A 72,089-nucleotide genomic window follows, 5' to 3' on the forward strand; every position below is an offset into this window, starting at 1 on the left:
CTGGTTGGTTTGGAGTGTAAAGGTGATGGGTGGCTTGTGAGCTAGGAGGGAACATCCCCTTGTCCGAAGACTGTTTGAAGACGAATAAATAAAGTCCTAGGGTGCCCCAAAAGTCTTGTGATTATGGCTAAATAAAGGTGATGGGACTAGGTTTGACTGGCATACGCAGGTAATTGACCTGCGTGCGCGTGTCCAAACCTGGTCAACGGTCAAAGCTGACCGATGATTGACATGTGGCAAGTGGACCAACGCACGCTGATGTGGGACCAACGTATGCAGGTAGGGTTTTGGCTGGGTCTTTTGGGTTAGGTTTAAAGGGTTTAAAGGGGTTAACTGCTCAAAACTCAATCACACTAACATTCCCGGGTGTTCTTGATCAGTTTCATCATCGGGGAATTATATACCGTAAGTAAACTAATTTGAAAAGCCCAAACTAGGGTGTCAACATTGTTACATACTTGATCGAATGAAGAATATCATTATAATAATGAATCTGCGTTCTAATGAAGAGGCTTTCAAAACCCGATAGACCCTAAACTTTTGGGGAATGATTAAAACACCTAGCACAATAGAATAAATGGTATTGATTGTCGTAATAGTGATGTATGTGGGCAGCGTGCCCTTGGAATTTCCCTGATTCCAAAATGCATGGGCCCAGATCGAGGGAGCGCAAGCGGGGAAAGCAAGCGCTCGCAAAATACAGAGTCGCCACTCGGGTTTTGAAGGTCCGACACCCGAGGAACCGTATTTTGAAGCATTTGTCGCGCTGTTTGATTTGGAAAAGTTAAGGAACCAGTCCGTCATAACCATATCTGGGTTCGGGAGCCAGGTTACGAGAGGGGAAGGGTTTTATGGCACCTCGCTCGCCCAATCTGGAGATCGGTCTCTACTTAGGCATTTGCGAAAGATGTTTGTTTGCGATTCTGTTTGATTAATCAATTTTTTTAGCCATTTAGGGCGAGGGAACAATTAATCGGGAATTAATACCGTAACACGTTTGCGAGATGTGATAGATATATCATGGATGGATGGAATGTTTAAATAAATAAAAAGTGGGATAAAAACCAACGCTCATGATCGAAACACCAAAACGGGGCTGTGTATGAGATTAGCACAAACGGTGGCCAACTTGCATGCGTGGATCAACTTGCATGCAAATGAACCATCGCGCGATAGTCCCATACACTTGCGCGAATGTTGATGCTTCTTCACCAACAGATTGACTTTCACCCCCTTTTGGGCTCTGGAAGGACCAGTGCTCACCCAGGTGCAAACCACGCAGTTTATATATATACTTGAAAGCAAATAATATTACAACAGATAGTAATATTTTGAAAATACAACCCCTAAACAGTGGGGGTGACTAAACAGAGGCCAAGGCCAAGCTGCCCATGCAAGGGCAGCCCCTGGAAATCAGCCAACCATCGCGTGATTGAGTAAACGACGCGCGCGAGGGTTCTGACTGGACTTCCAGGAATTGCTTTGCATGCTTAGGGCTCTGAGACATGTTCAAGAGCATCCCAAGGGCATTCCGAACCAAGTGAAGTTGTAAGCTAAGCTAACCTATGATTTTTAACATGCAAAACAATGAGCTAATACTTGAAAATGACTGAGAACATGACAAGAAACTTAAAGACCAGCATCCCTTCCCCACGTGGTCCAATCTCGTGCAAACAGAACTGCCGCGCGAGTGAGTGGGACCATCGCGCGAGGGATTGATTGGCCACGACTCTTGAAACCTTGCTAGCTTTTGGGCCAGAACTGGTATTGATTACCAGCCTTGACCCTGCCAGCCCCCCTCAGGGGTCTAAACAGTAAACAGAAAGGTGTTATACCTTTGCTAGAGTGTCTTGTGAATGGCTTGGATGAGGTGGTGCGGCTTGGACGGTGATTATGTGGGAATGAGTGCAGTATGGAGTGCTTGTGCTTGGGTTTCCTTCTTCTTTCTTGAGAATTTTTTGGTAACCCCTTTAGATGAACCATGGGGGGGGGGGGGGGGGGGGGGGTATTTATAGAAGGAAAGGTTGGTTGGTGGCTAAGCAAGGCAATGCAACCAGCCAACAAGGCTGGTTGCAATTACTTGGTGGAGAAGTGGGGTGCCAAAGGTGATGGGAGAGTGGGGGAGAGGTGGTGCAAAGGGAGCCCCCCAGAACGCTGTTCAGTCGACGAAACGGGGTTACATAGACCTGTAGCCTCCTGATCACCACGCAATCCAGCTGGAAATTGGTGAAAATGACAGGTGTTGACCATCGCGCGAGGTACTAGATGCATCGCGCGAGTGTCAAACTAACCCCGCGAGGGTCACCAGTCAAAATTTTGACTTTGACCACCACCTGGCAAATCAACCATCGCGCGAGGGACCCAGTGCATCGCGTGACTGTCAAACCTAAGGTTCAGGTTTGGATTCAAGGGTTTCAGAGCTAAGGATGGGTTCCACACACGCCAAACTCAAGCCATTTCATGTTCTCAAGACTGTTTTCGACCTGATTCATCATCGGGGAAACAAGAAACCGAAAAACGAAGTAAAATGATCGGGAAGTCAGATTGGGGTGTCTACAGTAGTCCCTCTTTGACGGCACGCGGAGCACCATTGGCTGGTACGGGTAACGTCAAAGATTTCTAGACACCCATCCAATTCATCCAAAAGCCGATTAAATGAAAAGTGCAAGCAAGTATATACAAATACCATGCACCAAGAGATCGGAGAGTAGATCGATTGCTGATTTGAAATTGGACGGATGGATCGTTGCTGGTTCGAAATTGGACGGATGGATCGTCGCTGATTTGAAATTGGAGATCGTCGCTGATTTGAAATTGGACGGATGGATCGTCGCTGATTTGAATTTGGACGGATGGATCGTCGCTGATGAAATTGGACGGATGGATCGTCGTTGATTTGAAATTGGACGGATGGATCGTCGCTGGTTATAAATTGGACGGATAGATCGTCGCTGATTTGAAATTGGACGGATGGATCGTCGCTGATTTGAAATTAGAAGGATGGATCGTCGCTGATTTGAAATTGGACGGATGGATCGTCGCTGATTTGAATTTGGACGGATGGATCGTCGCTGATGAAATTGGACGGATGGATCATCGCTGATTTGAAATTGGACGGATGGATCGTCGCTGGTTATAAATTGGACAGATAGATCATCGCTGATTTGAAATTGGACGGATGGATCGTCGCTGATTTGAAATTGGACGGATGGATCGTCGCTAATGATATAAACGACATCTCGAAGGGATCCTAAAATCAATTGCAAGGCCTGAGTAAGACTCATGGACTTCATTAAAGCGATACATATGATGGCCTGAACTAGAGGCTGAATCTGGTCAACGGCCCCACTTGACTATCGCGCGAGGAAACCAGACCATCGCGCGATGGTTTCTTGTTAGGGCTTGGGTCTGAAACCAGCCCAGACCCGGCCCATGGTTGCCTTCTTCCTTTTAATCGATGGGGACGTTCCGAAACCGCTCACAGCAGTTTCGAACTCCCCCTAACTCTATTCTCTCTCAAATTTCCCCTCTCTAAACCCTCGATTTTATACCAAAACCAAGTCAACCCACACGCGTACCAACATCCATGGCGGACCACGGCGTTAATCGGGGTAGTGGAGAAGTAGGTTATCGTCCAGAGGACGAGGGAGGACCAAAGGAGGTCGAAACAGAGGATCAGCCGCCAGCGGGGGCTGTCGCGGATACCAGTGCAAAGGTAATGGGCGGTGGCGATGGCGAACAGGGTTGCATGCAAGAGGCTAGTGGTGGCGTCGAGCATCGCGCGACGGAGTCAGATCGTCGCGCGACAGAGGGGGTCGGGACCGTGAGGCCTGGAGTCGAGAAACTAGACCCGAGCGAGACCGTGAGTGGCTCGGTGGTGGTTGGTGGTAGTTCCGAGGGTGCAGGCAGTGGAGGCGCCGAGGGTGGCGATGCCGGGCCGAGCGAGACTCCATTGAGGGATCCGGCGAAAGGCAAGGGCGTGGTGAGCGAGGAGGAGGGCGCCACAGAGGTTCCGGAGGAGGAGGTACTGTTTCGGCCAGCAGCAACTTCGTCGGGCCACAGACCGATCACAAGACAGGATCTCGCAGAGTTTCTGAGGAGGAGAGACTAGCCCGGCTCCTCGAGGAGGATCCCATGATTGGGGCTACTGTTTTGGAGGCTCGAGAGGAGCGAGAGCGGGTGATAGCCGCCTCAGAAGTCGCGGCAAGGGCCGAGAGGGCTAGAGCCGCTGAGGATGAGGCTCTGAGGGACGCAGAGACCGAGGAGAGGATTGGAGCCAGGGTACATGGGCCCAGGGTGACAGCGGTGTCTGAGGCGGAGAGTTTGACTCGTGCTCCGTTTTCAGCAGAGGGGTACAAGCCACCCATTCCACACTTGTTCGCACCATCGGGTCTTGCAGCTTACAGGCCACGGCAGGCAGAGTACGACCCCGAGCTCATTTTGAGAGACCCCGACACCCATATTTTGAGCAGCTGGGCTGAGGTAAATTTCTGAGAATCCCTCATTTCCTTTTGCGATTGCAAATTTAAATACAATGCATGTGCTCAAATACCGAAAAGTGTAGAGTAATCCTCTGAAGTAGATTCGAACGGCGACCCCATAGTTTCACGTTGAATGCCATGCATGGGACATAATAACTTGAACCAACCATCTATTGCCAGGTTACATTGATTACCTAGAACTTGAGGATGAAAGCTTTACATACTGATATATCTCTTGTTGCTTGTTTCCGTGTCTAATGCAGGAGAGAGCGAGACAGAGAGACATTCGAGGTTTTTGGGGCGCATGCAGCTCCCTAGCGTTGTACCAGGGTTTACCTGAGAGGGTGAGGCAGTTGGTGGATGAGGCAAGCTTCGGGGAGTTCATACAGACCCTTACCCCGGCCAGAAATGACCATGCTGTCCTGGTTGCACTTGCAGAGAGGTGGAGGGATACCACCAACACCTCCCACCTACCGCTCGGGGAGATGACGGTGACGCCTACTGACTTTGCGGCAATCACCGGCTTGAGGGTTGGAGGTGATCCTATCCCATTTGATTCGGGCATTCAGGAGGACGAGGCGGCCCTGGAATAGTTCTTGGGAGAGGTGCCCAAGGTTGAAGAGGGGATGGCGAGATATGGACAGTTTACCCGGTACCTCACGAAAGAGGTGGCGACTGAGCAGGAGGCGGAGCAGATGGCCCGGGCGTACCTGTTGTACCTTTTCGGCGCTACCCTGTACCCGAATAGGCGTAGCAAGGTTCACCTATCGTACTTGCCTGCATTGAAGGATCTGAGGACAGCCTCACGCTTTGACTGGGGAGGAGCTGCACTTGGCGTAGCTTATGGCTTTATGGGGGACTCATCGAGGACAGAGATGAGCACTGCTGGGTACTGGCGGATTTGGGAGGTATGATCATAATAGAGTAAAGCACATTTCCACTGTACACTTATCTATTTGAGTATATAACCTGTTCAATAATATTTCTGCATTGTACTAATGATTTGATTTCTCGACAACTGTGCAGCTCTGGGCCTATGAGGTTTTGAACATGTGCCGTCCAGTGACGAAGAGCCTAGACTTGGGGATCCTCCCGCGTGCTCATATCTGGAGCAAGAAGAACATGGGGGAGAAAAGAGGGAGAGGTGACCTGAATGGCTTCAGGATATACCTAGACGAGCTCCGACCCTCACAGGCATGACATGACTTTATCAAACGGAAATATGCATCCCTTTTTATTGCTTTAATGTTGTCGCTAACCGATACTTGCATTGCTTGCTTGTGCAGGTAAAGTGGGATCCTTGGAGGGCGGCAGAGCCAAAGCCTGAATACCTGGCCGGCCAGGAGCAGGGTTGTGACAGCGAGCAGAGTGCTGTTGTAGTCGGCCTTTGGTTGGCAGTGGTATTTGGGCGACCGAGTGACACGCTAATCACTTGGCTATGCAGGGTTCCAGGTGCCCGGACCGCTTCCACCACGGGCCTCACACACAGGGGAGTACACGCTGGCCGAGTTAGAGATCTTCACGTGGCCTGACACCGATTTGACACGCTACCTGTGTCCCGACATGGACTATGTAGTTTACCAGAGAGAGCGCTTGGCGGGGCCGCTGAGAGTGCGAGAGTTTAGGGAGGTCCGGAGTCAGGCTCGCGGAGCTGCTGAAGAGAGGAGAGCCATTACCGTGAGACAGAGTAGTGGCGAGAGTCGTGTGAGACGGGGTCCGAGTGGACCTGTGAGAGGTGGGCCACCAGAGTTGACGTGGCAGATAGCAGTGGTGGACTCTCAGGGCAATACAGCTGTGCTACACCTAGCCCCTGCCAGAGTGGAGCCAGCGCCCGTTACTGTGCCGGTAAGACATTGTAGCCTTCATTATTGTACTTCCATAAAATTTTGAAACACTGCCCAATTGCTTATGTTCAAATTATTCTTGCAGGTGCCCAATGAATGGGTGAACGAGGCTGTTCGGCGTATGCTTGCACTAGAGAACGTGATAAGGCGAGCGGCAAGTGGCTTGCCTTTAGACTTGCGCTACCCACCACCGGCGGCTCAGAGACCTCAGGTATAACCTTCAAAACAAACGATACATTCCTACATTCGATACTTGACACATGCATGCTTTGCTCGATACATAGTATCCCTTAATTGCCGTTGACTTCAAAATTGATCTTACCTGCTTACAAACATGCAATACATAGAATGTATACTAAATGTGCAAAAATTTATAATGTAGACACAGGGACGGGCGGCTCCTAGGAGGAAAAGCGCAAGAGAGCCTCCACAAAAGAAGCTAGCAACTAGGACTCCTGTTCCTCCACCTACTACTAGACCACAGACGCGGGGCATACAGCCACCTGTTGCAAGTGAGGAGGCAGCCCGAGAGGCCGTGGCGCGCGCTGAGGAGAGGTATCAGCTGAAGATGCGCCAAAGGCCTTCGCAAGATGAGCCGGTTCGCAAGAAGCCGCTAATCTTGCCCGAGGACTCCGAAGAGGAAGGGGGAGAGGAGGAAGAGGAAGAAGGAGAAGACGAGGAGGCGACAGCAGCGGTTCAGACGGCTCAGCGGACGATTCTAGTTTTAGATAGGATCCTAGAGAGAGGGACGACGACGATGACGACGGTGATGGTGATTGGTTCGAAGAAGATTGAGGGCTACTAAGAAGCCTCATTTCACTTTCCGCATTTTTGATTTTTGCCTTTGGGCCTGCGTGCCTGCGTAGATAGATCGAAGGCCGGAGTGCCTTAGTTGATACTTGATACATGTTTTTGAGGCCTGCGTGCCCTTTTGACTTGATGGGCGAGTGTGCCCGAGTTGACATGATGACTTTTGCGTGGCCGAAGTGCCGCACACACAGTGGTTTACTTTGACATAGATAGATTATGGCTTAGCTATAAAATTTGCATTTTCGGTTTATTTCACTCCTATAATGAATTAGAGTAAATAAGCGTTTGCCACTAATACCATGCTTGCATTGATAATGTACTGAGACTGCTCACAAATACACGCATATGCACAGAGAGAACTAGCTCAGGAGGAAAACAAGAACATACTTTAGGATACGGCTAGGATACGAGGATACAAGGGAATGAAACATCGGTCATTCACAAGTCAAAACTCAAAATACTCTATCTAGGATGAAAATGATGCTTCCGTAAAGTCGTGTATATGTGAAATAACTCACGAGAGCTGACGGAATTGAGAAATGCATCCCAAAACGCAAACTTAACTGAAAATGTTACAAAAGACACAAAACGGACACGAGATGGAAAAACATGACTCTATATGTCCCGGACTGAAACCGACACCTTCGTACAGTCATATTAGGTCACAATGACCTGTACGGCCTGAGAGAAAAGAGCTTGAACCTTTGAACTGAGTTTTGAATCCCCGAAATGGTTACTTGGACTTGAAACGGGCTATCGAGGGTTCAAAAACTTCGTTAAACGCAATTTCTCGAATCCGACGCTTGGATATGGTCACATATGCTCATAGTGACTTGCTGGAACCATAAAAGTTGCAAAAGAACCCTTGGAACAGGAAGCAACCACAATTGGACAGTAGCTGGTGTAATCTGTCAATTTGCAGGCCGAACCATCGCGCGAGGGAGTGAGTGTATCGCACGATGGAGTGATGCTGCTCACTCGCGCGAGGGAATGAGAGCATCGCGCGATAGTTGGACCGTACCAGGCCACCTTTATTTGACCATTTCAGATTTTTAGGATAACCGAGCCTTGTCATCAACCTTTAACTGCTCAGAGTGCTTCAAGGGGGGGGGGGGGGGGGGAGGAAGTGCAGAGATGCCTTCACTTTGGAGAAGAGGATGCCACGTTGTATGGATATTTGCACTGGGAAAGGACAACACTTTATGTATTCTATCTATAAAGAGGCCAATGCTCCGCTAATGGAAAGCATTCCCCCCACAGTTTGAGAGTCCCACGAGAAGCAAAATGGCAAATAACCTTCCGGTCTTGATTAGCCCATGGCTCACAGCCTTTGTTGCTGGAGATTGGCTGTCATTCCGGTTTCACGGGCTGGCCGCATTACGTTTCCTCCGCAATGTGAGGGTTCGTCCTGAATTTCTGAGGGCACCCCTACGATTCTGGGACCCAGAGGTTCACGTGTTCAGGTTTGGGGTTAACGAGCTGTGCCCAACTGTGGAGGAATTCCAAGCATACCTCCAAGGAGTCACCTCGAGCGTGATTGTCGTGCCGCCTTATAGGAAGAGTATATCAAAGCTCCTACAGTCAAGTCTTGACATTACCAGGGGAGCGGCCGAAAGTTTACTAACCGGAGGGCAGATCAACATCATGCACCTAATGGAGTGGTATGGGCCAGAGGGGGACGTAGAGGATATAGCCATGCAGGCTCGGCGCCGATTTGCTCTGGCAATTAGCGTGCTAGCTGCTTACTTGCTGGTATCTCCGAATGGGCAAGTCAACCCCATGCTGGTGAGCGTTGCAGCTCAAATGGGTGCCCGAAGAAATGTGGTGCCACTGGTTCTGGCAGAGACACTCATAGGTTTGGATTTGGTCTCTACCGGCCAAACAGACGTGTTCGGTGGTAGTCCACTCCTACTGCAGGTTAACCCTCACTCAGCTCACCTTTTTTCGGTTTTCTCACGTTCTGCTTTTACCTCATCTCTCGGGTAAGGTTATATCAAAGCTTCTCACTTGTCTTTCCTCTCAAGTTTTATATGACTTCTCACTTGTTTTTCCACTCATACAGCTCTGGCTATCTGACAAATTGGGATTGCTTACAGCACCGGAAGCAAATTGGCCTCATCTGCCCGGTCGAATGCATCAACGGGGCATGCTCTATCCGGAAATGTCTGTGCATCAATGGTGCACATTTATGAGAGAAATGCTGCTGAACGAAATCATATGGCGGCATGAAGCCTTAAACATTCCAGCCATGGCCCTGAGTTCTGCAGGCTTCGAGAGGGTAGTGATAGCTGGACTGACCGCTTTCACATTCTATATCCCCGGACGCATCCTTCGTCAGTTAGGAATGAGCCAAGGGCTCCACCGAGCTAGGACTGAAGACTTCAAAATCCTTGCTTTCACTGCCCGGAATTTGAGAGGATATGAGCACAGTTGGGGTCTGAGGCAATTCGGAGGAGCTGACCCAAATTTCAGCATAGAACTTATGCACCGATATCAAGTATGGCTAAAAAGGGAAATTGCAAACAGGCAAAACAACAACTGACTTCTGACGGACCCTGATGATCTAGAATAAACCGTGAGCCCGTTAAGGCCTCGAGCACTTTTTTCTGTTTTTATGCTTAACTCTTTTTAAGACTGCTCAGCCTGTGTAATAGAAGTTATAATTTGAATAAAAATGAAAGTTTGAAAGTTTTCCCCTTTTATTTTTTTATTCAAGTGTTGAACCGCTGCATCACACAAGTATCGAATTAACTTCTGGTAATAGGAAACCGTGGATCAAGTTGATGGATTGTGACCGAATCTCACAGAGAGATTGCCTACGTATCCCTTTTCAGTGAATCAGGTCAGCACGTAGTTCAGGTTAAGGTTCACTCGAGTGTTTTAGCTCTCCTTTTATGCTCTAAATTTTGCCTAGTGCCGCCACTTCGGGTTTTCAGCCTAGCGAGCTTTGATTGATGCCTATTTATTTTTGCCTAAACCGCCTTCTCAGGTTTTCGGTCTAGCAGGCTTGCTCTAATTTTTGCTTGGAACCGCCCACCCTTGTAGTTTTCGGCCCAACGAGCTTCTCTCAGGGGTAGTACCGTTTGAGTTGATCCAGGTTAACCAGAGAGTTGAATTCATTGCCGTCGAGATCGATGAGCTGAGCCGCTCCCCCAGAAAGGATGGTCTTGATGATGTAAGGTCTGGAACGCTTGGGTCGGAATTTGCTGCGGGGGTCAAAAACTGGCGCCCGAATCTCCTTTGTGACCATGTCCCCTTCGACCAAGTCTCTAGACTTCACTTTTTTGTTGAATGCCCGAGCGATTCTTCGCTGATACCCCTGAACGTGATACAGGGCCCGAAGCCTCCTCTCATCAAAAAGCATGAGTTCAACAAATCTCCCACTAAGCCATTCAGATTCCGAGAGTTCCGATTCTACCATGATCCTCAAAGATAGTACCTCAAGCTCTATAGGGAGAACTGCTTCCATCCCGCAGACTTTTTGATGATTTTCTCGACGTTCTTGTTGGCCGCTTCAACTGGTCCGTTTGTTTGAGGGCGATAGACTGTTGAGTGATGGATTTGGATCTTGAATTCTTCGAACAGCTCCAGGACCCTGCCTTTGAAATGACTCCCATTATCGGATACGAATGCTTGCGGAACCCCATACCGGTAGATGATGTTTTTCCTAATGAAATGAGCTACTTGAACCGCAGTCAGGGTTTTATAAGATTCGGCCTCCACCCATTTGGTGAAATAATCTATCGCCATGAGGATAAACCTATGACCATTCGAAGCAGACAGTCTGACCATGCCGATGACGTCGATACCCCATACAGAGAAAGGCCAAGGCGAAGCCATGCCAAATAGGTTAGAGGGTGGAACATGCATTAGATTAGCATGAATTTGGCATTTGTGACATCGCCGCACGTAATCCACACACTGAGATTCCATAGTAGACCAGAAATAGCCTTGGCGCAAGACCTTCCTAGCGAGCATGATGCCGCTCATGTGAGGGCCACAGACCCCCTCATGGATTTCCTCCATAATTCTGACAGCCTCGGTACCGTTGACGCAGAGCTTGTGCATTCCGCAATGAGATCTCCTATATAACTTTCCCCCACAAATGATGTACTGGGCAGCTATTCTCCGCAACGCAGTCTGATCCCTTTTAGAGGCCTCAGCTGGATACAAACCACTCTCGACGAAGTTCCACATGTCATGATACCAGGGTAGGCCATCATCGATGGCGTTGACATATTGATAAGCGGGGCAGTCCCGCTGTTCGATTAAGATTGGACGAAGTTTGACTCCCAAAGGTAACTCAACCATGGAAGCCAAGGTCGTGAGTGCATCGGCAAATCGGTTCTTCAAACGGGGGATGTGGGTGAAAGTCACTTTGTTGAAGTGAGGAATTAGTCCTTCCAAATTCTGATGGTAAGGCTTCAACCCTTCTTCACGCACTTTCCAGTCCCCATTGGCTTGAGATACAACAAGATTAGAGTCCCCGACAACTTCGAGCCTTTCAACACCGAGCGTGAGTGCAGCCTCCATACCCACGATACAAGCCTTATATTCAGCTTGGTTGTTTGTAACATCGAAATTAAGCTTGAATGCAAGCGGAATATGAGAACCGTTAGGGGCGACTAGCAAGACCCCGATCCCAAATCCTTTCTGATTGGCTGCCCCATCGAAGTAAAGAGTCCAAACGTCCTCGACAACCGTTAGCACTTCCTCATCTAGGAACACAAAATCTGCATCCTCCGGTCCATCCACAGGGTGATCAACCAAAAACTCAGCAATAGCTCGCCCTTTCACCGACTTTCTCGTGACGTATTCAAGATCGAATTCTGCCAAGAGGAGCAACCAACGTGCTAACTTACCAGTGAGAGCTGGTTTCTCAAACAGATACTTGAGAGGATCCACTCGAGAAATCAACTTCACTGGGTAAGCCAGCATGTAGTGTCTCAACTTCTTAGAGGCCCAAACCAGAGCCCATCACATTTTTTCCAAGGCTGTGTAGCGCACTTCAGATCCAACCATCTTCTTACTCAAGTAGTAAACGGCCTTCTCAACTCCCTGGTCCCCTCTTGAGCTAGCAAGCATCCCATGGATGTAGAGTTCACAGACAAGTATAGAATCAAGGGCTTCCCAGGCACTGGTGGCATCAAAACAGGCGGATTCTGTAAATAGTTCTGAATTGACATGAAGGCCGCTTGGCATCTGTCTGACCATATGAGTGGGGTATCCTTCTTGAGTAAATGAAACATCGGCTCGCAAGTTAAGGTCAACTTGGCAATGAATCTGCTGATAAACTGAACTTTCCCCAAAAAGCTCCGCACTCCCTTTTCAGTCTCTGGTGGCTTCATTTCAAGCACCGTTTTGATCTTTGATTGATCGACCTCAATCCCACGCGAAGTGATCATGAAACCGAGCATCTTGCCTGCTGTGACCCCGAAAGTGCACTTCTGTGGATTAAGACGCATGCGGAACTTACGGAGCCTCTCGAAAAACTTCCTCAATACAGGAACGTGCCCCTCTCGAGTTTTTGATTTAGCAATCATGTCGTCCACGTAGACCTCAACCTCTTTGTGCATCATGTTGTGCAAAATGGTCGTAGCAGCTCTCTGATAGGTAGGACCAGCATTCTTCAAACCAAATGGCATGACCAAATAGCAATAAGTCCCCCATTCAGTGATGAAAGTCGTCTTCTCATGGTCTTCCGGCGCCATGAGAATCTGGTTATATCCAGAGAATCCATCCATAAACGAGAGCATGGCATGGCCTGCCGTATTGTCCACCAGTACATCAATATGTGGCAGGGGAAAATCGTCCTTGGGGCTCGCCTTGTTCAAATCTCTAAAGTCCACGCACACTCGAATTTGTCCATTCTTTTTAGGAACCGGGACAATGTTGGCAACCTAGGTGGGGTATTGAGAAACCATAAGAAAATCGGCGTCGATCTGCTTAGTGACCTCTTCCTTGATCTTCTGTACCCAATCCGGCCTCATTCGCCTTAATTTCTGCTTTACGGGTTTGGCATTCGGTAGCAAAGGGATTCGATGCTCCACTATCTCTGGGTCAATGCCAGGCATGTCCTGATGGGACCACGCAAAAATGTCACTGAACTCTGAGAGCAGTTTTTTGAAATCATGATGTTCTTCTGGAGATAAAGTGGAGCCCACCTGAACCATTCGGGGATCGTTCTCATCTTTCAAGTTTATTAAGATTATTTCTTCTTTTAACGGCTGAGCATGCCTTTCATCTTCCCTTTCGATGAGGGCACGGATTTCCTTGGGAATGTCCCCATCGAAATCTATCCCTTCATCATCGGGGTTGACACAGTTTATGTAAAGATCATTCAAGTAGTCGAAAGAGGATTCCTTCATTTCATAAGACCCTGCAGGGTCGCAAAGTACAAGGGAATCGAACTCAAAGTAAAAGCCATGACGTGGAGGGCCGAGAGGCACAAACTCCGACTCAGAGCTAGACTTAGACTCAGACGACTCAACAGACTCGGTGTCAGACCCTGATACATCATCAATGCAAGTAAGGCGTGGTTTGAAAATGCAATTTTTGAGGCTACCCTTGGCTTCCGTGATGAGGGAGATAGGATCCTTGAGATCGTCGGACCCGAGCATGAACACCTCGGCCTCTTCAGCTTCCTTGGCCAAATCCACTTGGGAGAACTCATAGAACAGCTGCTCCAAGCTTCCCTGATCAAAAGACATCAGCCAATCAGCCTTCAGCTTGGGCTGGCTAAGCTTCCTCTTGAAACGTGCCCGCCCTTGCTGGTTCTTCATCACTAGAGGACCAAGTGTCATCAGCGAAGACCTCAAACCCAGGTAGCAACTCCCCAGTGACTGAATCGACAAAAGGTTCAGGTTGCCCGGTGTAGACAACATTCCCCACCTCGCGCACAAAGTAGCTGTCGGGCTCACCATAGAGAGATCGAGGTTTTCTCGTGCATTTCCTTCTTTTGGCAATCCTTGGTAGAGGAGGAGTACCCCAGACCAAAGCGGCCCTCGCAGGAAGGAAAGGCAGAGAACTCCGGGATCCCTTGTTGGTGAATCCCCAAACCAAGACCCGGTAGATAGGACATCCTCCTCATGATATCTAAAGCAACAGAGCTTATGATGAAGTCCCCATCCACGTTGATGGCCAAAACCGAACCAGAAGTGTCAAAAGAGAAACCCCCGAGATCAACATCTTCGCCACCGTGTGCAATCCCCAGAACAGGTGTGCCATCTTCCTTAAGCGGGCGAATGCCCGAGTCCCCGTAAATAGTCAAAGTACCAGTAGGGAGCCCTAACATAACCTTCTAATGAAGAGTAGATGGTACAGCCATGATGTCAGATCGGTGAAGCCATGGCCTTCCTAGCAGGAGATTGAAGGTGGCAGGGATGTCAACTACATGAAACTCGACGTCCATTTCAAAACCCTCAGCATCGAGCTTGAGCACAAACGTGCCCTCAACCACGCGACGAGTGCTGTCGTACGGCTTAACAGCCAGATTAGAAGGTGCGAAGTCCTTCTTGGCTAGCCCCAAGCGGTAAGCGACTCTCAAAGGGTAAACATTGATCGCCGATCCATTGTCGATAAGAATAGTTGGAATCCAAAGTCCTTTACATTTAACAGTGATGTGTAAGGGGCGATTGTGATCAACCCCTTCGATCGGTAGATCCTTGTCAGTGAAAATCACGATGTGCTTAGAAGTAGGCGGGAGGATTATAGATATCATTGTTTCAGGTGTGACATCCGGTTGAATCTCAAGACGAGAGAGGGTGTGGCAGAACTTCCGACGATGCTCACGGGAGGAACAGATTAGTCCCCAAAGTGATATAGCAGCAGAAATCTGCTCTAGCTGCCTTTGAATCATGTCATCATTCGGGGAGCTAGGAGGTGCCTCAAATGGTGCAGACCTTGAGAAAGCAGAAGGTTCATTCCTTTGGTTAGAAGAATTGGACGAGCTCCCAGCTTGCAGACTAATAGGCTGAAAAACTCGTCCACTCCTCGCAACGTTGAGAACGTTCTCTAGAGAGGGCACCACTTGAGGGTCTTGACTATCATCCCAAAGGTCAGCAGGGACTTCCCCCAATTTGTGCTTCCCTTTGTCAGAGGGCGGCGAGGCTACAGGTACTTCCATGCCCAAGCCTAGGTCTTCAGCCAAATCTTTCAACAACAGCGACTCCCAGAAGTCTAGATCCTTAACAGCTACAGCCTCCCTGACAAGCTCCGTATTAGCAATAAACGGGACATCCCAAAGTCCCCCATCGGCAAAAGAGCGGTTGACGGTCCAAACCTCGGACCCAACTTGGATATTGACTACATCGTCAACATCCCAGAGGTCAGCTGGTGGAACAAGGTCTGTAATCATAATGCTGCAATCCTCCTCGGTTAGATGAGGCGGTGTGGGGCACGAGTATTCTTCGTTGACAATGTAAAACGTAGGGTCATACTCGACGTTAGTTACCGAGTCAACTAGCCTGTTGAGAGTAGAAGGGAGGAAGCATTCCCCCAAGACACGAGTTTCTTCCTGGATGAGACCATCTTTTATAAACTGAATCTCATGATTGGGCAGAGCATATCCTTGAAGAGGGTTAGGGTCAAATTCCAACAGAAACTGCCACGTGGGCTCGGGATCCCAATAGTACTCCTCCTCAGGCAGAACAGGCTCAGGCTGTTGAAATAGCATATTCAAAGAGAACCCATCTAACGGATCAAGCATGTCTGCCTCATAATTAGCCATCCAGGCGTCATACCAAGCATGGTTAAAAGGGACATACTCAGGGTTCTGGGGGAAGCCGTCGAATTCTAGCTCTGTCCATTCATTGATTATGGGGGCTGCATAGTCATCATTATCAGCTATAGCCCATCCCACTGCTTGCATATCAATCTGCTATTCCGGTAGGGGAGGGATAGCGGACCTAAAACGGCTCATCAAATTCGGAGAGGGGTTTGGATCCGTCACATCGAAATACAGGTTGTCCAAGGAAGAGGCAGAGTTGAGCTATACGGAAGGGATGGACTGGTGAAACAGGTCGCGGATAGAAGCATTGTACACAAACGTTCCATTCTGCAGGCGTGCGAAGGGCACATTGGAATTGGACAACTGTCCTTCTTCAAGATGAATATAGAAGATTTCGACTTTGGGCTGAGAAGGTATGGGCACGACTGGCTTGGGTTGGTCCGTGGAGGCTATATGGTCGGTAGGGTTAAATATAGTGGACTTAGGGTTGATATTAGTGGAGCTGAGGGATATCTGGTTGATGTGGGGGGGATCATTGTGCTTTGGCATGGAGTTGGAAAGGATGTTTGGCTTTTGGGTTGGTGGAGGTGGAGCGTGGAGAGTCCCTTCATCTATGAGATCATGAATCGCATGTCGGAGACAGAAACAGGAGTCCGTAAGATGACCAGCCCCTTGGTGGTAGGCACAATAAAGATTGGCCTTGAAGTTGGGTGAAGGGTTCTTAGGCAGGGGAGTCGGGTCGAGGGGTTTCAGATGCCCTGATTGGATCAATTTCTCCATGACAGATGACAACGGAGCTTCAAACGCAGAGAAACTGCGGGGCTGGTTATTTTGAGGGGTTTGCACCTGATTAACCTCAACAATATGATTGGCTGCATTGGAAGAAGAGGCGTTAGTGCCGCTAGTCGCTGTGTTAGAGAATGTCCCACTGCCAAACAATGCATTGGTGTTTCCTGAGTAAATCCGAGGCTTTGATTTCGGAGGGTTAGAAGATTCCCCTCTTGACAGAATCCCACTTTGTAGCGCATCCTCGATAGCCAACCTAGACTCGAAGAAGGTGTCAAAGTTTGAAGAGGCTTGGACAAGAACCAAATGCCTAGCATAATCTGGCTGGAGATTGCGGGAAATGATTCGGAGCTGATCTCTCTAGCTCGGACGGTCGGTCATCTGAGTAGCCTTTGTCCTCCATCTTTTGACAAAATCTGCGAAGGATTCCTTAGCTTCCATTTTGGTGGACCCAAGCTCTCGGGTTGTCATTCTGAGTTGGGAGTTGTAACTATATTGCGAAATAAACGCAGCACCGATGTCTTCCCAAGTCCTCCTTTTGGCGATGTCGAGGGACAAAAACCAGTGAAAAGCAGGTCCAGAAAGAGTTTGAGGGAATAGCTGGGACATGGCCTCAGGCTCAACAGCCAAAAGTTTCATGGCAGCATGATAGCCATAAAGGTGAGTCTTTGGGTCGCCGCTTCCATCAAACTTGGCGAGATCAGGCATCTTGAACTTGTCGGGGAGCTTGGCATTGGGATACAAATAGAGACGATCTAGGTCAATCCCCCCGGCACTGATCTTCTCAGACTTGGACACAGATTCCTCCAGCTTGACGATCTTTGCCATGAGAGCAGTCATGTTAGGGTCTAGAATGGGTCTCGCAACAACAAGGTTCAAGTTTGCTGCTTCTGGGCGAGCTTCTCTCGGGTTGGGCTGAATTATAATCCGCCCTGCATGGTTGGGGTCTTCAACAAAGATCGGCTCCGCGTGGTCATCCTCATCGACCTCGCCCCCCGCTTCTGCAGCTGGCGAAAGACGAGTGTTGATAAGGTCATTGAGCCTGGTGAGATTTGCATCGGTCTGAGCAGCCCTTTGTTGCATGGTGGCGATGCTGTTCTGAATGTTCATGAGCATGGTTTCGAGACTTAGTGGTTGCGGATGATCTGCCATAACGGAGGTCCCAGATGAACTTGATGAGGACGAAGAGGTAGGTGACACCGGAGATTCAATTTCCTGGATAACCGACGGTGATTCTGACTGTAAAGCGGCCAATAGGGAACACGGAGAGTCTTCCGTTGTGACTGACTGAGCTTGCAACCTGACTAGCCTTTGAACCGGATCCCGATGCAGACGTTCCCAAGTGGGTTTGGCTTTCTGCCTTGCTACTTTCCTTGGCGGCGCAATGGTTCAGAATCCTGCTTTGCTTTGCCTTAAAGTAAGAAAAGGTTCCATAAGGGCCTTTCAGCAATTTTATTCTAAATAAAAGACTAAAACATAACACAACCGTCGTCGTCAGTGTCGCCCCTAGACTCTAAGACTATAGACGAGTCTGTCTCATGACGTTCGGACGCTGCCAAAATCCTCGGATTTCTTTTCGAGAGTGTATCCTTGCTTGAATCGACTAACACTAAGAGATGTCAAAAATAGTCTAAGGCCTTGCCTATTCCGTTCTCGAAGTTTCAACTTTGGAATTCGGAACAACTCGGGGTAGATGATGTGATACCTGAACCGGGGCAGCGTAGGCGACGCGGCACCATAGCCTGAGCGGTGTACGTGCTGCGCACAACAACCAGGGCGGTATAAGCATCACGACATCCTCTCCGTTGTTCCGAGTTTTCCGTTTGAAACTTCAATTGGGTATGTAGACAAAGACTTAGAAAGTCTTGATTTCCCAAGGTCTTGTTGATCTAAGGATTTTGAAAATTGATGACATGCACCATCGAGATGCATGACTCATCATCGGGTCATGACAGCATCCTAGTAAGCATAAGACAGACTCGAAAGAGAGACTACTTAGAAGCCGCCCTAAACATTCTCCTACGCATAACGGTATGTATGTACAAAAACAGAGACGAGTTTGCCTCACGAATTTCAGACGTTGCCAGAATCCTCAGAATTCTTTTTGGCGATGTGTCCTTGAGTAAAACGATAGATCCTAAAAGATGTCAAAATAGACTAAATCTTCGACTAGTCCCATTTGAAGGTTCAACTTTGAATTTGGAACGACCCGGTGGTGATGACATGGCACCTTAACCTTGAACACGGCGGTGTATAGTGACTTCGCACTTCAACCTGGGTGGCGCCAGTAACATGGCATCACTACTTTTATTATTCCATATTTTCGGTTGAATCCTCAATCGGGCATGAGCCAAGGATGTAGTAAATTTTGATTTCTCAAAATCTCATCGAACTAAGGACTTTGCGATTGATAACGAACATTCAACAGAATGAACGACTCCTCATCGGGTCCAACAACGTCTTAGGTAGCTCAAGCCAAACTCGAAAGACAAAACAACCTTAATATGGATGTACAATACATGCGATAGGGAAAGCAGTAACACGTAGGCAGTATATGGGGGTTAGATGCAAGTAATCTTACCCTGTAGGTACCTGTCCTAGTTTGGAGAGTTCTAATGCTTTATATATGCAAAGGCCGGTTTTGGCTTTGTAACAGGTTCCTCGGACTAGGGCCAAAGATATACCTCCCGTTGCCCGCGTAACCGCAGAACAACAGTTGAACGGTAGAATGACCCATCATCGTCGGAGGTTGTTAGTCATTCGGGGTCCCCGGGCTCCGGTAAACCGTGCCAGATTGCCAATACGATCCAACGAGGCTTATCCCACATCGATGCAAATGAGAATGCTAAAGAAATTGATTAATGAAATAGAATCGCAAATTCGCCAATGCCTTTTCAAATTTTGCTCTCTTTATTGATCAATACTTAGAGAAAACTACACGAGAGAACAATCGGAAAAGTCCCAGATCGAATGGCCGGACACGAGGTCCTGTTAAATCACCAATCCTTTCTTTAGCAGCGCAAAGCTCACTATTTTGATAGACTTTTGTGGGATTGTTCTCAAGCGTATTAAAATCTGAGTATAGACCAATATTGATTCGATCCCCAGCAGAGTCGCCACTGTGGGCAGCGTGCCCTTGGAATTTCCCTGATTCCAAAATGCATGGGCCCAGATCGACGGAGCGCGAGCGGGGAAAGCAAGCGCTCGCAAAATACAGAGTCGCCACTCGGGTTTTGAAGGTCCGACACCCAAGGACCCGTATTTCGAAGCACTTGTCGCGCTGTTTGATTTGGAAAAGTTAAGGAACCAGTCCGTCATAACCATATCTGGGTTTGGGAGCCAGGTTACGAAAGGGGAAGGGTTTTATGGCACCCCTCTCGCCCAATCCGGAGTTCGGTCTCCACTTAGGCATTTGCGAAAGATGTTTGTTTGCGATTCTGTTTGATTAATCAATTTTTTTAGCCATTTAGGGCAGGGGAACAATTAATCGGGGATTAATACCGTAACACGTTTGCGAGATGTGATAGATATATCATGGATGGATGGAATGTTTAAATAAATAAAAAGTGGGATAAAAACCAACGCTCATAATCGAAACACCAAAACGGGGCTGTGTATGAGATTAGCACAAACGGTGGCCAACTTGCATGCGTGGATCAACCTGCATGCAAATGAACCATCACGCGATAGTCCCATGCACTCGCGCGAATGTTGATGCTTCACCAACAGCTTGACTTTCACCCCCTTCTGGGCTCTGGAAGGACCAGTGCTCACCCAGGTGCAAACCACGCAGTTTATATATATACTTGAAAGCAAATAATATTACAACAGATAGCAATGTTTTGGAAATACAACCCCTAAACAGTGGGGGTGACTAAACAAAGGCCAAGGCCAAGCTGCCCATGCAAGGGCAGCCCCTGGAAATCAGCCAACCATCGCGCGATTGAGTGAACGACGCGCGCGAGGGTTCTGATTGGACTTCCAGGAATTGCTTTGCATGCTTAGGGCTCTGAGACATGTTCAAGAGCATCCCAAGGGCATTCCGAACCAAGTGAAGTTGTAAGCTAAGCTAAACTATGATTTTTAACATGCAAAACAGTGAGCTAATACTTTAAAAAGACTTGAAAATGACTGAGAACATGACAAGAAACTTAAAGACCAGCATCCCTTCCCCACGTGGTCCAATCTCGTGCAAACAGAACTGCCGCGAGAGTGAGTGGGACCATCGCGTGAGGAATTGATTGGCCACGGCTCTTGAAACCTTGCTAGCTTTTGGGCCAGAACTGGTATTGATTACCAGCCTTGACCCTGCCAGCCCCCCTCAGGGGTCTAAACAGTAAACAGAAAGATGTTATACCTTTGCTAGAGTGTCTTGTGAATGGCTTGGATGTGGTGGTGCGGCTTGGACGGTGATTATGTGGGAATGAGTGCAGTATGGAGTGCTTGTGCTTGGGTTTCCTTCTTCTTTCTTGAGAATTTTTTGGTAACCCCTTTAGATGAACCATGGGGGGGGAAGGAATGGTTGGTTGGTGGCTAAGCAAGGCAATGCAACCAGCCAACAAGGCTGGTTGCAATTACTTGGTGGAGAAGTGGGGTGCCAAAGGTGATGGGAGAGTGGGGGAGAGGTGGTGCAAAGGGAGTCCCCCCAGAACGCTGTTCAGTCGACGAAACAGGGTTACATAGGCCTGTAGCCCCCTGATCGCCACGCAATCCAGCTGGCAATTGGTGAAAATGACAGGTGTTGACCATCGCGCGAGGTACTAGATGCATCGCGCGAGTGTCAAACTAACCCCGCAAGGGTCAACAGTCAAAATTTTGACTTTGGCCACCACCTGGCAAATCAACCATCGCGCGAGGGACCCAGTGCATCGCGCGACTGTCAAACCTAAGGTCCAGGTTTGGATTCAAGGGTTTCAGGGCTAAGGATGGGTTCCACACACGCCAAACTCAAGCCATTTCATGTTCTCAAGACTGTTTTCGACCTGATTCATCATCGGGGAAACAAAAAACCGAAAAACAAAGTAAAACGATCGGGAAGTCAGATTGGGGTGTCTACAATGTAGTCATGTGGCTCCTATACATTAGATTATAGCACAAGACCTTGGTTCGTAATCAACTAAGTTTTTTTATTTTTTTTAGCCAAAGTTTAGGATTTTCATTGATCAATATAGGGCATATTCTTTCCGAAGGAGTAAATAACCGAACAGGTGGGTAGGCAATCCAAAGACCTACACCTCCAAACCCCATACACGCACATAAAAAGTGCATCAATGCAACATCACACACTAACTACTACATCTCACACACCCCAACTCACACACACCAACACAAAAAAATGACACCCCCGAACGGTGGGTGGGAATGACTCCCATAGGGGAGGGGGGAGAAATACACGGACAAAACAAACAAAACCAGAACAAACCCCAACAAAATCATACCTTAACAATCGACATGATTAGATGCCAAGAGACCATGCCGAATCTAGAGAGAATGAAGAAGACGATCTGGTGGTCAAGAGACTGCCGATGAAGAAAAACACAAGCACCATCGCTGTAGACACCTCCCAAACGGGGTATCGTCATACATATATCCTCTTTCCTCATTTCCACTTCATAAACCAGAATTGTGGATATTTCCATGGCTAGGAACATCTCCACATGATAGCGGTTATCATCAAAATAGAGTTGCCACTTAGTTTATTAAAAACTAAGAAAACAAGTAGAGATTTTGGGTACGGGAGCCAAAAGTACGATAAGGGGAAGGTGTTAGGCACCCCTCTTCACTCGGTCGTGAGATTGGCCCATAATTATTCAACATACAATTGTTGCTTGCTTTATTTAATTCTAAACAAGTAAACTTGTTTTAGCCTTTATACAGTTAAATATGGTGAGCCAGGACAAAAAGTAAAATATGCATCAGAATAAGCAGGAAACGACAGACTGTCCCAGCAAATAGATTCCACGGTCGGTGAATGGATGTCACAGCCGTGGATCCCGTTGGATTCCCAGCCGATGCTCTTCCTCACACCAAAATATGAACGGTTAATCAGAACACTATTATTAGAGCATAGAAATAGAAAGTGAATCGAGCCATAGGCCCCTGGGCCTCACCACCTTGATCCCTCAGTAGCTTGATTGCTTTGGATTGAGGGTGATTAACTGACTTGCTTCTCGAAACCCTAGGGTTAGGGTTTGTACTTTGGGGGGTTGATCGTCGGATTGTGGCTGCCTATGAAAGGTTAGGAATTTTGTAGAGAGAGTTTAGGAGATGATTTTTGCAGAATTTCATGGCTAGAAAAGGTGTATTGAACTGTGTATTTCGAGCCCTGAAGGCGAGGTATATATAGACTTCTGATGACATCACTTTAACCAATAGGAATGCACAATTCAAATTGAAAGTGTAGGGAAACTCTAACTCTGCATGGTAATCTCTTTACGTAGCCTTTAAGTCACGCTTCGTGGCTGCTAGGGTTTGTGTGCGGATCACACGAGACAAAACATTCCAGAATTCTGGTCTAAGGCGATCTAGCAGCCGAGTAAACGATCTCACGGAAAGATTTCCAACACAAGATTCCATGGGTGAAAGAAAGAAAAGGTGGCCGTGAGATTGATCTAGCAGCCGGCAAATGCTTTTGACTGGGATACTGTATTTCTGTCTGAAAGGCTATATGGCTCTGAATTGGGTCCTCTAAATGGCTAAAAGTACTCACCAAAATCCTCAAGTTTACAAGAAGTCAATTAACAATCACATTATCCATTCATCATCAGGATGGTCCCCAAGGTGGGACTTGAAATAATAGTTAGGCCAAATCGGGGTGTCTACAATTGCCGATCGTCACCATCACTGCAAACATCAATTGATGCTAGCACCGTGCTCCAACGCATAATAGATATGGATTTGGGGGTTTCACCCAAACAAAGAAAACAAATCGAACAACAGAGGGGGAAACACACCGCCCCCCGCCCCCCGCCCCCCCCCCGATTAGGGTAGAAATCCTAGGGGGAGGGAGGAGAGGAGGGAAACTGTTGGTTGCAACTATAAGCAACTAAGTTCAGCGTATAGATTTTAACGATAGTTGCCAACTAATTTTTTTGAATGCTCGATCTAAACCATTAATATTGCACATCTTATCGATTCTATATTTATCACCATCTTCAGTGATAATTGGATGTCGACAACCTCATGATCGGAACACACTCTAAGCTTACGTAGCTATTAAAGTCCAATAGTTCACCACTCGAGGACCGTTTTAGCAATTTTTTTTGTCTATCTTTTACGTAAGAGAGATTATATCATTTTTTTGCCAAGAATGAAGTAAATTGCTTGTCGTTACAAACTTCACCGGACATAAGTTATCATTCCTATTATGATTTTTGGCCTCAATCAAAAAGCTTCATTGTAACGACCCGATTTTTTTTTTATAAAAAATAATAATCATCAAAACAAAAAAATTATTATTTTTGCTCGTTAGTTTATTTAATGCGAAAAATTTATTTATGTTGTCACACCAATTTATTTCTGTAATCGATTGTGCGCGCGCATATCCGGCGAGTAATTTTTTTAGTATGTGCATGAGTTGCACTGGAGCATTTTTCCAACTCAAACCAATACTCCACAATCACCTCACCTCCTTGTCCCCTTATGCAGCCGAAACCCACCTTCTTCCCCTGCAAAAATTCAGACTCCCCCACTCCCCCCACCATACCTCCTGTCCCATCCAACACATAATTGCCCTTGGGTTATTACCCTCCATACAAAATCCAAAACCCATTTATGTACCCCTTCTTCCATTTTCATCACTGTTTTTCCCAGCAACATTCGGCAGAAAGAGAGAGAGAGGTCGGGCAGCCATTGCCGCCACCTCTCACCGCCAGTCGGTTGCACCACCACCTTGCTCATCACCACCTCCTTCCTCCATTACAACCGGATCACCACCACTCCTCACCATCATCAACCAAGATCACCACCTCCAGCCGTAGCACCATCCTCACCAGCCGAGCTCCGTCGCCGTTCCGAACCGCTGCCAAAATCACTCCATAAACTATTTCGCCGGACGAGAGGTAGTTCGGAACTCACCTCCCTAAGTATATATCGTGTTTATATGATGATTTTAGAGCTTGGTATGACAATAATCGAACCTGCCGTTGCCGGCCGAAACTCCCCTGTTTTTGTTCTTTTCTCTGCCGATTGTTCCAGCCACAGGAAATATTGAAATGGTTTTGGTATAAATACAGTTTTGTCCCTGATTTATGGTTAGTTTGTAAATCTACCCTAGCGTACTAAGAAATGATAGTTCAAGTTCCGGTCGAGTCCAGCCCGGAACTCCCCCGTCTGTCGAATTGCCATAACTGCTGGAATGAAGTTTTTATTTTGAATAGTGTAGTTTAGTCCCTCAAGATATATTAGCTTATGAATCGAACCCTTAAGTATTAGAAGTTAATTCGATAGACCCCAAGTTAATTAGTTTCGAAGAAATCCTATCTTGTATTGCAATCATGAATTATTTTAGCACCGACGATACCCTGCGATGAATAATAGTAAACTTAGACTTTAGTTTTGAAAATAAAAGGAATAACTTAATTTGTTTTAATCGCATGATTAGTGTTATCGCACGGTTAAATAGTTATAGCATGTTGGTATGTTTAGTTGGATTATTGAATTGCATGATCAATTTTATCATATGATAAATTATTTGCGCGTTTTGTTTTATCGCATGATTTGTTATTATCGTGAATTTAATTGCTGTTAGCCTGTTAGCATGTTTCGAAAAATGTTGAACTGTGTGAAATGTTGTTGTGCTAGTAGATTGGACAAATAGGTTCATAGGATGGTTACGATGTGCGGATTTATCATCTTAGACGTTGCAATAGGGTTAACGGAAAATTGAATAAAGTGAGAGACTGTGATTGGGATTCCGGACATGGAATCCGGGGATTTGATTTGTTGGAGGTTGATTGGTGGTGATCTGTTGAAAGTATGGATTTACGAACCATGGCTACGACATGGTGGTGATCGGCTCTCGGATGTTGAGACGGGACATAAGGGTGGCATTGTGCTTGTGTCACAACCCGGGCTAGACGGCGCTTGAGCGTTGTCGGTGAAGTTCAACCCAGGCTAGACTGCGCTTGAGCATTGCCGGTGAAGTTTTATCCGAACTTATGGTCGCAGATGGGATACCTGAGTACATAACTTAGGTATCTTTCATCCGGATCTGGAAAAGGGGAGTCGGATCAAACCAGTGTTGTGCCAGAGGTTATGGATAGGAACAGATCTGTGGATAAGATCCGAGATTTCACATAGGTTGAAGGATAGTAACGAAATGACTAATTGTTCTCTTTTTATGTTATTTTAACGCATTTCAATTGTATATCCTATTGCTTGTAAGTTATGAGTTCGGGTGAGTTTTGGCTACTGAGCGTCATCGCTCATGGTATTATGTTACCCTAGTAACTCAAACGCCAAGTACCAAAGACGGAACAGAAGTGTCGTACAATTCGATCGAGTTCAATCCTATTGAGGAAAAGGCTGAAAAACTTGGTTTTCGTGCGCATAGTCGCTCTGATTAATTTAAGTCGATTTTATTTTGGAAGTTTCTAAGTTTATTTGGAAATTTTAATATTTTGATTTATTCGAAACGGCTAACATATGCTTTTGAAATGGTGACGCAGTAAATCTATGAATTTCTTTTGAGGAAATAATCTTTTTATATTTATTTTATGTCTCTGAATTTTCGGGGCATTACATTCATAAACCGGATGGAGCCCATTTTTCAAAATTAACTAAATCAACAATAACAACTAAATCAACGACCTCGATTATTAAAATAAATTTTTTATTGAGGTACGTTACATTTTACTATTAAACATAATTGAATAACACATATACATTTTAATATTTTCGCCACTTAAGCACGGTTGAACATTTTAAAATAAAAAAAGAAAACAAAATAAGACAGGTTGGGTATTGTTATTCTTTTAGAGGTTATTCTTATGCCTTCTACATGTTATTGTTATGCATATATGTTGTCATATTATGCTTCTTTTACATTTTGCTTTTTGTTATGCCTTTTATTCTTTTTGTTATGCCTAAATTGGTTTTCGTTATGCTTCCGAATGGTTTCCATTATGCCTGTTTTATTATGCCTCAACTGTTATGTCATTTAATAGTCTTGTTATGCCTATTTTGGATGACTGTTATACCTATTTAGGATATGTTGTACCCATGTTATGCCATTAAATTAAAGTGTTATGCCTTTTTTGTATAACTTGTTATGCCACTAGTGGTTTTGTTATACCAAATTTTATTACCTGTTGGGATGGCCGGTTTGACCGGTCATCTTTTGTCAAAATTGCATTGGTGGCCTCATTTTTGACCATTGGATGAGAGTTATGGTGTCTCCAATTGGAGGGTAGATACACAAAATATTGGCATTTTGTGTACACCAAATACACACTGCGTTGTGTGGTTCTCGTCGATTATAAATGTATGTAAAACTATCCAAAAGTAATTCAACTAATTTCATCATGTCGTATGTACTACTTAACTATTCAAGCTAGCTATGTGCTACAGTGCTACAACTTAACTGTTCCAAAATGTAATTCAAGTGTTTACCTTGTGAAACCAAGGCCTGTCAATCTCCCCATTATGTTACCCGCTAGAACATTCTCACATTAGTGCACACTATTTTGCTAGCCACCCATAATAAAATAAGTAGGTCAATCATTATACAACCATAAATACTTACACAAACATTTACACAAATCCATTTACACTCATATCGGGGCCCATATGCACTACACATTCAGTGTATGTGTGACCCATCAAAAGATGTGAATGTATGTGTAAAGTGTTTGTGTGTGTTTCTAGTTATATAATAATTGAACATAGATAGAAATTAATGTTACTGTAACTCCCCGATTTTCGAACATGTTATTAAATTATTTTCACTTCATTTAATATTTTCAAAATTATTTTGAAGTTATAAAGTCTTGAAAATAGAGTTAAACAACGAGAGTTCTAATATTCTATTTAAATGTCGTCATAATTTGAGTCTTACAAAAGGGTACGGAGTTTATGATTGCATTTCTTGGAATTGAAAGTACAGTACTAAAAGTAGATTAGAGCAACTTCTAATGATTTCTCCATGGTTTGACAAACTCCCCATCCTGGTCCGGGAGGTCTTCGGTGATGTACAGCTCCTCTAGTTGGTTGTACTGTTCCTCCTTGGTACCTAGCATTTTAAACGCCGTGAGTCGACATTCAGTAGATAAAATCCTTACCCTACTAACCCTTATTTTACAGCTAGCAATTTATAACAATAGTTAATATCAAAGAAGTTGCTAAAACGTAACTCATCATCCTTTCCTTACTATCCATTAACTTAAGTGAGATCTAAGACCTTATCCACAAGATCCTTTCTCCCATACCACTAACTCTGCCCGTTTCTTGGGACCTCTTGCTTGTCCTGCACACGGTGTCTTAGGCGAATATTTTTCACCTAGACCATAACAAGGGGTTAAGTTGCCCGTGACGTAACTGTCTGTTAGGGTCGTACAAAACACTACATACACTGGGCCTTGGTTAGCACCCTGGGCCCTATCTGCTCACCCATCCTAATACTTTTCATATCATAATGGCCCAATCTGGTCACCATTCGGTTACATTGGCCCTACCTTGTCACCAATTGATCACTGACCCTACCTAGTCACCTATCATTATACTTTCGAAATCACAATGGCCCTATCTGGTCAGCATTTGATTACAATGGCCCTGTCTGGTCACTAATTGATCACTGGGCCCTACGCTCTCTCCACATATCATCAGATTTTCATTAACTTAACAGCGTTTACAAATTCCCTCATCGTAAACCACCTAGTGCACCTAAATTCATCCTAGCACATAGAACATAAAGTATCTGGGAGTGCCCCTCCTCTCCACTAAACTCAAAGCCTCTGATTGTCAGTGTTTAATGGAGAGCATGATTGCCAGAACTAAGACTCGGACTAACAGAGACCTCACCTATGCTGGTAGGGTTCAATTAATAAAGAATGTTCTTTTCTCCATTCAAACCTATTGATCTTCCTTGTTTATCATTCCCAAAAAGGTAATTAAGGAAGTTGAGTCAATCCTTAGGGCATTTCTTTGGCCTGGTCCTAATCTAAAGAAAACTGGTGCCAAGGTCTCTTGGGATCATCTATGCTCCCCAAGAAAGGAGGGGGGCCTTGGTTTCAAATCAATGCAAATTTGGAACAAGGCTGCCATTGGGAAGCATGTTTGGTTTCTTATCTCTGGGGGTGAACAGTCTATATGGTGCTAGTGGGTTAAATCATATTTAAAAAAAGGAGGAGTTTTTGGAATTTAAAAACTCTTGGTGATTGCACTTGGGTCTGGAGAAAGCTTTTGAATCTCAAATCTCTGGTTTAACCATGTATTCTTAGTATACTAGGAAATGGGAATTCCACATTCTTGTGGTATGACAATTGGCATCCTCTTGGCCCTTTAATGGTTAAATATGGCCCTAGAAATTGCATATGACTCTGGTATCCCAAATGATGTTGTTGTGTCTCACATCATTCATGATTCAAATTGGGTGTTCCCCTTACCCAAACTTTTGAGCTTAATGAGGTGAGAAACACTCTACCCCCACTTGTCCAGTCCAGATTGAATAGGGCTGATCAAACTAGGTGGACTCTTACTTCTAATGGACAGTTCACAATTGCCTCTCTTTGGGACAAGTTGAGAACTCCCTTTCCCAAGGTCTTGTGGCATAAGGTGGTGTGGTTCTTAGGCTACATCCCAAAATGCAATTTTGTCACATGGCTTGCTATTCAGAATAGGCTATCCACTACTGATAGACTTGTGTTATTTGGACTAAATCATACTCTTCAATGTAGTTTGTGTCAGGGGAGTGAAAGCCATGACCATCTCTTCTTTAATTGCCCATTCACTAAGGAGGTGTGGAATGCTATTCAGGCCAAACTTTATGTGTCATGGCCTGCTAGAACTTGGGCTGACTAGGTAACATTGTTATCAAATGTAAAAGCCAAAACTCTTAAAAATGTGATCACTAAATTCACAGTAGCTGTGTATCATATATGGATTGAGAGAAATGTGAGGAAGTTCCAAAATCACTATTGTTCTTGGGAGGTAGTTGTTCATAAAATCTGCACCATGGTGAGAGCAAGGCTTTTATCACTTCCTAATTTGCCTCAATCACAAGCAGAGTGGATTGTAAATGAGTAGAACACTGTTGTCTGTTGATTACTTGTTATTATTGTATCTGTTGGTATGTGGTGTTCAATTGGACAGATTGAGTAGTCTCACCAAAGAGCATGGGCATGAGGATATTATCTTTTAGTACTACTATATTCAAGGTAGTTATCTTAAACTTTGTGATGCTTTCACATGTTAATACAGGTGCTTGTATCTCCAAGATGATGTGAGTGTGCCAGCATACGTGTGAACCTGTGAGCTATGTGCTTGAGCCCCAATCTTCTTGTGATAGGAGGTAATAATTAGAGGGAGGCATCTTGTTAGGGAGAGAGGAGGGAGTTGAAGCCCATCCTATTGCTCTAGGTTGTTAGTGGATTAGGCTTTGAGGGAGTAGTAAAGTGAGCAGATAAACAATAGGATCTCTGGTTCCTTATTGTGTCCTTCAATGATCTGGTGTAATTGGGTGTGGCCTTTTGCACCTTGTTCCATTACAAAGAAGTTTGTCCCTATGTTATTCAGATTCATCATTTAATCGCCAGTAAATTGTGTGCTGGCTGAATGGTCTTTCATTTTGCATTGATTCATTTTGAGTTGTAAGGTTCTCGGGTGTAATGCATTTAGCTGGCATTCCTTACTGTGAGGTGTTTGGTTCAGTTGGGAGTAATTGTTCCTTTTTTGTACCCAATTGTGGCCTCATGTATGTCCTCACTGCAGTTGGCCGACACAACTGCTGTATGGGTTTTCTTTTATCCTAAGGTTGCCCATCTTTAGTTAAGAGTGTTCTTTTGATGGAAACAATTCATGTTGTTAGTTTCATGTTATGCTCATGCCTATCCCAAGGGGGAAGTCCCTTAGAATGTTTAGTCCCTTACAACGCGGATGTCCCTAGATGCTTTTAGGGGGTGTCATTAACACCTCGGAATTATTTTTGGGAGTTGTATGTGCCTAATTTGGTGCATTATGTTGGTCTTAATCTTCTGTAATGCAAGGAGCAAATCAAGTCAAGTAGGAGTCATTCAAATCTCCTCATGTTGGTTATCGTTTATACAAGCTCGATCAAGATCAAGCTTAAGTCAGGCAGAAGTCATCTAAATCATCTCATGTTGTTACTCTATCCCTGTTGCCGGAGTACAGATTTCACTATCTCTTGTATTAATGCTCTATTTTGCCTTGTAATTCAGCTTATCATTTGTTTTCTTTTCCTCTAATTAGATGAGCAGGAAACACTTGGTTCATTTTCCTCTAGTCTATGTAGCCACTTGGCATAGGCATCCTCAATTTTCTTTTCTTTCTTTTCTTTCTTTTTGTTCCTCCTGGGGTATGCCCCTTGTAGGCTGTATATCCGGTTAGCCTTTTTTTCTATTTCAAGCTGATTTACCAAAAAAAAAAAACATAGTTCCTCAACAATAATCTAATTCACAACATGATACATTTTAATGAGATAACAAGTATAACAATTAATAATTGAATGAGTAGGTAACACACGTAGTGTTTTATGATTTAGGCTGATGCCAAATGTGTGAAGAATTTTATTAACAAGTAGATTAATAATTGCTTTAACTATAGAGTATCTTATTCTACCATGCTATTTCTTTTATAATTAATATTACTAGTTTCAAGTCGTGTTGAAATGATATATATCCATTATTTACTTATGTATAACATTATGCTTAACAAATAAAAACATAACTTTGTCATTTCTAATATTTAAATTAAAGATCTAGATTATAAGAATAATGGTAAAGTATGAAACATTAACTTTTCATAAGGAGAATTTGCACTTACACCCCTTGTACTATCACCAATTTGCATATACACCCCTTATACTCCAAATTTAGGCACTTACACCCTCCGTACTTTGGACTGAAGTGCAACTGTTAGAAAATTCATTAAAATGGATGGAAAAGTTATTGGCGGGAAATATTCCTCAAAAATGAGGGGAAAAAATGTTTGAACTAACCCTAATAGCCATTTATAAGCTCTGTCAAACCCCCCCTTCCCAAAAACAGAGCATCCAAACCCCTCCCTTCCCCTAACCCACTCTTTGACCATGTTCTACTAACAACTTTTACCATTATTTTGGTTTTGTCCTTATTTGATTTTTTTTTTTTTTGCATTTGTTAATTTTCTGCCTCACGTTTTTAGTTTTCTGACTCGTCTTGTCAAGACGAATTGGAAAAGTAAATATTTTTACTTTTACCCAAAAAAGTGGTTAGTTTTGTGCCTCACTTTTTTGACCTTTTTTTTTTTTACCTTAAAAGTGGTCATTTTCCAAAATATTTGGGTAAAAGTAAAAAAAAAAAAATTACTTTTACAATTTGTCTTGTTGAGATGAATCAATAATTCACAAAAATTTAGCACAAAACTAACAAACGTGAAAAAATTCAAATAAAGACAAATCCATAACTTTAAGAAAAAGTTAACATCTCTCTTCTCTTACAAGATGTCTTCTCAAATATTAAGAAGCCCATCAATTTCAAGCAAACCGTAACGGCAAATTAGATGCATCCTTTGGCTTGAAATTGATGGGCTTCTTTATGTTTGAGAAGATATCTTGTGAGAGAAGAGAGAGAGCGGGTTAGGAGAAGAACGGAGTTTGAATTCTTTGTTCGTTGGAAGGGGAGTTTGACATAACTTATAAATGGTTATCAGGGTTATTTTGGGCATTTTCTTCCTCATTTTTTAGGAAAATCTCCCGCCAGTAGCTTTTCCATCCATTTTAACAGATTTTCTAACAGTTGCACTTCAGTCCAAAGTACAGAGGGTGTAAGTGCCTAAATTTGGAGTATAAGGGGTATATGTGTAAATCAGTGATAATATAGGGGGTGTAAGTGCAAATTTCCCTTTTCATAACCTAAGGGATTATTTGTGATATACTATTAATACTTTTGGGTCAAAAACAATACTTACTAAACTAAGGGGGTTCCACTGTAATTTAGGCACACAAATTTTAAAAAGAAACGGCTATCAACAGTAGCCGACCGAAAAGAGGAAAAATGGTTTTTCGCCAATTTGATTCCGATTTCATTTCTTTTCGACTCCAAACCTTAAAGCTACCATATTACAATATTATTATACTTAGGGAGAAGTAGAAGAAGCATTTTATCTACCTCAAATCTGGGCCGATAAAGCGGGAACGATTTTTGTCGATTTCGAACGGTTTCCGTAAAACGAGTGTGGAGGCTTCGGTTGTGGCATCGGTAACTTTGTTGAGCCATCAATAACCGAGGTCTCATGCTGGTACGATCCATGAGGCAGTACAGGCAGACCACGGCTTATATTCTTCGGTTGTCCGCTCAGTATCAAGTCTCCTGTTAACGCCTCGGTAAATTACCGAAGCAAGCTTTCCGTTAAGGCCTCTTGAAAGAATGTAGCGTAGCAAGAGGGGACCAAGAGCGACACGTGGCAGGAAGGATTGTCTAGCCCTGGTCCGGCCATGTGCTCCGTAACCACCTTATCCGGTGCGTCATCTAAGATGTCACCCGAGGCGGTTACCCTAGCGTGACCTTCACGCGCTAACTTGGAGGCCAAGCAAACTAAGATCTATAAATACAAGGGGACTCTAACCTAAAGAGGTATGCCATTCTTCCCTAACCCTAGATCTAAATCCCTCTCCCTACATCTAACTTGATCGTCGGAGGGTCACTGGGCTATTCCAGCCCTAGTGACTTGTTGCAGGTCCGGACCTAGGGGAACGGAGCAGCAGAGGAGGAATACAAGTTCAGGTCAAGGTCCCGTCAAATCGAACCCTTACAATTGGCGACTCCGCTGGGGACCTAGCCATTAATCCAACATCCACTTCCCCCCTTCCCTTCTTCTGCTCCATTCAGCGTTTCCTGAATCAAACATGGTCGAGATCGACGATGCACATCACAATGGAACCGCCCACGGGCTCGGTTCCCTCGTGGATCACAGCTTGGCTTCCGGCGGAGCAGCCGCCCTGGGAAAAACCCATGTATCTGTCGGAATCGGCGCCGGAGCGTCAGTTCCGGAAGTAGGCCCATCTTCCGAGCTCGACTCTTACATCCGCCATCTTGAGCGGAAAATCGACGATCTCACGACGGTGATGGAACGCGACAAACACGTCCGAGATGAGTTGGCGGAGATTAAACACCTCCTCCAAATCTCCCCGTCTCATTCCTCTGGAAGTCGCGGCGGAAGGAAATATCATCACACCCCTCCTCACAGTCACGGAGTCGGTCACCTCCTAGAGCACAGACACCGCCCCTCAGTCAAGGATCGTCTCGAGTCACCAAGAGCTACCGGCGCTCGAGCCCCAAATGACACGTCCCACAGGGACCGTTCACGCTCCCCTGTGCAACATCGAAGAAGACCATCGGCCTTCGAGAGGCTCGGTGGTGGGAGCGTCTCTGCCTCCTCCACCCACTCAATCCTAGGGGGCAAAACAGGCCGAGAATCTACCCCTAGCCTCACAAGGGCACCCAGGGGGGGATGACGGCCTTGTAGAGATCCAGACCAGAGGATACCGCGAGCACCTGAAGGGCCCCGGTGCCAGAAGTTCCATCGTCTTGCACCCCGACGGCGCACACAGCAGGAGCCCGATCACTGAGCGCCTCGAGCCTTCCGCTCGGGACAGCTACCGCCATCACCGCCAAGAGCGCTTTTCCAGAAGATCGGTTAGTGTTGCTCTGAAGAGGAAGGAACATGAACGATTGGATAAACTTGTTCCCAAAAAGTGCACAACGACCGAGCGTCCAGACGGCACCGACCGTTCGATCCGACCTCATCGCGACGCATGACTTACACGACTCACGACATCCCCCTTCACGAGAGAGATCGACTCGGTTACCCCTCCCAAAGGATTCACCCAACCCAAGTTTGCCAAATATGACGGCAAGACCGAGGCCTACACTCATCTGGTTCAGTATAAACTTGTCATGTCTCTATTTCTTCGGAACGAACCCTCGGACGATGCATTCTTGTGCAAAGTGTTTCCTACCAGCCTCGGCAACTTGGGCCTCACATGGTTCAATCAACTCCCGGCTTGGTCAATCTCTTCGTTCGATTCCCTCTGCGATGCCTTCATGGCCCGGTTCGTAACCAGCAACAAGCACGAGAAAGAGATCGACTCCCTCTTAGCCCTCCGCAAGAGGAGCGACGAAACACTTCGGCAGTACGCCGGTCGTTACTGGGAACTATTCAATGAGATCGAGGGCTGCGATGGCGTCATCTCGGCCCAAGGATTCAAGCTCGGTCTTACCTCACAGGACGAGCAAGTCTATGACGACCTCGCCCGCCATAAGCCAAACTCTATGAAGGACCTTATGACTCGTATTGAGGGCTGGTGTCAGCTCATCGAATCCAAGGCGGAGAGAGGCATCGGGAAGCCTACAAGTTCAAAAACATTAAACGCTTCGGTGTCCACACCGACCCCCCCACCTGTCTCAACTCCAAAGAAGCAGGTCAACACAATCAAGTAGTCGCCGAGGAGGGGACCGAAGCCAAGCGATTTCAACGCCGAGAAGACCGTCTTCACCATTCCTATCTACCGGATCATCGATCACGTGAAGGATCAGCCCTTTTTCTCCTTCCCTAATCAAAAGCTAGGAACCGAAAATGGGAAAATAAAGAATCCCATCGTCCGATGCAGCTACCACAACGAGCAGGGTCACTTCACCACAGCATGCAAGCCCTTCAAGGCCTACTTGGAACAGCTTGTTGTGGGTGGCCACCTCGGCAACTTCATCGATCACGAGAAGACGAAGGCTCGGGCACAAAGGACCGAAACAAACACCGAGGAAGAAGTCCAGACGATCCACGTCATACACGGTCCCCTAAACCCTGAGGCCGCTCGCATCATCCGTGCCGATTTGAACGAGGCCTCCTCCTCTAAGCAAGTCATGTTGGTCGGTCCTGAACCGAAACGCCCCAGAACCGATGACGGTTCCAAATGGACGATAACATTCACCGAGAAGGATCTCGACCGCATCCAGCTTCCCCACAATGACGCCCTCATGGTCACACTACGCATCGAAGCTCTCAACGTCCGTCGCGTCCTCGTAGACCAGGGCAGCTCGGTCGAAGTCATGTACTACTCTCTGTTCAAGGATCCCAAGATTCCAGACACCGACCTCCGTCCCTCCGAAATTCCTCTTATCGGCTTCAACGGAGCTCCTGTCTGGCCCATCGGTATGATCACTCTTCCTGTCCGCGCCGGCTCGGTAACTCTTGAAATGGAATTTGTGGTAGTTGACGTCCCTAGCCCTTACAACGCAATTGTCGGACGCACCTGGTTGCATAGGCTTAAAGCGATTGCCTCCACCTATCACCAAGTGGTTCGTTTCATTGGCACTCATGGGCACCAGGAAGACTTGTACGGAGATCAAACTGCGTCCAAGAAATGCTACATCAACGCCGTCCGAAGCAACAAACAGACCTGCCGGGTTAATCTCATTGAAGTCCTCGAGGCCCCAGTTTTGGAAGACGTCGGTAGATCCCCCGACGACAAAACCATAGAAGATGTGGCCACCATCCCAATAACCGAAGACGGTCCCCGTTTTTTCCTTATCAGTTCCTCACTTAGTGATACTGATTGGAATGACACAGTAGCTTTTCTAAACCGAAACACCGAAGTGTTCGCTTGGACTCCATATGAGATGCCCGGGGTCGACCCCTCCTTCATTTGCCACAAACTCAACATTGACCGAGCCAAACGCCCGGTCTTGCAAAAGGCATGACGGTCCTCTCCTCTTCATTCCGAGGCCATTATTGAAGAAGTTAGCCGACTCCTAAACGCAGGGGCAATCAGAGAAGTCCAGTATCCCAAGTGGCTGGCCAACACCGTCGTAGTCAAGAAAAAGAGTGGCAAATGGCGGGTCTGCGTCGATTACTCGAACCTCAACGACGCCTGCCCTAAGGACTTCTTTCCACTCCCTCGTATTGACCAGCTCGTCGACGCCACCTCCGGACACGAGCGACTCAGATTCTTGGATGCCTATCGGGGCTACCACCAGATTGCCATGAGCGAAGGCGATGTCGAAAGCACAGCCTTCATCACCCCCCATGGCATCTTCGGGTACCTTGTTATGCCCTTCGGTTTAAAAAATGCCGGGGCCACTTTTCAGCGAATGATCACCAAGATGTTCGAAGGATTACTAGGTGACACTATGCTGGCTTACATCGACGACATGGTGGTTAAAAGCTTGCGCGTCGGTGATCATCTAACTCACCTCGCCGAAGTCTTTGAGATACTCAAGAAACACAAGCTCCGCCTCAATGCCGAGAAATGCATCTTCGGTGTCAGCTCCGGCAAATTTCTTCGCCACCTCGTCTCCCAGCGCGGTATTGAGGCCGATCCTTCCCAGATCCTCGCTATTCCTCAACTCTCGGCCCCCCACAACAAGCGTGATGTTCAGCGTCTGACCGGCATGGCCGCAGCCCTGAATCAGTTTATAAGCCGCTCTTCGGATAAATGCCAGCCATTTTTTGCACTTTTAAAAGGCAGTCGACGAAGCTTCAATTGGACAGAAGACTGCGACCGAGCCCTCCAACAGTTAAAGACGTACATTTCTAAAGCTCCACTCCTCGTCACCCCTCGGGACCAGGAAGACCTTTTTCTCTACCTAGCAGTCTCTCCACAAGCAGTAAGCTCGGTTCTCGTTCGACAGGAGGATCGGGAACATCAGCCGATCTACTACTCCAGCAAAACAATGACTCCCGCCGAGACGCGTTATCTACCGTTAGAAAAGCTCGTCCTTGCCCTCGTCTCAGCTTCCAGGAAGCTCGCTCCCTATTTCCAGTCACACCGTATCATTGTCCTTACCGAGTACCCTCTAAAGTCTCTCCTCCGAAAAGCCGACCTCCCCAACCGAATCTCGCAGTGGGCCATTGAGCTTGCCAATTTTGAAATCCATTTTCAGCCTCGGACGGCAATAAAAGCTCAGGTGCTCGCCGACTTCATCGCCGAGCTTACGCCGCCTACGACACCCGCTTCGGCTCCCACCCCGAACACCGAGGCATTACTCCAGGCCAACCCTAGCACAGCATGGCAGCTTTTTCAAGGAGATGTTTGGAAAATGTACGTTGACGGCGCCTCCAACAGCCGAGGCGCCGGTGCAGGCATCGTTCTCCTTTCACCCTCCGGTGTCTTGCACGAAAGCTCACTCTCCATCAACTTCCCGGCATCTGACAACAAGGCCGAATATGAAGCATTAATCTCCGGACTCAAAACTGCCGAAGCCATTGGCATCGAAGAACTCGTGGTTTACAGTGACTCCCAATTGGTGGTTAACTAGCTCTCCGAGGAATATGAAGCTTGGGATGATCGCATGCGTACCAACCTCAGCGCCGCAGTCCAGCTCATTCAACGCTTTAAAGCAATCAGAGTCGAGCACATCTCTAGGGAACAAAACGCCCACGCCGACGCCCTTGCAGGGCTTGCTTCGGCATTCTCATGTACAGGACACCGTTCCATTTCCTTCAATTCTATTGACAAGCCCAATTTTGAGCTCGAAGATCTACAAAAGGAAATACTCAACATAGAGCTTGGCCCGAGCTGGATGGACGAAATTGTCCTTTACCTGAGAGATGATTCCCTTCCCACTGACAAAAAGGAGGCTCACCGACTCCGAAACAAAGCCACTCTCTTTTGGCTCAATCCCAACGGCAAGCTTTACCGAAGATCATTCACCGGGCCATACTTATTAGTTGCACACCCACATCAAGTCCCAGGCATCATCAAAGAGCTTCATGCCGGCGACAGCGGTTGTCACTCCGGTGGACGGTCCCTCGCCCACCGAGCCATCACTCAGGGGTATTGGTGGCCGACAATGAAGAAGGATTCTGAAGAGTTCATCAAGCGTTGCAAGAGGTGTCAGATGTTCGCTCCCATCATCCATCAGCCGGCCCGGGACCTTAGCCCTCTCACCAGCCCCTGGCCTTTCTCCCAATGGGGCATGGATATCGTTGAAAAGCTCCCAGTCGCTCCGAGTGGATTCAAGTTCCTCTTAACCGCAACCGATTATTTCTTGAAATGGGTCGAGGCCGAGCCCCTAGTCACCATTGAAGAAACAGACGTCATCCGCTTCGTATGGCGAAACATCATCTCTCGCTTCGGCGTGCCGTTCGCCATAATTACAGACAATGGAAAATAGTTTACAGGGCAGAAGTATCGGGCCCTGCTTGATGAATACGGTATCAAATGGGACACATCCACTCCGGCTTACCCCCAGGGTAACGGACAGGCCGAGGCTGCAAACAAGGCAATTTCATCTGGACTTAAGCGACGACTCGAGTCACGACGGGGAAAGTGTGCCGAAGAGCTACCCAGGGTACTCTGGGGCTACCGTACTACCCCTCGGCGATCCACTGGTCGCACTCCCTTTTCCTTAGCATTTGGAATGGAGGCGGTCATCCCTCTCCAAGTCAGACTCCCAACAATGCGTACATAAAATTTTGATGAGTCGGTCAACAACAACAGCATTGCTTCGGACCTCCACTTAGCCGAAGAAGAACGGGACAACGCAAGGATCAAGCTCGCTTCATACCAACAGGAGGTTGCAAAGGGTTACAACCGAAGCGTTCGCCTTAGGTCGTTCAAGCCTGACGACCTCGTCTGGAAAAAGGTGGTGGAGAAATCCAAAAAGCGAAAACTAATGCCCAATTGGGAGGGCCCCTACCGAGTTCTCAAGCACCTCGGATCAGGAAACTACAAATTGGAGAAGTTGGATGGTTCCCCCATTGCTAAAACATGGAATGCAAACAATTTGAAGAAGTTCTACGGATAGTGCTCGGTTACCGAAGCCCACTTAGTCTTTATTATATTGCATTTTCTTTTGAAAGTTTTGAAGGCAATTTGCTTATGTATTGACAGCGCTCCAACGAGTTTGAATGAGAATCCTCTTTGGCACTATTCGTACACTTTGACTGTTTTAATTACTTATACTCGGTTCGTTCTTGCCCGGACCGTTTTATACCGACTTCAGGGATATTGTTCTTCCATAGGTGATACCCTCGGAAAAAATTCCCACCAAGTCGCCCAGGCCCCTTCGGTCGTCTGGATTCCTGGTCACTCGCTTTAAGGATACTCGGCCTTCCCCCAAGCCCCTTATACCGACCCACCAGAAGTTTCCCACTGCTCGGACTCGCTGCGTCACGAACCTATGGCAGAAGCCATACCCCTTCGTGACCCCGGCCTATGTCCCCTAGCAGTAATACCATCTCGCGTATACTCGCTAGGCTCATTTCTATTAACAAATGGGCGTGCACGTCCAAAATTCATTAAATAATTGTTGCTGATTCGGTCCCTACCAACCCTCCTAAAAATAGGGGCTTCGGATCAAATCACTTTTTCTTGATTAAACTTATTTTTATGCTTGGCAAAACTCTTCGGTTAATGCTTCGGTAAAACTTGTTTCTACAAACTTTTTAAAGTCTCACCGAAGCAGGGGGCATCATAACCCAAGGAGCAAACCAATCTTACAAGCATTTCAAGGATAAACATCAAGGAAAAGAAAGCATTCATTCACAAAAGCATCATGGGTTTCTGCAACAAACCATAAAGAAAAAAGTTACTGCTTCGATATTAAACATTTACAAACCCTGGAACGGCAAAATCCAAATGTCCGGAGCCGTCCAGTTAACCGACTATTCAAACAAAAGATTGAAGTGTTTTCAGAGTTAAGAGGTAAAGTTCCTATGCATCATCAAGGAACAGGGGCGCTGGCGTCAACTTGCTCCTCAGACGCTTAGGGCTCTGGGTTCGGCACCTGCTAGCTTTCCTCTTCTGGCAGCACGAGCTCTTTAGGAGGGGGCTCAGGCAAGGTTCGAAGCTCGAAACCCTCTGGCAGAGTAAGCTTGCATATCAAAGCTTCGTGCCCAAACCGAAGCCCGTCCAAGAACCGATCTCTGAAAAGCTCGGCTTCTATCTCCCGGACTTGTTTCTTATATTCTACTCCGGCTGCGTCCCAGCCTTCATCATAGCCTTTGTTCTTCGCAAATTCAACCTCCCGGGCTCCAGCAACCTTCAAGGTGTCAGCATCCTCCTCAGCTTTTGTGGCCCTCCCCTCAGCAGCCACCCGTTCCCGGTCGCACCTCTGGAAGTCGGCCAAATAGAGGTCATAGGTCTCCCTCGCCACCTTCAGGTCATCCTCTCTCTGAGCAAGGGTTTTCTTCAGCAGCTCTATCTCCTGCTCCTGTGCCTTGCATCGGTCATTCACCACGAGCGCCCGAGCACCGGCCTACCAACACAATTAAAAATGATCAAATTTCAACATTCAATCAAGGGGATAAGAAAAGTAACTTACTTTCAAGAGTGCCTGCGCTATCTCTCATGTCAGGTCCTCGGTGCAACCCTCGACGGCTCCGGCGTTCTTCGGAAGAATACACGACCGAAGCAACCCAAACGCCGTCCCGATGTTGGAGGACGCACTATCGGCGTGATGAATTAGGCGCCCCGCGTAGTGACGAACCTTGAGGGCCCACGGGATCTCCCTCGCCGGAACACGAGTGTCCGCGTCGGTTCCCCCCTACTCTCCACATCTCCCTCATCTCCTCTGGTTCCTATCTCATCTACCAAGATTGGCTCCCCGCTCCTTCCTTGTCCGAAGGCTTCTTCCTCGGTCCGAGCCCTCTTCTCCGGAGGCTCCTGAGGAGAAACAGGGACTACCCTCGAGGTTTCGGCCCCCGGTGAGCCAATCGTGACGCTAGCACCCCGTCCTCGTGGCCTCTGGCGCCGTAGGTTGAGCACTTCTCTTCCGCGACCGCTCATCTCGTCACTGAGTCCCGTCCTCTCTGGGGTCTCCCGGTCGATTTCTTCTCGGATCACGCCTCGAGGACCAGAATCACCCACTTCGTCTTCCGGCGCCCCAGCTCCTCCACCTCCCCTCCCTTCTCCTCTTCCTCGGCTTCTCCCCACGTCTTCGTCCCGCTCGAGGAACACCTTGCTGCCTCGGCCTCTTTTTCAAATAACCGGTGTAAGTCGGTTTGTATCCGAGCAGGTCAGGTGCATACCGACTCGTGATAGGAATGGCATAAGCAGCTGTTATACGCGCTCAGATAGCCCTTTCCCGAAGCTCTACAATGACGCCCTCGGCTGAAAGAAAGGCAATGGAAGAATCAGTATACGATGAGGAAAGAAAAATGTGCTAACATGTACTAAAGGTAAAAAAAAAAGATTTCTACTGACCAGGAGCCCCGGTTTCGAACTGAACCATAGTGGCTGTGTCCGCACTTTCCCCGGGCCCAAACATAAAATTCCTAGTAACCGACACGTAAATGCTCGCCCATTCTTCCGAGTCGGGAAGATGGTCGATAAGGAATGTATCATACCCCGTCCTACAGGAGAGGTAATATTGATCGCTCTCTCGGTTAACTCCAATGAGGTACACACCGAAGAGCTCCTCGAGTCCAAACGTAAGGTTGTATTGCCTCCTCAGCTCTATGATGCTTGTGAGGATCCGGTAGGAGTTCACCGTGAGCTGAGAAGACGTAAGAGAGAGGGCTCGGAGAACCCTTCGGACGAACTGATGCAGGGGGAATCTAACACTCCCCTCGGTGATGGCCATCAAGGGGAAAATCAGTGCTCCCTCCCGATGAGGAAGGTCCTTGGGGTCACTGTTCGGTAAAATCCGAACGTCAACGTCATGAGGAACGCTATACACCCTCTTGAACTTAGCATAGGAAGCCGAGGAGCCATCAAAATATTGGTTTCGGTATAGGCATGGCCTCATCGCCCTCCTGCGTCCCCGAACCTCCTCGGGGGCAGCCGCGAATGGACCGGGACCTTGGTTCGAGGTACTTGGGGCTTCCATCTCTTGGGGGTCAAACGTTGTCACTTCACGAGGAGCTCTCAAGGTTTCAAATGGTTCAATGCAGTCGATTGGAGTCCGAAAAAATGCCCTCTCCCGAAGTGTCTGGCGAATATCCTCGGGAATTTCGATGGGAGACGAGCCTGAACTACTGGAACTGTCCGAAGAGAGCTCGATGACCATTAGCTTCTACCTAACCAAGGAAAAGAATGCAAAAACCCGTTAACTATATGCTCAGGGAAAAATAAGGTTTAACGCTCGGGACGGAATGGTCATCACTCCTCGGAACCCTTGGGTACCGGTTCCTACGAAAGCGCTTCCCTTTCGGGAAGGATTTTTGTGGTTCAGAAATCTATTCCTATGGCATCTGGATGAATTTAAGTCTCGGATGAATCTAGGCCTCGGGATGAGTTTAAATCTCGGATGAATATAGGCCTCCGGAAGAGTTTAGGCCTCGGGCAAAACACGAGCAGCGCCGGAAAAGCCCAGCGCCGCCCAAAACTAGACAACGGCGAGCGGTTGCTCAGCCAGAGTGAACGCAGAAAACGACGAGGAACTCGAAAAAATGGTCAAAGTATGAAGATTAAAGCAATGAGATCGACATACCTCAAATTCGTATGAGATCTCCCAACCAAAACGCACGAAATCTCGATCAGAAGGTGGAGGATGACGGCGGCGGCAGTTCGATTTTAAAAATCCTGGAAGCTCTATCGATTTCTCTCCTTTCTCTCTTATATATACCCGGGCAATTTGTGGGGGTGCGCGGGAAACGAAGCGTCGTGCACCGAGCCGCTGGATCTTTGACACATGGCACCATTTGACGGATGAGGGTGAAAAGTTCTGCACCGAGGTCAGAGCGCCGAATCACCGAGCCATTGGGTTATTGACGCGTGTCACCGAAAGGACGCCCCGTACCAATCAACTGGTGTTGCACGTGCCAAGACAGCTGTTGATTTATGAACCTCGGCGATGAGCAACACGTGGCATCGAAAGTTGGGAATGATGCTCTGATAATCTCCGATGTCGCTTTTCTCTTCGGTGATTTGTGTATAGGAGGTCGAAAGTACTACGGATCACGGAAGGGATTAACTCCCAGAAGCAAAGAGCCGATGCATCAGGGAGTTAAGGGGCTATTGTGGAGGCTTCGGTTGTGGCGTCGGTAACTTTGTTGAGCCATCAATAACCGAGGTCTCATGCTGGTACGATCCATGGGGCAGTACAGGCAGACCACGGCTTATATTCTTCAGTTGTCCACTCAGTATCAAGTCTCCTGTTAACGCCTCGGTAAATTACCGAAGCAAGCATTCCGTTAAGGCCTCTTGAAAGAATGTAGCGTAGCAAGAGGGGACCAAGAGCGACACGTGGCAGGAAGGATTGTCTAGCCCTGGTCCGGCCATGTGCTCCGTAACCGCCTTATCCGGTGCGTCATCTATGATGTCACCCGAGGCGGTTACCCTAGCGTGACCTCCACACGCTAACTTGGAGGCCAAACAAACTAAGATCTATAAATACAAAGGGACTCTAACCTAAAGAGGTATGCCATTCTTCCCTAACCCTAGATGTAAATCCCTCTCCCTACATCTAACTTGATCGTCGGAGGGTCACTGGGCTATTCCAGCCCTAGTGACTTGTTGCAGGTCCGGACCTAGGGGAACGGAGCAGCGGAGGAGGAATACAAGTTCAGGTCAAGGTCCCGTCAAATCGAACCCTTACAACGAGGAAGACAACGGCGATGGGGAACTTCGGGGCTGCGTCCGGGTGGGTGGAGGGTGGTCCAGTGATGCTTGACGATGTACTAGAAGTTGATGTAACTCAAATTTATGTTCGGTTTAGTGTAGGACCGAAACCCACTTTGTTTTCTCTCTTTCGGCTACCATTCTTGCAAACTTACAACTCCAAGCTTTCACTCTCTTTCTCTTTCTTCTCTGAATTTTTTTTTTTGAGTTAGCCTAGGACAGAATCAAATCCTTGTTCCGCCCTTGGTTTATATAGGGGAGGGGGAGGGGGAGGAGTGATGGCCAAGAAAAATAGGAGAGAGGGAGAGAGAGAAATCGGATAGAGAGGGATAGAAGGGAGAGAGAGGGAGCGAGAGAGAGGTGGCAGGAGAGTGGGGGTGGAGAAATCAACAATAGGGGCTTAAAGTGGGTTTCCATTTTTGGTAAGTGTGGTGGGCAAGTTTTCTTGGAGAGAGAGAGGGAGAGGGGGGGAGAGAGAGAGAGAGGTGAGGTGGGTGTGTGTAGGTATATTTTTGTAGGATTATATTTGTATATATGTGTTTATATATAGTTATAGAGAAATGATAATACCAAAACTATTTTTGTTGGCGTCAAAACTCTAGTGCATAAAAAGATTGTACCATGTGCAATGCACAAGACTTTTATGTATTGAAGTTTTGACACCAACAAATACGGTTTTGGCATTATCACTATCCAGTAATATATAACTGAAATTTATATCTATTACTGATTATTAAGAGGCTAAGCGAATATACAACCTACAAGGGGTAATTTTATATCTTTTATTCAGAAAAAAGGGCCCAAAATTCAGGTTGTTACATTTACACTTTATTCTACGCCGTTTACTTAATTTTTTTTTTATAACTTAAGTATTCGGGTTAGCTTACGCACACATCGGCTAACCCTAGGTGCCATATCTCACCAATTACTTGCGGAAAGCCCAATTAAAGCCAGAGCAAATTAATAAGCTCCATATGGTCTTATTAATAATTTAATATATTCTAGCTAGAGGCTACTCTGCCGATTGTCATTTGATTTTAGTTGAAACCTTTCAAGAAATCTAAAGGAAACACAAATTAACATGATTTCTGATCATACTCCAATAACCACCCACTTTTTATTTGGAATTTTGCAAGTAGGCAGTGGGATTTATCCTCCAAAATTGATCGAGGCGCGTCTAAACTAACCTGAACAAGTGATCTTATAGTAAAAGAAAACTATGAGACACCGCATGAGCGCTGAATAAATAATCAGGGGTTGTTTGGCCTAATAAGCCAAATGACTTATTTGTCTAATTTTATTTTTTTTTGCATTTACTAGTTTTTCATCAATTTTTTGTGGATTATTGCTTCGTCATGAATACAGGAATCTAAAAAGTAAAAAATTACAATCGAAATCTTCTTTTTGAATAAAAACAAAAAAAATAATTTATTAGCTTATTTTTGTCTATATTCAAAAATTTTAGGATTTGATCGTAATCTTTTACTTTTTAGATTTTTCTTGTTATGATGAATCAATAATTCACAAAAAATTGACAAGAAACTAACGAATGTGATTTTTTTTTTAAATAAGGACAAAAAAAAAACCATTTGTCTTATTAGGCCAAATGTCCCCTCAGTAAGTCTACACACGTAGACTTTTTTCTGCACAGATCATGGTATGGGGTCACTACGGGTCTCATACAAATGATTCAAACTGTTGATTAAATGTAAAAAATAATTTCAAAGGTATCCACGAGAAATCAACTCAATACGACAACTATAGGTGCTCGATCCAATCATCTAACTTTTCATTAAGATTTTCGAACAATAAAAAATTATACAATTAAATCAAACACTTATAGATATCGAATTCATGTGATTTTTTTAGCAGGGACATTTGAAAAAATATTTTATATTTAATTAATAGTTCAGATCGTTTATGTGGGACCTATAGCGGATCCCACACTGTGATCAATCGTGTGGGTAGCATTGTTGATAAATAATTGGTTGAGAATTCGGTGCAGGAGAAGTAGCAGGTACAATGCACATACAGTACAGTGCAGTGGGTGGGGCCCCCAATATAGTATGATAAGGTCGTGGTGGAAGAACCGTTGGTGTGGTGTGGTTAGGATAAAGGTTAAAGAGCGTGGGGTTTGTAAAGTTACCGCTCTCCCCCTATAGTTTACCGGCTACCGACTGAACTATTTTTTTAGTATTACTTCTGTATAGGGCCATACAAATAAGTTGGAGTAATATATATATGGGGATGGATCTAGGGACAAAATATTTGCCAAATACTTTTGACACTAAATACTAACTATTGCTTTGGATGGTTAGGATTAAAAGTAAAAAGACCACACTTTCTCTCTCTTCCCCCCTTTCTCATGTGTTGTACCTCTCTCTCTCTCTCGTTCTCACTGTTCTCTCTCTCTCTCTCTCTCCTCACGACATCCCCTCTCCACTCTCCTACCAACACCTCATTGCCAGATTACCTCCAGGAATAATATCTCATATAATGTCACAAGAAATTTTATTAGAGAAATAGAAAGTACACAAAAATCACACCCACTATTCTTTAGATATACTATGCCCTAATATCCATCAAAATCAAAAGGAAAATAAGATATACTTGTCAAAAGATCTAGATTTTTTGGGATATTGCATCACCAGATGAAGACATGCAACCGACGGGCTCTCTCGATTACAGCTCGTCTGCGACATTATATGTGTTGAACCCCTCTCTCTCTCTCTCTCTCTCTCTCTCTCTCTCTCTCTCGGCCTTCCTCGTTTTGAAAGAAACAAAACAGGAAATAAAGGCAGATTTGGTTGCTCCGGGCAACGGTAGCAGACGACTCCGGCACACCATTATAGTTAATTTAAGTGTCAAACGAAATCTGTAAATGGGTGTGTTTTATTTTCAATTGATGTAACTATGCTATCCTCCTGTTGCTATTTATTGTTCATTTTTGTTTTGTTTGGTGAAAATTAATCATCGGAGAAGAAAAAGATTCAGTAAGATACATTTTTTTTGTTTTGCCTAGATTTTCATTTGAATTTTCTAATATAAATTGTTGAAACTTTCTGCCATTACTATGCTTGTTTTTCATTTATGTCCATGTTTGGGGGTGCCCCTGTTTTGGATTTGGGATTTACAGTTGACACTTGACAACAGAGAGAGAGAGAGAGAGAGAGAGAGAGGTACGTGAGGGAGGGAGGGGAGAGAGAGAAAGTGTGGTCTTTTTACTTTTAATCCTAACCATCCAAAACAATGGTTAGGATTTAGTGTCAAAAGTATTGACAAATGTTTTGTCCCTAGATCCTATATATATAATTATACTAGTGCATTACCGTGCCTGAAGGCACGGCTCGAGCAATCAATTACGTGCGCACATGCAATATCTCAACTCGTGACCAACAATTTCAACTTTTTGAAAAACAATTCCATAAAGTTTTAGAAATTCTAAACACCCAATCGACATAGTATGACAAAAAATTTAACATAGTAGAAATCATCATTCATGTGATAAGAAAACCCTTGGTTTAGAGATGAAATACCAATCAAATCCAGCAACTCTCAATTAACGTTTCATAAAATCTAAACACCCAATTAACATAATATGCCCAAAAAAGTAGGAAGAAAATTCAAGTAATTGTCCGTGCCTGAAAGCAGGACACAAGATAAATAAAGTATCATTTCCTGATAAATATACTCACCCACACACCCAACTCCTCCTAAACTCTATTTTTTCAATGAAGTCAAATTGGGTGGATCTAATAAATTCCATCAAGCTAATTAAATAAAAATACGATATACAGAAAATGAAACCAACACAGTATATAATTTGATTGTGTGCAAGGAAAAAGGGTGCGTTAACATTACTGTGAAGGTAAATACTACGCCCCCGTCCCAATTTAAATACTTTCTACGGAAATTCGTGCAATTTTGAACCCCAAAAAAAAATTAGCACATTTTTTTTATTTTCTTACACCAAATTAAAGTACTAATTGAATATTTTAATTTGGTGTAAGAAAATTAAATAAATAATATTTAGAAATATGTTTTTTTTTGGTTTGAAATTGCACGGATTTCTGTATGGAGCATTTAAATTGGGACGGAGGGTGTACAAAAGAAGATATAAGAGGTAGTAGGCATCAAACATGGGTAAATTAATTTTTAGTACGACCCGAAGAAAAAAGTTCAATTCAAAAAAATTCAGATTAAATATCTCACTCTCTTTTTTTTCTTCCTAAAAACAACACGAAAATCATGAGTTGCTCATCTGCACACCCATCCTCAATATGATTTGCCCAATGCACAACCAAACAAAGAAAAATAGAAAAATATTTAACCAGAAAGAAAAAGGTATCACAGAAAGAGCAATAAATTTTGTTATCGATATAATTGATTATGGTTGTCGAGTTTGATCAATCAATCCGACTCTTAGAACTAAACCCAAAATTGAAAGAAAAATCCTTACCTCTCAAGTTTTTTGGAAAATGGTGAAGTGAATTGAAGAAAATTGTAAACTTTTAAAAATCTCACATACAACAGTTGTTTCCCGTAATTTAAAAATCTCATCTACAACAACTATTTTTATGGAAAAGTGGTATGTTACCCCGTAATTAATGGGTGTTTTACTTACTACTCCCTCCGCACCAATTTAAATGCTCCCTATGTAAAGTCATAGTATCATTTTGACTTTCAAAAAAAATCATATTTTCATAATCTTTCTTGAAAGTTTTTTGCACTGTTTAAAAGTACTCATTGAAATCTTTTGAACGATGAAAAAAATTTAAAAATTAATTCCGAAAGTATTTTATTTTTTGAGGTCAAAATTACACGGTCTCTTGTAGGGAGCATTTTAATTGGGACGGAGGGAGTACTAAAAACAATTCGCTAGTTTTTACTTATTAAAGAACGGTTTGTAACATTCCATTTTGGAAAGCATGAATTCTACTAAAAATATGAAATTCCATAGGTAGGCATGCAAAAGAAAAAGGTGATTAAAACCGCTAGATCGGAGAGAGAGAGTGAGAGAGATTAGATCGGACTTTCCATAATCGGAGAGAGAGAGAGACTGATTTCCAAATTAGATCATACCACTTAGATCATCATAATCGTATTTTAATACGAAAACTAAGCTCATAAAATGGGGATGGAAGAGATTTCCGTATTTTAGATCATCATAATCGTATTAAAGGCATTATTATACGGAGAGAGAGGGTTTGAAAATCAGATTTTCCAAATTAGGCATGGGAATGTGTGATTGGGAATGCTCAAAAAATATTAAGTATTTACGGGCATGCCAACAAAATGAAGGGTGGAAATTTATGCGGGGGATAAGTTAGGACCATTAGATTTATGCACATAGGATTCAAAAACTGAGCTAATTTGTTATATAGATATTTATACACACCAAATTTCTATTAAGAGTGTCTTTAACTAGTTAAGTTAAGAACTTTTACTTTTCCAATCAAATTTTGATGATTCGAACCATTCAATGTGTGCAGTACATGATTTTAGAGATACAAGCAAGAAATCGGCAAAAAATATGACCAGGAAGCGCTTGATCCGAACAGTTTTTCAAAAAAATCCACTTATAGCGTTTTTTTTATGAAAAACTGCTCATATCAAGCCATTTCCGGTCATATTTTTTGCCGATTTTACGCATGTACCCTTAAAATCAAGTTTTAAATACATTAAATGGTTCAAATTATCAAAAATTGATTGGAAACAATATCAAACTCATGAGATCTTTAACTTACCAAGTTAAGTGTGTGTATATGAGTCTGGATCTATTGAGGGATCCCGCACGGGCTTACCGTGCGGGACTCCCCTTTCCCGAGTGAATCACGACGATCCGAGCCGCTCAAAGTGATCAGAACGTGATTTTAAGAGTACCCGCGAGAAATCAGCAAAAAAAATGATCAGGAAGGGCTTGTTCTGAACAGTTTTTTATTGAATGGTTCAGTAAAAAACTACTCGGATCAAGCCCTTCCCGATCATTTTTTTTGCTGATTTCTCGCGAGTACCCTTAAAATCACATTCTGAACACATTGAGCGGCTCGGATCGTCACAATTCGCTCAGGAAAGGGGAGTCCCATATAGTAAGCTCGTGCGGGATCCCTCATTGGATCCTAAGTGTGTGTGTGTGTGTGTGTATATATATATATATATGAGTCTCATTCTCCTAAGGGCCACCTTAACTTAATAAAATGAGGACCTCCCTTTCCCGATAGAATTTTGATGATCCAAGCTGCTCAATGTGTTCCGAACGTGAATTTAAGGGTACCCGCGAGAAATCAGCAAAAAAAAAAAAAGATCGGAAAGGTTTCATCCGAGCAGTTTTTGTTTGTTTTTTATCGAACAGTTCAAATAAAAACTGCTCAGATGAAGCCCTTCCTGATGATTTGTTTTTGCTGATTCCTCTCGAGTACTCTTAAAATCACGTTATGAACACATTAAGCGGCTCGGATCATCAAAATTCGAAAGGAAAATGGAAGAAATAGAGAGGTCCTTATTTTAGTTAAAATAAGGACCTCCTCATTTGAAAATGACTGTATATATATAAAAGATTCGTGTGTATATAGACACACACACACATGGCTGTTTAGGTCTGGTATCCTAGATTTTGGTTAAAATGCGGACTTCTCCCACAATCGTTGGATTATATTTTCAATGACCGATCAGAAACCATCAGCAGATATGGACCATTAAAAACACAATCTAATGGCTGTGGGAGAAGTTCGGATTTTAACCAAAATTCGGAATACCGAACCTGAAAAGGACTCTCTCTCTCTCTCTATATATATATATATATATATATAGGGGATCAAGGGACAAAACTTTTGCCAAAAAAATAGACACTAAATCCTAGCTATTAAAATGGATGGCTAGGATTAAAACTTAAAAGGCACAATCTCTCTCTTCCTTTTTCCAACTCACGTGCAGACCTCCTCCCCCCCTCTCTCTCTCTCTCTCTCTCTCTCTCTCTCTCTCTCTCTAACCTTCGTTCTCTCCTCTCTCTCTGTGTCTGCGCTACTCCCTCTGATCCTCCACGCTCCTTGACAAACAAACTCCCACCGTCGACGATCATCAACTCCTTACCCTCGGTCGCCGGCGACAAATCGCCAGAGTGCACTCTATTTTCAGCAATTGTATCTCTATCTCACCCCTCTCTCAAAACCCCAATCCAAGCCCTAATTCTGGTGAGACAGCTCCGGCAATGATAGCTCTTCCTGTGAATACCTCTAAATATTATTGACGCTAAGAATCATTCATTAACAGAAGGATTAAGGTAATTCCTTGTTTTCGAATTCTTGGTGAGGTAATTTTGGGATTTCTTGTTTCAAACTAACTGAATACAGTGGCCGAAACAAAAACAAAAAAAATTCGAATGATTCTTGTCCGACATCTTTTCGTAGTGGGTTCATTGATTGTACACCTCCGGTGGTGTATTTATGGACCTAGTGAAGCCTTTATTCACCTGATTTTGTCATTGATGCATGCTTGGATGTCAAGGATTTTATCTTCCCATCAGTTTTAGATTTCATTGTGTGAAGCTCTAATCATGGATCTAAGTGGATGGGTATGTGATCTCATCCTTTTGAGTGAAGAGGATGTAGCTCGAAAACTATGTCTGCCTATCTTCTTCAAGGATTAGAAAATTGTAAGGATTAGAAAATTGCATTTGGTTTACTGTTGTTCTTTATTCGGTACTCTTATTTTATTCCAATTATGTGATTGTTGCTCTCAATGCTATAAACTACCCGGGCATTATTTTTTGGGTCATTATGAATTGGGATCTCCTGGTTGGATTGTAGTGTGCTTTTATATGCTAATTTTAATTGTTGTTCCCATCATTGCACACAAGCAATAATATAGTTTATTGACATATGGTGTAGTTTATTGGGATTACATTAAACAAGTTTGTTGGAATTACTTAATTTTTGTTGTTGTTCCCATCCTTGTGAAGGTTGAAAAATGGAAGAACCTTTTGAAATAAATGATTTCGAAGTAGATGAAGGGTTAAAAGCACCATCACGTGGGATGTTTTTTGAGACAATTGAAGAAGCACGAAAGTATTATGAAGATTATGGTAGACAAAATGGTTTTTGGATTCGTACTCGGACTTCATGCAAAGGACGAAGCCGGTCGAATGAAGTGACTAGTATGCTATTTTTATGCGCAAAAGAAGGAAAGTATGTTGCGAAGATTGAAAACGATGGTGCCGTGGAGGAGAATGATGAGACAGAGGAAGATGGAAAAGTGATACCGAGAAAAAGAGCTAGAAGTTGTTCAACTGCTAAATGTGGATGCAAGGCTCATTTGCTGATTAAATATGACAAATGGAGTAGCAAATGGAAAGTAACAGTTTTCACCGATGCCCACAATCATCCATTAGTAACTCCATCTAAGAGAATGAGAATGAAGTCCAATCAACACATGTCTAAAGCAGTAAAGAATTTGACCGAAACTTTTCATAGAGAAAATTTGGGAATTTCTAAAGTTACTTCTATTTTTGGTGGCGAACACATTGGCTTTGATAATAGAGATTGCTATAATCACTTGAGGAATGTGAGGCATAGAGAGCTAGATGGTGGGGATGCACAATCTGTCCTCATCTACTTTAGGAACAGACAAGCACAGAATCCACAATTTTTTTTATGCAATTCAATGTGATGATAATGGGAGGGCAGTCAATTTTTTTTGGGTGGACTCGCGATCTCGCATGGCGTACCATTACTTTGGAGATGTGGTCACATTTGACACAACCTATCGAACAAACAAGTATGATATGCCTTTCGCACCATTTACGGGAGTAAACCACCACATGCAGTCAATACAGTTTGGATGTGCACTTTTACAAGATGAGATAGAGGTGACATTTAAATGGTTGTTTGAGACATGGCTTGAAGCTATGGGAGGACGTCCTCCAACTTCTATCATCACTGACCAAGACTTGGCAATGAAGGCAGCAATTGCCCAAGTTTTTCCTAACACCCGTCATTGTTTATGCATTTGGCATATCAAGAAGAAATTTGTTGAAAAATTGTTGCAAGTGTACTTCAAGAAATCAAAATTCAAGAAGGATGTGAAAAATTGTATTTGGGCAACATATAGGAAAGAAGATTTTGAAAAGAGATGGATGGAATTGATGAAGGAGAATGGGTTGGAGAGCAACGAATGGCTTCAACAATTGTATGATATTCGTGACTCATGGGTACCCGTTTATAATCGTGGCACATTCTTTGCTGGTATGAATACTACTGGACGTAGTGAGGGTGTTAATTCATTTTTTGATGGTTTTGTTACCTCGACGACAAATCTTAAAGAGTTTGTAGTCAAGTATGACCAAACCTTGAAGAGGATTGTGAAAAGGGAAAATAATGAAGATTTTGAGTTTGAACATAAGTTTCAGATTGTGAATGACAATGAATTTTTGTTGAAGCATGCGGCAAAAATTTATACTAGAAACGTCTTCAACAAGTTCAAGGATGAAATGAATGGAGTCTTCCATTACAAAGTTGAAGAGGTGGGAAATGCCAATGGATTTCAATCGTTCATAGTGAAGTCAAAAGAACATGAAGTTAAAAAGTTCACAGTGACATTTGGATTTGCAAACGTATGAGGGTACGTGTGAATGCCAAAATTTTGAGTTTATTGGAATATTGTGTACGCATATTTTGAAAGTGTTTGTCCGGCTAGACATTGATGCAATACCGGACCATTTTATTCTTCCACGATGGAGGCAAAAAGCCAACAAATTCAGAATAATTGATTCCGAAGGATTAGTGCATGACGATGGCAAAGAAGAATCCGAGGCATTAAGGCTTGGCCATATGTGCCAAGAATCTACTAAATTGGCTTGTTTGGCCGCTCCATCAAATGAGGCGTACATGATTTACATCGAAGCTATGAATGATCTATCCAAGAAGCTCCTAAAAGTTACTTCTTATGTTCCTCCAATCGATGTTTGTCATGAAAAAGATGATTTAGATTCTATCGAGCCTTCTCAAATATTGCTTTTGGATCCAAACATCTCACAAACCAAGGGTAGGAAAAAAGATGTAAAGGAAAAATATCCTATGATACACTCTGGAAGATTGAAAAGTGGTATTGAGTTGGAATTAAATAAGAAGAAAAGAAAGTGTCACTTATGCAATAAGTTAGGACATGATAAGAGAACTTGTCCTTCAAATCCGATGAGTAAAACTCATAAAGGTAAGTGAACTACAATTTTCCTTGTATTAATGTTGTTATTTATTTGACATTGGTATTCTTACTTTTTTTTACTAATTGTCAATTCTCTTCTCTAGCCTTAGAAGATGAAACACAATATTTTGATAGTGACCAAGAGATGACTTAATGAGAAGATGGTAATTCCAAAACTTGCTTAATCTTCTTGATGCTTTAGCTAATTATGTTATGAAATGTAAAATCACAAATGCCAATAGTGGATGAAGCATTGCAGTAATAGTTTTTGGAGGTCATTTAATGATTCACATTGTTTCGCTATTTTTTTTTTTGGATTTTCCAGCAATATTTGGGATTTGAGGATGTGGGTCGGTCTCGAATTGCATGCTAGGTTTTTGTCGAAGGAGGACGTTATGAAGGAGTCAAGGAAGAGATCTGTGAGGATTTGTGCTTTGTTTGCAAAGATGGTGGAGTGCTATTTACTTGCAACTACAAGTGAGTTTTTGTCTTTTCAAATGAAAGGATTTATTGGATCTTCTAAGAGAAATAGACGGACACTTTTTTAGGATCTTGCCCTTTACATGTGGGTCTTTGCAGTTCAGTTGATTAAAGAAAAAAACTTGTTGATTAGTATATATGTTGGATGTGGTTGAAATTAGGGGGAGGATTGAGATTTGGTGTGAATATTTTTTGTTTGTGCACGAGCTTCCTCTTGATTGTATCAGCCAAAATTGCCATTGTATTGGTGTCAAAGTAATGAGAATTGAGAAATATGTATCTCAATTTCATGGTTATGTGATAACTTCTATTATCATTGGTATTTCCGTAAGGAATTTTGAGACACTTTGTTCTTTGGGTACAAGAGAATCAGCTCATCTTCCACGTAGATATGCATGTTTTGTACGGGTGTATGTACAATCTTAACGTGTTCTATTAATTTTTGCGATCTCTAAATCCCTCAGGATTTGAAGTAATTTTCACTTCTTGAACATATTTTTTTCTTGGTTTGTTTCTGTGAAAATAGAACCTTATATAATTCTCTCTTTTACTGTTACTTTTCATTTATTCTTATGGGAAAAAATTAGGAATATTGAGAAGATATTAAAAATAATTTTTCCAACAAATTCCTCTACGTGATCCCAAAATTTTTTGTCACATGGAAAAATTAAAAAATTGATTTTACATAATTTTACATTCATTATGGATCTCATTTTGTAGAGTTTTTCAAGTAAATTTCAGAAATATAAAATTTATAAAAATTGAATTTGTAAAACAAAAGTTATGCACATTTTAAGATTAAAAATAGAGAGAGAGAGAGAGAGAGAGAGAGAGAGAGAGAGAGAGAATAGTGACAGAAGGTTAGATAGGGAGAAAGAGAGACATAGAGAGAGAGAGAGGAGAGAACGGAGGTTAGAGAGAGAGAGAGAGAGGAGGGGGGGGGGGGGCGAAGGTTTGCACGTGAGTTGGAAAAAGGAAGAGAGAGATTATGCCTTTTAAGTTTTAATCCTGGCCATCCATTTTAATGGCTAGGATTTAGTGTCTATTTTTTTGGCAAAAGTTTTGTCCCTTGATCCCGTCCCATATATATATATATATATATATATATATATATATATATATATATATATTAGTCCATTTCCGTAAGGACCACCTCATTTTAATAAAATGCGGACCTCTATTTTCCGATTGAATTTCGATAATCCGAGCTGCTCAATGTATTCAGAACGTGATTTTAAGGGTACCCGCGAGAAATGAGCAAAAAAAATGACCGGAAAGAGCTTCATCCGAGCAGTTTTTGTTTGTTTTTTATCGAACGGTTCAAACAAAAACTGCTCGGATGAAGCCCTTCCCGGTCATTTTTTTTGCCGATTTCTTACGGGTACCCTTAAAATCACGTTTTGAACACATTGAGCGGCTCGGATCATCGAAATTCGATCGGAAAATGGGAGAAATGAGGAGGTTTGCATTTTAACTAAAATAAGGACTCCCTTATTTGAGACTGACTATATATATATATATATATATATATTAGGTTCCGGTGAGGGATACCTCATTTTATTAAAATGCGGGACTCCCCTTCCAGATTGAATTTCGACGATCCGAGCCGCTCAAAGTGATCAGAACGTGATTTTAAGGGTCCGTGAGAGAAATCAGCAAAAAAAATGACCGGAAAGGGCTTCATCCGAGCAGTTTTCATTGAACGGTTCAAAAAAAACTGCTCGGATGACGTCCTACCCGGTCATTTTTTTTTGCTGATTTCTCGCGAGGACCCTTAAAATTACGTTCTGCACACATTGAACGGTTCGAATTTTCAAAATTTGATCGAAAAATGAAAGTCCCTCATTTTAACAAAATAAGGGATCCCTCACTTGAAAATTCCTTTATATATATATATATATATATATATATATATATATATATATATATATATATATATTCACGAATCATTAAATATATGCACACACGAATCTATCTATATATTCACGAATCATTATATATATACACACACGAATCATTATATATATATATGTATACATACAAGACCCTTCAAATGCGGACATCCGCACCTCAAAAAAATGCGGACTTCGTTCTCTAGCCGTTAAATGAGAACTCGCGGGTTTAAAGGAGCCATGGGTCGGGTAAAAGGATTTCAGGTCATACCATTTTACACACGCGGATCCCTCTTACTACTTCCCCAGTACGCCTCCTCCCCCATTTCTCAGAAATTGAACACACAGAGAGAATGAGAGAAGGATTTGATGAAGACGACGATCGATCGATTGGATAAAAGGACGACCCACACCCATGACCACAAGGTCTCTCTCTCTCTCGCTGTACCTCGAGAAGGAATCGATGAAGTCGAAGACGATGAATCGACTGGAAAAGAAGAAAAACAAACACGAACAAGGTTTCTCTCTCTCTCTCTCTCTCTCTCTCTCTCTCTCTGTGGCTCGTTCTCTATCTCAGAAGTTAGGGTTTTTTTTTTCAGATCCGTAAAGAAGAGGACAAGAAGAACCCGAACTCTGAAGGTCTCTATCTCTCTCCCTGGCTTTGAATCTGTTTTTTTTTTTTTGTGGAATTTAAAATTTTTGGAATTTTTTTAACTGTGTTTTGTTTTCCTGTAAAAAAAAATGGGAATTTGTAGAATGTTTGATGGAAATATTTACTGCTGAAAAAAAAATTTCGAGTTACAGTTACAGTCTACTACTGAAAAGGTTGGATGGAAATTTTTTCGAGTTACAGTCTCCAGAAATTTTTACTGCCGAATTTGTAGAAGTCTGTTATTAACTTACATCTGGGGATACACCACCAACATTTGTGCACATTTTTTTTTATTCTTTGTTTGGTCTGATGGAAATTGGATGAGAATGGGTGGTACCCATATATTTTGGGAGCTATGGAGAAGATGGGAGAGACTCCAAGATGTTATCAAAGAAAGAGTGGGCAGTCTAGCAAGTACTCTAGTCCATTCACATCTTTTTGAGTTGATAGCACTTTCGATTTAGCATGTATGGTCGGGGTACTGTTTCTGAAAACTAGTGCTACTGATGACTTTTGTATTGCAGTCACTGTACGCTTGGCTGTTTTTCATTTGAGTACCGGTGCTTTACGTGGTAGTCACCTCTCACGCACGTTATGGAATTTGCTGTTCTACGGCTTGTTGTGCTGGTCTGCTGCTGTTTTGTGTGCAATCCATCAACCTGTTGTGCTGCTGCTGTCCCATTGTGTTCCGTTGAATGTTATCTGCTTGTTTGGAACTGTTCGGATTAGTGCTTGTTTGGAACTAGAGCTATGTTTTTTCTTATGTATGGGATGTATTGTGCTCGTACTCTAGTTTGATTTTTTGTATTGTTGAAAGTTAGTGGCAACTTTGTGAGAACTCAACTACGTTTTGTTGCTTATGGTAATGTATGAATATTTGTCTTCCTTATTTGGAAAATTATACGTTTGGAAAATTATATGTTTTACGTCTATCCGGCTCATTTTATAGCCTAGGTTTGCATTTGTTACTAATTGTATTCCTCATTTTGTGCATATGTCTATTTCTCCAGTTGCAATGGAAAGCAGATGATATAGGTTGCAGGTAGTTGTTGGATTGTATTCTTGACATTTGTGATTTGAATGCTATGGTTGCACCCAACGGGAAAAAAAGCAGATGACATCCTAGCACTGGACAAAATTAAGTCCAGATTGGTGCACTTTTGGAATTTGTGAAGTGAAGTAATGAACAAAATTAAGTCCAGATTGCTTCTCTTTAGAAACCAGAAAATGAGAAGTGAAGTAATGAACAAAAAGCTCTGTGTTTGATCCCTAACACTCCATTCAACTACAAGGAATGTATAGATACGTTCATTTGCAGGAGAAGAGCTGATACACTAAATGTTTAAATGATGTTCTCTTGGATTTCGCTAAATAGTATTACCAAATTCAAGTCATTCAGGAAGGGCTGGTCGCATAGGACTCTGTCCCCAGATTTACTGATTTGATTGGCAACTGTTAGGGATTATTCTTCATTTTTCTGGTGGACGCAGACACCAGATTTGGAAGGCTGTGAGAAACAAGGTTGGATCTTGGCTCGTGCTTGTCCATTTCATTCGTAAAAGCCAAAAAGAAGGCTACAAAAATACAGAATGAGCAAAACCTGTAACGCCCCGAATTTTTGGTACGTTAAAAGGACATTTTATTCATAAAATCAAATGGAGTCTAGCTCTTATTACATCAAATTTCTCATAAGAGTACTTTAAAACAAACAAGGAGGGAACTAGGGTTCCTAACTACTGCTCCGCTTCCTCCTCCATTCCAGCCAGCTCCTCAGCTCCAAAAGCCTCCAAAGTGTACTGTTCATCTTGATAATCTACAAGGTCTGACACATTATACCAGCGTCGCCACCGATATAATATGTCAGGGTCACCAAAAGGTAACACCGTGAGCTACAGCTCAGCAGGACAATCCCATACCCGCTAACCCATAACTTACAAACTACAGGCTAAACAATCATAGATTTCCACATGATAAGTATATACACAGTTAATCAATGACACATCCACATTCATTAATCATCTATCGTTGGTGTCCAAGATTTTCGAGTTTCTCCTACGCGACTCATCGTAGACTGTGTCAACAATTTCATTTACAAAACAACCTTTCAAAAATCATTTGCATTGGCTCCGTACCGCGGATAACCAAGCTACACACCCAACTTTCAAAAATCATTTGCATTGGCTCCGTACCGCGGATAACCAAGCTACACACCCAACTTTCAAAATCATTTGTATTGGCTCCGTACCGCGGATAACCAAGCTACACACCCAATCTTTTTAAAATCATTTGCATTGGCTCCGTACCGCGGATAACCAAGCTACACACCCAACCTCGGTTCCGCCATTCCGGGTTCCCGAGTATCCTTACAATGGTTCCGCCGCACTGGGTTCCCATTGGCACACAAAACTTGCATTGGCTCCTCTCCGCGGATAACCAAGCCATATTACCAATGAGGCTACCACGTCCGGCCGCATTGGCAATCTTCACAATGGGCTACCAAGTCCGGCCACATTGTGGTTTTCACAATCCACGCAATGGGCTACCAAGTCCGGCCACATTACGAGTTTTCATACACACAACGGGCTACCAAGTCCGGCCACATCGCGGGTTTCCATACACACAATGGGCTACCAAGTCCGGCCACATTGCGGTTTCAAAACACATCTCATCATTATCCACACCCTAGGTGTCATGTTTCTACTTTCCCGATTTTTGTGTCTCGTTCTCATGCAAAGACTCCGCGGTAGGACAAAAGTAAGCATGAAACATTCTAACAAGATCATCCAACTCAATACCACTTATAGCATAACGCCACATGTATGGACGCCTTTGGAGTGTATCACTTATGCTTATTCAAAGCACAACGCCACATGTACGGACGTCTTTGGAGTGAAATCACTTATGCTTTATCACATACCACAAGTAATACAAGCAACTCATATATGCATTAATCATCTTAAAGATCAAAATACAAATACTTATAAACAAACGATAAGTTCTATCTTTCGAAATCCATTAAGGATAATCTACTTTCTAACATACGGTTCTATACGTAGAGTTAGGGGGCAAGGGGTTCTACTTATACGTTGAGTTAGTGGACAAAGGACTCTACCTTACTTCTTGGCAGTAGTCGGCTACGGAAGGTTAGTCGGCTACGGAAAGTACGTCGGACGGAGTAACTTCCTACGGTATGCCTTAGGAAGCTTCGAAAGAGAAAGGTCTCTCTCGAAACCTAATCTTGACTATTACTACTACTACTTTTGGATCGAGAGGGTGGTCGAGTGGCGGTTTAGTGGCGGCTTAGGTTGAGTTTCTTGAAGAACACAAGAAGAACTCAAGAACAAAGGAAGAACTAACAAGAACAAGAAAGAACACAAATTTTTCTAGAGAGAGAAGTTGCTAGGTGGAGGTGTGAGTTGAATGAGAAGCATGGGGTGCTATTTATAGGCAAAACTCTTGGCTCTCTCCCCTCTCACAAGGCCGGCCCTCTCTCTCTCTAAATCCTCCATGGATTTGCTCCATTAAGTCATCAAATCAAACCTTTCAATCAAGTCATAGCCCTCTCACCAATCTTAGGCCAAATCTTAGGTGTAAGGCTATGAGATCATTAGGCTTTTTAGGTGAATCTAGGTAATGAAAACCTAGGTCTAGCTTGTAGTCAAAATCTTAGGCTAATAAAGGCTAGGATTATGTCATAATGGTCCATCAATAGGTTGTCATTAGGCAAAATAGACTTGGGCCTAATATGGTAGCTTGCAAGGCTAGTTTAGTCCTTGGATTGGACTATGGGAGATTTGTTTGGAAAGAAGGAGACAATGATACAAGATTTGATTTCAAACAAATCATAGAAGTACAATGGAGAGTTAGTTTTGGCTAGGAAGAAGATTCACCAAGGATTTGAAAAGATGAGAAAGATCAAGGAAGTACAACAAAAATCTCTCCCTCTCTCTCTCCTATCTCTCTCTCTCTCTCTCTCTCTCTCTCTCTCTCTCGGCAATCTCTCTCTCTCTCTAGCAAAAGTACACACATATATATGTACACATATTACAAGAAAGAATAAGAAAGGTACAAGTACAAGATTCTTCCAAATCCAAAAACCAATAAACAATCTTAATTAGACACATGTCCCATTAAATAAATAAACTAGTGTACTAATGTACTCTAGGAAGATCAATTCCTCAATAAATTAATCCAATTGGGTACAAAACCCCAATATAAAATAATAAAAGAGTACTAGTAGAATTTTAAGCCTTAAAGGCTACAAGTACTTTTATAATAAAATAATGCGTACTTTATCACATGGGGTTTAAGAAAAATATTAATTTAATGAACCCATGTACTTGCTTGAAAGAACAACCCTTTTACCCAATGGACATTAAATCCCCTAACTTTTATTGTCCAATGGACAATAGTTACTAGGGAACTTTTTATAATAAAATAATCAAAAAGTATTTTAAAGCATGTGACAAAAGCCCTATATTTAAATATAGGTGTGGTACCAAGTACCCCAATTAAATAAAAAGGCTAGGATTCTCCCCATTTATAATAGAGTACAAGTACTATTTATTTAATAAAGTACTTTGGAAAATCTAGGGTTTAGATATACCCCAATAGTTTAATTCATAAAAGTACATGAGAAATCCATACTTGATTTATTTAATTAAAACTTTGTACCTTGTTGGAAGATTGGGCTATTACCCAATGGATAATAATTTTCCTTACGGTTAATAACCAAATGATAATAGAAGTACAAGTATTTTTTATTTTAAAATAAGATCTTGAAAAGACTTCATGTCCTTTTAGTCAAATATAATAATGAAAAGGTTATTGTCCAATGGACAAAAATTACCCTAACAATATGGACCAATGGGTAAAGGCAAAAGGTTCAAAAGGTCCAAAAAGTTCATCTAGTAGCTAGGTGAGTTGGTTGCTCGGTTCCTCCAAGTAGTCGGTTAGAAACTAACTAATTCGGTCAAGTAGGATTTCTAGTCGAGAGTTAACCAATAACCAAAATCTAACTACGACGGAAAATAAGAAATCATATAGCCACTCAAGAGAAAAATAAGTAATTCAAATAAAATTCAAATATTTAACGAAATTTTTACTGACCAAAATTGAGGGGCGTTACAAAACCAGTTCCATTTCATTCATTCACAAAAAAACAGAGCTCTTGTTCACATCCTTTAAGTATATGCCTAATCAGAAATCAATGGACAAACATAGCTCTTCTTCACATCCAGGTAGTCACAATAATCTCATTCACTTACCAAAAGAAATAAAATCTACAAATAGATTTCAATTCTTAACATAATGTATATTAAATACAACAAAGATCCCATTCGGTGCTCTTACAAATGCCAACACAACCCTTCCCAACAAGCTTAAGACTTCATTATAGCTGCCATGGCCATTAGAAGAGCTATTCCCGAAAATATCAAGCTTACAACAGTTATGAAGTTCGTGTTTGTTGCCTTCCTTTCGAACTCTTGCACCGGTGGTACCAACTCCACCACAGATATTGCATCCACCAAAAAGTGCAGCAGCTCCAAGATGGAAGGCCATTCAAGATTTAGCGTCAAATGCACCTGCTTAAGCTTAAAATCAAAACTTCAAATTCTAGAAACATAGAAAGTCAAACTTCACATTCTAATGCAAATCATTCCCACATCTTTTCCATTTTTGCATCAAACAATAAACATAATGCAACAACCAGTAGCAGTTGCCCACGCACTACATTCCCACAAGAAAACAAAATAAAAGAAACTACAAATAAAATACTCTCTTTCTCAAAAGTTCAAACTGTGTCCTCGTCAATGCTGTGTCTTGGAAAACCTAATCATCATAAACGGCACATTGTGACCCATGGTTTTTTTTCTTTTCTTTTCTGTTATTTTATTTTATTTTTATAACTTGATGTCCAAACCAGCTTACAAGCACCTTGTTGTGACCAGAGTTGTCGAAACAAACTATATATCGTGTATTGTTTTCTTCCATCGCTTTCCAACTAAACCACTCACAGTTAGGCAATCAATGAATTTCAAGCTTCTTACTGGTACCATACTGCCAATGCCCAATGCTTTCCTCATTCCTCTACCGTACACGCCTTTGCGGCCACAATACCCAATTAACCCTCCATTTATAGACCATATTGAAGGTACTAAACTACTTTAACAGGCACAATTTCATTCCAAATTAAACTGGCTCATGGACGGCAAGAACACAAAGAGTGGAAGGATTGGACTATCAACAACAATCTTATCAACAAAGGATTTAGCATTGACTTGATCTTTAGCACATTTCCTTTCAAGAAAGCTGTAAACCAGGGATGAGATATCAAAATGAAGAGGCATCTACATATCAAGAACATACATCAATAATAATGCATCAACAGTTGGGCTTACCGTCAACTTTCACTTATAACTTCCAAATTTTCATCTACTCGTAACTTCAACACCCCATCATTTTATGCATTGTCAAAGACACAAGCAAGTGAAACCACAATTTCCACGCTAGTTAACGGATGGTTTTACCACATTTTGCTAAACCTCGCTAAACATGAGCAAAGAAAAACCAGATTGGAACAGATTCAGAGAGAGAGAGAGAGAGACCTTCAAATCGAGCAGTAATCGAGCCATAATCTTTTGTAATCGAGCCCTAATCCTCTGTGATCAAGCCCTAAGAATGTAGATTATCAAACATGTACATTGTTGGAGGGGCTCAAAACCCTAACTCAAAAAATACAGATTCGAAGCCAGAGAGGGAGAGGGAGAGGGAGTGAGAGAAATACCTTCAATCGTTCTCTTCGTCGACATTGTCCTCTTCTTCTTCGTCGCTCTTATTCGTCGATCTGATGAAAAAAAAATCCTAACTTCTGAGATAGAGAACGAGCCAGAGTAGGAGAGAGAGAGAGAGAAACCTTGTTCGTGTTTGTTTTTCTTCTTCTCCAGTCGATCGATCGTCGTCGCTGATTCCTTTTCTCGTTCTCTCTATGGGTTCAATTTTTGAGAAATGGGGGAGGAGGCGTACCGTGGAAGCAATAGGAGGGATCCGCATGTGTAAAATGGTATGACCCGAAAACTATTTTACCCGACCCATGGGCTATTTTTACCCGCGAGTTCTCCTTTAAAATCCCAACAGCTGGATGAGATCCAACGGCTCAAAAAAGAAGTCCGCATCTAATAGAATTGCGGACGTCCGCAGTAGAAGGCACATGTATACACACACACGAATCTTCACATAAGGGCGTCCACAATGCAGACGTCCCCTTTCCTGACCAAATTTCGATGATTCAAGCCGTTCAATGTAAAGACCTGTGTATTATTTTCATTTTCTCTAATTAATGGTTCATGTGGAGTATCGTATTTGATGCATATTTCATTAACGAGTTGTACGGATTAACGTGTCATTATGTATAGAAAGTTCGAAAAATAGTTAAGCTATGATTTTTGGTGTTATAATGGTGGTTGGGGATGTTGTGGGTGTGTGAGTGTTGATCGAGGTTTAAGCCGGTTGTTTGTCTTTCTAAAATCCGGCAAAGTATAAGAAAAATGACGCTTCGAAAAACTATCGATTTATGAAATTAAAAATGGCAGAAATTGTTTCTTGATTTATTCTAAGAGAAATGGTAAATTTTCATAATCATAAGTGAAAGGCAAGGTGGAGTTTTGTCCCTTTTTCTCCGGAGAAAATGTGGAGTTTTACATTTTTGTACTAAAACTGAAAATCTAGATTTTTATACATTTGGAATTTGAATTTTTTGATATTGCAATTAGTTCCAAATGTGGGGTACTTTTTTATTTTCATTAAAAAAATTAAAGAAAAGAAAGGTTTAAAATGCAATCTTTATTTAACTTTAGAGAATGAAATAAGTGTGGATGTACACCATGATTAGGGGCTGAATTGGTGAACACTAGGGAAATTTTGAAAATTCCATACTTGTACCGGTACAGCCTTTTTCTTGGTACCGGTACAACTTGATTAGAGACTGGACCATTCGATAATTTCGTGACTTTTATCGATACAGCCTTTTTTCTAGTACCTGTACAACCTGCAAAATTTTCAAAAAATCTGAACACAATCCAGACCTCTATAAATAGGCACCTTTACTCTTTTTCAATTCAAAACCCACAAAACAAGCTCTAAAACACCCCTCCTCACATCTCTCTTCAAATTTCACTCAAATCCTTGGATTCCTATGCAAATCTACCTCAAAACTTCAAGATCTATGTGTTAATCCTTCAAATATCAATCGGGTTTCGAGTTTCTCACTCTTGGAGGTAAGATCCATGGTTTTTGACTCTCTTTTATCTCTCTTCTCAAACCCAAGCTCAGATTCACTCATTGATCTCGTTTTTTGGTAACCTAGGTTATAGATCTTGAGGTATTGCTTTAGGAAAGCTTGTTCTTGACGGATCTTCGCGCAGTACACCTAGGGTTTTGCTTAAAACTCATTATGGTAGAGATTAACTCTTTCTCTTCATGTTATGTGGTGATTTGGTGTGATGTTAGTGTTTGATTACTATACTTGGATTGGGTGGAACACCTTAGGACTTGAGGATCATATTTTTTTGAAAAGTTGCTTCTTTTTTTTTTGCTCGGCAAACGAAGGATTTTATTAATCTCGAAGGGGTACATCAAGGGACAGCAAAAAAGAGAAACACAAGGTGCATCTCAACAAACATAACAGAACAGCATCCAACAGAGGGTTGGATGACACACCTCAAAGGAAAATTACAATTTCAGACTACGAATCCCATCCAAATACCCCTTAAAGTCATCCACCGAATATAACTTGATGTCGTGCTTCATCCTCATCCACATGGCCACCCTTGTTTTGATTAAGTCCACCACATCCCAAACTAACATAGAAGCATTGTTGAACACATAATCGTTCCGCATCAGCCATAACGACCACAGAGTTGCATAAAGACAAGATTCCCAAATTTCTTTCTCTAAATTGCGAAATCTATTCCCAAACCACCATGATATCAGAGCCCCTACCGATGAAGGACACACCCATTTAACATGCCACCAATCCACTATGCAAGACCAAACAACCCAAGAGAATCGACAGTGTAGAAACAAGTGTTGAGGAGTTTCAAGATGTAGTGTGCAAAGGGGACATACCAGATCTTGGGGTTTCGAAATAATGTTTCGGCTTTGAAGAACCGACCTTGTTGCCACTCGCTCCTGAATAACCATCCACGTAAAAATTTCCACCTTTGGAGGACTTAAATTTTTCCATAAGGAACCCAACACAGAGTTCCTTAATTGATTGAAAACATCCCCACGTTTATAAGTCGAGTTCACTGTATAGCATCCACTGCAGACCAATTCCACCGCAAGCAATCAGGTTTGGATGGATCCAGAGTAACGTTCTGTAATCTTAGCTCGCGCTCCTCCTTGTGAAGATTCTCCCAGTCGTACAACCTTCTTCATTTTCCTCTTTGATTGTTGTGATCCATGAGTTGTTTGTTGATGTGTTAGTAAATATTGGAATGAGTGAAATAAATGAATGGTTTCGGTGTCGATTATGATGATATTGTGGTTATTGTTGAGAAGTATAAGTGTGGAGTTTGCTGTAACACAAGGGGTGGAAATACAGAAGCCCAAATGAGGATATTTAACTGTAACGCAAGGGGTGGAAATACAAAATCACAAGAGGTGGAGTTTACTATAACGCAAGGGGTAGAAATACAGTGGGAGGCGTGTGTGAGAATGTTTTAATTCTAGTAAATGGTGTTGGTACGTGTTGTTCCTAAATTTATACTTGTGTGCTAATTTCTTGTACCCTAATGATTTAAAATGGTTGTTAACTCACTTTTTGTTATATGATTTTCAATTTAGCATGATTCACTATCTCCACGCTTATCATCTCATCCACATGTAGCAGGCCGAACATGACTGTCCGCATCTGTCCTGAATAACAAGACCAAGCCCATTTGTGGCCATGCTTGAACGGGGGCTCGACTCTAAGCCGAGGCCCATTCATCAACATTATATTCACCCTGAGCTCGGCAACAGGGTAGCTCAGGCTCGGCCAAGCATGGGCTCGGCCAACTACAATGACACGTGCTTCTCCACGTGCAGAAACGATTATGCCAAAGGATAATGAGCGCACATGGGACGTGCCAGCTCACACCAAACGGTTATCAGATCTATTTGTTGATGTCACGATGACGCCATTTGGCTTGTGCAAGGCCCATGCCCGTGCTTGGGGAGCAAGTTAAGGAGATTCTATAAATACTAAAGGATGACAACCCTAAAAGGTACACGCCACTAAACACTAAAACCCTAGTCTTCTGCTTTACTCTCTGCACATTCTCATCCTCTCGCCGGAGGGCCTTGCTGGGCAACCCCCAGTCAGGTCTTAGTCGTGCGTTCACTGTGCAGGTTAGAGTGAGAAGATTAGGAGATCAGCGAACCAGCGGAGGAGGAACTTGAATCAGAAATCACGGGCCACACAATTGGTGAACCCGACATGAACCCTCAGAACTTCTGATCCAAACAGCTCAAACCCTCTTCAAAACCACCTTCCTCTTCCAAAAACAATCGCAAATTCAACCACTATGGGCGGAGATCTACCAGATGTTACTGTTTTGCGGGCCAAAGACGCTAGTGGAAACACGATCCTTCCACCGTTCCCCAAGAGACACATGTCCATCTCCAACCCCGCCAGTTTCGGGCTATCTCCGGCCACAGACAACGTGACGGCGGCCTACATCCGCTTGTTACAGCGTTGCGACAATGAGAGAGACAACGAGCTGGCAGCTCTGAGGGCGGTGGTGGCCCAAATGAAACATCAAATGCAACAAGACACCACTCCTGCCACATCTAGATCTGTTGGAAGCGGGAGGCGACGAAGGCAAACACCACCTCCACCACCACCACCACCACCACTGGAGCATCCTCATGAAACACGCCACTGTGGCTCCGTCAAGGATCACTTGGGTTTCACACCAGACACGGGCGGTGCAAGAGAGATAATCCTTTACAAGCGGCCTACAACATCTGGAACACATCGCTCAAAGAGCCACCATGATCGAACCAACACAAGGGATACCGAGTCATTCACAAGCATATACTCGATTGGTCGCGGAGTTCTCTCGCACAACGGTTTCCCATCGTAGCTGAGATTTCGTAGAGACCAGGCGCCATGTTTCCGAACGTCTTGGGGAAATCTCACCAGAAAACTTGGAAACTGACAATTAGTCTCGAAGAAATGGGAAGGGCGTACGCATTGATGGGCCAAACGACGACCCCAAAAATTGTCATGAACAAGAAAAATCCGTCGAAGGTCTCCACCGAACATTCACAGATTTGAGAAACAAACTTCGGCAACGAGACCGGGAAAAACCCTCAGAAAAAGAGTCCAAAGAAAGGGACTCAAAGGTGTCTCAGTCCGATGGGCTCGGCAAACCACCACGCCCAGGCTTTGAACGACAGCTAAAGGATCTCGGCATATCGCCTTTCACATCCCACATAATCAACACAACCGCCGAATCCAACTTCCACTTGCCGAAGTTCACGAAGATCGATCCAACCACTTGCAAAGCTTACACCCACCTGATTCATTTTCATCAAACAATTGAACTGTGCACCATAAAAGACGAGATCAAATGCAAGGCATTCCCATCCAGCCTCGGCTCCCTTGGACTTCAGTGGTTCAACAAACTGCCCGCTAGATCCTTACGGAACTTGGCCAACCTTGAACATGCCTTCAACACTCTCTTCATCACAAGCAATAGGACCGCCAAGGAGCCTGAGTCATTATCCCAGATGAGGAAGCTCCTATCTAAAACACTCAGGCAGTATGCCGAACGATACTGGCAATTGTTCAACGAAATCCCTGGAATCGACGAGTACTGGGCTACACGAACCTTTAAAAATGGTTTGGAAAAATTGGCAGCAAGATCCTTGACGAACTTACTATTCGCCACCCGACTGCATGGGCGAGTTGATGCGCATCGTAGAGTGATTCTGCGCTCTTGAAGAATTTTACGCGAACTAAGCGGCTCAGGGAATATCGAACCCAACTACCCTACTTCCAATGGCCACGTCCTAGCTGCCAGCGCCAATCATAACCCATCAGTCCCAGCAAAAGAAACCCATCAACAACATTAAGGAAAGAAACATCCGCCAAAGGTGCACGACTACGTGGCTGAAACCACGTACTTCAAAGAGCCTATCTGGTCTTTCCTAAAAGAGATAATGAGGCAACCATGGTTCAAGTGGCCAACAGGGAAGCTCGGCACAGACATTGGCCAAGAAGATCAGAACCCAAGGAAAAAGTGCTCGTATCATAATGAGCTCGGCCACTACACAACGGCATGCGCCCGTACAAGGCACTGTTGGAGCGTTTGACGGCCCAAGGCCATCTCGACTAGTACATTGATCGAACCAAAACACCCACCCGTCAACCTGCCTGAAATCCCAACCCAAATGAGTCGCGACCGACGATACACGTTATTCACGACCCCGTAACGAAGGAATCCGAAACAAGCCTTCGAGCCGATATCGATCGAGCATCCACATCCAAGCAGGTACTCGCTGTAGGACCTAGATCCAAATGACAACGCCCAGAAGAATTGCCTAAGTGGACAATAACTTTCACCGAATGCTACCTCGAGTGTGTGCAAACCCCACATTCCAACGTCCTCGTTGTGACTGTCCAAATCGGAGTCCACGACGTCAAGTGCATCCTCATCGATTAGGGAAGCTCGGCAGAGGTCATGTACTATGACCTGTTCAAAAAACTTGATCTACCAGAATCGGCGCTGCAACCCGCCGAAGTACCTCTCATCGGATTCAACAGAGCACCTGTTTGGGCACTCAGACGAATATTCCTACCAATCGTTGTCGGCTCAAAAACATTGAGCATTGAATTCATTGTTGTCAATGTGCCGAGCCCATACAACGCAATTCTTGGCCGAACCTAACTCCACGGCATGCAAGCCATTGTTTCCACTTACCATTAGGTCGTCCGATTCATTGGCACAAATGGAAGACAGGAAGACCTACACGGCGATCAAGTCGCCTCCAAAAAGTGCTATGTTTCAGTTGTCCACAATTCCACCAAAGCCAACCAAGTTCAATGGGTTGAGGTCCCGGACATGGCAATTATTGACAACATCAGTGAAAATGCTGAGGACAAAGCACAAGAGGACCTCGTCCAAATGCCCATCAACGAGGAAGGCTCCCGTTTCTTCTTACTCAGCTCTTCCATCATTAACGCTGAACGCGAAAAAATGTTCCAATACCTCAAGAAAAACATAAAATTTTTTGCTTGGACCCCCAATGAGATGCCGGGGATCGACCCCGATTTTATCAGTCATTCTCTCAACAATAAGAAAGACGCAAAGCCCGTCGTTCAGAAGGCGCATCGTTCAGCAGCCGAACGCACCAACGCTGTCATGGAAGAAGTCAACCGTTTGCTGGAAGCCAATGCCATCCAAGAAGTACAATACCCAACCTGGCTGTCCAACACAGTAGTCGTTAAGAAGAAAAAATGGCAAATGGCGAGTCTGCGTTGATTATACCAATCTCAATGATGCTTGTCCAAAGGATTGGTTCCCACTCCCCAAGATTGGTCAACTTGTGGACGCAACGGCAAGCCACGCTCGGTTAAGCTTCCTAGACGCCTACCGTGGCTACCACCAAATAGCCATGGACCTGGACGACGTGGAAAAAACTACTTTTATCACACCATATGGCATCTTTTGCTACCGAGTCATGCCCTTTGGGCTCAAGAACTCAGGCGCCACATTCAATCGAGCCATATTCACCCGGCATCATTAACGCCGAACGCGAAAAAATGTTCCAATACCTCAAAAAAAACATAGAAGTTTTTGCTTGGACCCCCAATGAGATGCCGGGGATCGACCCCGATTTTATCAGTCATTCTCTCAACAATAAGAAAGACGCCAAGCCAGTCGTCCAGAAGGCGCATCGTTCAGCAGCCGAACGCGCCAACGCCATCATGGAAGAAGTCAACCGTTTGCTGGAAGCCAACGCCATCCAAGAAGTACAATACCCAACCTGGCTGTCCAACACAGTAGTCATTAAGAAGAAAAATGGCAAATGGTGAGTCTGCGTTGATTATACCAATCTCAATGATGCTTGTCCAAAGGATTGGTTCCCACTCCCCAAGATTGATCAACTTGTGGACGCAACGGCAAGCCACGCTCGGTTAAGCTTCCTAGACGCTTACCGTGGCTACCACCAAATAGCCATGGACCCGAACGACATGAAAAAAACTGCTTTTATCACACCATATGGCATCTTTTGCTACCGAGTCATGCCCTTTGGGCGCAAGAACTCAAGTGCCACATTCAACCGAGCCATATTCAAGATGCTGCAAGCCCAAATTGGCCACACCATGGGAGCCTACATCGACGACCTCGTTGTCAAGAGCCAGAAGGAATCCAACCACCTCCAGGATTTGGCTGAAGTCTTTGAAATCCTTAAACTCCACAAGCTCCACCTAAATCTTGAAAAGTGTGTGT

General features: G+C 43.9%; 2 protein-coding genes and 1 long non-coding RNA gene across 4 annotated transcripts; 2 read left to right on the forward strand and 1 right to left on the reverse strand.

Moving 5' to 3' along the window:
• Positions 1-51,383: 51,383 nt before the first annotated feature.
• LOC131333103 (protein FAR1-RELATED SEQUENCE 5-like) lies at positions 51,384-55,768 on the forward strand. Of its 2 annotated transcripts, none has more exons than XR_009201715.1 (2): positions 51,384-51,643; positions 54,887-55,768. XR_009201715.1 is itself a non-coding variant. In XM_058367445.1 (2 exons), the coding sequence occupies exon 2, from the start codon at positions 52,943-52,945 to the stop codon at positions 53,975-53,977; it is 1,035 nt and encodes a 344-aa protein (XP_058223428.1). In that variant the 5' UTR covers positions 51,384-51,643; positions 52,322-52,942; the 3' UTR covers positions 53,978-54,811. The 2 variants fall into 2 exon arrangements, 1 of the variants encoding a protein (XP_058223428.1); XM_058367445.1 differs by lacking the exon at positions 54,887-55,768 and adding an exon at positions 52,322-54,811.
• A 7,363-nt stretch (positions 55,769-63,131) lies between these two features.
• On the reverse strand, positions 63,132-64,746 carry LOC131333112 (uncharacterized). Its single transcript, XR_009201717.1, has 3 exons — positions 64,502-64,746; positions 64,373-64,432; positions 63,132-64,260 (listed from the first exon to the last, which is right to left on the reverse strand). It is a non-coding gene; the product is annotated as an uncharacterized LOC131333112 (long non-coding RNA).
• Positions 64,747-70,584: 5,838 nt separating this feature from the next.
• Positions 70,585-71,382, forward strand: LOC131330790 (uncharacterized). Its single transcript, XM_058364522.1, has 2 exons — positions 70,585-70,785; positions 71,149-71,382. Exons 1-2 carry the CDS (start codon positions 70,585-70,587, stop codon positions 71,380-71,382), a joined length of 435 nt encoding a protein of 144 aa, XP_058220505.1.
• Positions 71,383-72,089: the final 707 nt, after the last annotated feature.

The sequence above is a fragment of the Rhododendron vialii genome, chromosome 1a (assembly GCF_030253575.1).
Source record: "Rhododendron vialii isolate Sample 1 chromosome 1a, ASM3025357v1".
In the NCBI taxonomy this organism is placed as follows: Eukaryota; Viridiplantae; Streptophyta; class Magnoliopsida; order Ericales; family Ericaceae; genus Rhododendron; species Rhododendron vialii.

What these genes read in the sequence shown, in the direction of transcription:
- LOC131333103 (XM_058367445.1), top strand. Translation starts at nt 52,943, where the DNA reads ATGGTGGGGATGCACAATCTGTCCTCATCTACTTTAGGAACAGACAAG.
- LOC131330790 (XM_058364522.1), top strand. Translation starts at nt 70,585, where the DNA reads ATGGAAGACAGGAAGACCTACACGGCGATCAAGTCGCCTCCAAAAAGT. An exon ending in CATCAACGAGGAAGGCTCCC is followed by an intron (nt 70,786 to 71,148) that starts GTTTCTTCTTAC and finishes GCTTGTCCAAAG; the next exon opens with GATTGGTTCCCACTCCCCAA.